This window comes from Ctenopharyngodon idella, chromosome 14 (genome assembly GCF_019924925.1).
Source record: "Ctenopharyngodon idella isolate HZGC_01 chromosome 14, HZGC01, whole genome shotgun sequence".
Lineage (NCBI taxonomy): Eukaryota > Metazoa > Chordata > Actinopteri > Cypriniformes > Xenocyprididae > Ctenopharyngodon > Ctenopharyngodon idella.
Window position 1 is genome coordinate 2,037,274 of NC_067233.1, and position 59,347 is coordinate 2,096,620.

Genomic DNA, 59,347 nt, shown 5'->3' on the forward strand with positions numbered 1-59,347 from the left:
CCTCTATATAGTGCACATTCACCATATAGAAACTAGTAAATGTGTGAACAAATGACCGATTTCAGCCGAGGCTTCAGCGTCTGTTAATAGTGCAGGAGGGGGCGGGACTTCAGATTCTAGAGAGCATTTGATTGGACAGAAGATTTGATGAGAAGCTGAAGTCTGTTGTGATGTCATGAAAATCAGTGATTCATTTTAGCGTAAGTTTTGAATGCTTATATCTCCTAAATGTGAATTTTGTCATTGTTTTGGAACACACTAGCTTATTCATAACCTTAAGGCTAACATATTTATACTAAAAGCTAAAAAAATGAAATTTTGATATCAGAGGGACTTTAAAAGGTACTAAAATGTACGCTTTAGGTACTATTATATACATAATAGTACCTAAAGGCATTAGTAACCTTTAAGGCATTCATTTGCACCCTTCAGGGGTTAAAAAAGGTGTATCATTTGAAAAGATACCACCCCAGCTTTTGTACCTTTTTTTCTGAGAGTGTACTAAATCCAATTTCAAGCATTTAAGCATAAATCTTCAGAACAGAACGTTTTATTTATTATTTTTTAACTTAATTAACAAAATGTCCCGGCTTTTGACCGGTAATGTGAGCACTGTGTCTGCAGTGAACATACACCATTATTTATGCGGATGACTGCTTTGAGCTTGAGTATATCCTGCTCAGAGCTTTGATTAATGTAATTGGGTCACTGGGGTGCCGTTGTGTCTTTGAATCTTCATTTCCAGCTTTGATTCTGCCGCTGTATTTGTGGCATGCAGTGCTCTGACAGCATACCTTCACCTCAGACAGGTGTTTGTTCCAATAGAGAGCGGTCAGGGGAGTTTAACAGGTGTAGTCTCAGCCCACATTTTCTTTCACTCTCTCCCTTTCTTTTTCTCTGCACTTCTCTTTTAGTCTCACTCGTACAGGTGAGGTGAGTCACTGCAGGATTCATATTAAAGCTCCAGATCTAAGTGACATGCAGGGCTGAGACATCATGACCTGGACAAACCCTCTGACCCTTCTTCGGCAGGGCTGGGCGAGGCACAGGGACCGGGACAAACCTGTCAGGACGGTGGTCTCCAACCTGCCCTTTGAAGATCTGAAGAAACGTGACCAGCCGAACCGCCAGTATGAGGGCAACGCGATCAAAACCAACAAATACAGACTTTGGTCTTTCATCCCCATGAACTTATTTGAGCAGTTCCACCGTTTGGCCAACATTTATTTTGTGGGCCTGGCCATCTTGAATTTCGTCCCAGTGGTCAACGCGTTCCAACCGGAGGTGGCTCTCATTCCCATTTGTGTCATCCTGGCACTGACCGCTGTCAAGGATGGCTGGGAGGATTTCCGGAGGTACCAGAGTGACCAGCAGCTCAACAATATGCCTTGCTTCATATTCAGCAGGTAAACAGCTCGCACATCATTGGTAAAGTGAACATGATTGATTGATATTAATAAAATATTAATATTAAAATATATTATAGGGTTGAACATGTTAATTAAGCGTAGTGGTTCTCAACTTTATTGCCTCCTGTTGCATAATATTCAGAGCCCATTCAAAAAAGACATTTCCAGTAGACCTATTTCTGCTGTAATTATGATAAAGCTGCTTATTTTCAAACTTTTATTGACATAATGTAGTTAATAAAAATAATTAATTTATTAAATAAATTAGCCATGCTTCGTTTTAACTAAAATTAATTATTTGAAACAAACACAATGAACACAATATAAAATGTACAGAATTATCCATGCCCCCTGAAATCTTCACACTTTCCACCATCGGATCAATTCTGAAAAACAGCAATTTTATGTTTTGAAATAACCAAAAATGTGGCATTCATGCCACGTTAAAGGTGCTAAAAATGAATGTTAAATGCTAATGCAGTGTTTGAAGGGTTCATTTACACAACCCATTCAAAAATTGCATGAAAGGGGTCATGACATGGATTTTTTTTTTATTATTTTAATATGTTCTTTGAGGTTCACTTATAATGTTAATAATTGTTTTTGCGCACACACACACACACACACACACACACACAACATATATATGCGGAAAAATAATTATTTTCAACCCTCATTCTGACCCTCTGTCTGTAATGATCCATTTTTAAGGCTCTGCTCCTTTAAGACTTGTCAGTAAACGGCCACTGTTATGATTGGCTAACGTCATTGCTCTCAACGCCCACTCACTATTGCACGTGAGTAAGTGTTTTGAAAACATTATCCATATAAAACGAACATACAAAGCGAATGTTCTTTCACTCTTCCATTTGTCCTGTTGTCGGCAGATGCCAGAAGCTGAACGCACATCTGTATACTGTATCAGCGTAGACAGCATCAGTGATTATAATGGCTTCAGAAACTGAACGCACATCTGTATACTGTATCAGCGTAGACAGCGTCAGTGATTATAATGGCTTCAGAAACTGAACGCACATCTGTATACTGTATCAGCGTAGACAGCGTCAGTGATTATAATGGCTTCAGAAACTGAACGCACATCTGTATACTGTATCAGCGTAGACAGCGTCAGTGATTATAATGGCTTCAGAAACTGAACGCACATCTGTATACTGTATCAGCGTAGACAGCGTCAGTGATTATAATGGCTTCAGAAACTGAACGCACATCTGTATACCGTATCAGCGTAGACAGCGTCAGTGATTATAATGGCTTCAGAAACTGAACGCACATCTGTATACCGTATCAGCGTAGACAGCGTCAGTGATTATAATGGCTTCAGAAACTGAACGCACATCTGTATACCGTATCAGCGTAGACAGCGTCAGTGATTATAATGGCTTCAGAAACTGAACGCACATCTGTATACCGTATCAGCGTAGACAGCGTCAGTGATTATAATGGCTTCAGAAACTGAACGCACATCTGTATACCGTATCAGCGTAGACAGCGTCAGTGATTATAATGGCTTCAGAAACTGAACGCACATCTGTATACCGTATCAGCGTAGACAGCGTCAGTGATTATAATGACTTCAGAAACTGAACGCACATCTGTATACTGTATCAGCGTAGACAGCGTCAGTGATTATAATGACTTCAGAAACTGAACGCACATCTGTATACTGTATCAGCGTAGACAGCGTCAGTGATTATAATGACTTCAGAAACTGAACGCACATCTGTATACTGTATCCGCGTAGACAGCGTCAGTGATTATAATGGCTTCAGAAACTGAACGCACATCTGTATACTGTATCCGCGTAGACAGCGTCAGTGATTATAATGGCTTCAGAAACTGAACGCACATCTGTATACCGTATCAGCGTAGACAGCGTCAGTGATTATAATGGCTTCAGAAACTGAACGCACATCTGTATACCGTATCAGCGTAGACAGCGTCAGTCATTATAATGGCTTCAGAAACTGAACGCACATCTGTATACTGTATCAGCGTAGACAGCGTCAGTGATTATAATGGCTTCAGAAACTGAACGCACATCTGTATACTGTATCAGCGTAGACAGCGTCAGTGATTATAATGGCTTCAGAAACTGAACGCACATCTGTATACTGTATCAGCGTAGACAGCGTCAGTGATTATAATGGCTTCAGAAACTGAACGCACATCTGTATACTGTATCAGCGTAGACAGCGTCAGTGATTATAATGGCTTCAGAAACTGAACGCACATCTGTATACCGTATCAGCGTAGACAGCGTCAGTGATTATAATGGCTTCAGAAACTGAACGCACATCTGTATACCGTATCAGCGTAGACAGCGTCAGTGATTATAATGGCTTCAGAAACTGAACGCACATCTGTATACCGTATCAGCGTAGACAGCGTCAGTGATTATAATGGCTTCAGAAACTGAACGCACATCTGTATACTGTATCAGCGTAGACAGCGTCAGTCATTATAATGGCTTCAGAAACTGAACGCACATCTGTATACTGTATCAGCGTAGACAGCGTCAGTGATTATAATGGCTTCAGAAACTGAACGCACATCTGTATACCGTATCAGCGTAGACAGCGTCAGTGATTATAATGGCTTCAGAAACTGAACGCACATCTGTATACTGTATCAGCGTAGACAGCGTCAGTCATTATAATGGCTTCAGAAACTGAACGCACATCTGTATACTGTATCAGCGTAGACAGCGTCAGTGATTATAATGACTTCAGAAACTGAACGCACATCTGTATACTGTATCAGCGTAGACAGCGTCAGTCATTATAATGGCTTCAGAAACTGAACGCACATCTGTATACTGTATCAGCGTAGACAGCGTCAGTGATTATAATGGCTTCAGAAACTGAACGCACATCTGTATACCGTATCAGCGTAGACAGCGTCAGTGATTATAATGGCTTCAGAAACTGAACGCACATCTGTATACCGTATCAGCGTAGACAGCGTCAGTCATTATAATGGCTTCAGAAACTGAACGCACATCTGTATACCGTATCAGCGTAGACAGCGTCAGTGATTATAATGACTTCAGAAACTGAACGCACATCTGTATACTGTATCAGCGTAGACAGCGTCAGTGATTATAATGACTTCAGAAACTGAACGCACATCTGTATACTGTATCCGCGTAGACAGCGTCAGTGATTATAATGGCTTCAGAAACTGAACGCACATCTGTATACTGTATCCGCGTAGACAGCGTCAGTGATTATAATGGCTTCAGAAACTGAACGCACATCTGTATACCGTATCAGAGTAGACAGCGTCAGTTATTATAATGACTTCAGAAACTGAACGCACATCTGTATACTGTATGAGGATTTTTTTAAGCTCTGAAACTTGCAGGATGTTTTAATGGTACAAAGACCTCTTATATGTCAAAAGATCAAGGCAAATTTGATTTTTCATGTCATGACCCCTTTAAAAAATAACAGAATAGAACATCGGAATTCACCCTTCACCTGAAGTTTGATTGACAGGCGATCTGACCAATCATAACGCCAAATCCACCATTTTGTCTGACAAAGCAACCAGACTTGAACTTGAAAAATGGTGTGTATTGACATCTTTCCGTGGTTGAAACAACATTCCTTCTGGTGTTCATTCATGTTTATTTCATGCTATAACTAGGAAGAGATGATCGGTTTATGTGCCGTTTGAACTGAGGTGCTACAGCGATCTGTCACGACACATTAAAGAGCCACAAAAACGGTATTTATTGGAATTTCTTTTAAAAAAAATGACAAAATTTGAAAGCTGAGACTGTTTCATACCAAAAAGTAACTCTGCTTTGCAAAGGGTCAATTGCAAGACACATTTTAAAAAGTTAATCATCTTTTCACTATAGGCCTTAAAAATGTGGCCGTTTAGGATGTAGTATTTACATTGACTAAGATAATTAATAAATACTGTAATGCAGATGGATGAAACAACCCCTAAATCCTTTAGATGTCTGTACAGAACACTTTGCTCATCCATTGTTAGGTGTATTACACCAGAGAATTTGTATAATTGTTCATAAAATATATAAAAATAAATAAATTGAAGTTGGCAGGGACTATATACAGTGACTCCGTCAAATGTCTCTCTTGCTCTCTGCACTCTTTCTTGCCTCTCTACATCCCTCACTCTCTCTCTCTCCCCCCATCTTTCTGTGAGCTGTCGTGGTGCAGGCTCGCTTGAATTTGTGTTTCACTTCATCTGTGTTTCGAAACCCCATGGGAATTTTTGACCTAGAAATAAAATTTGTGTGGGAGATTTTTTTTCCTTCTTTTGAAGAGCTGCACAATGTCTTGCATCCAACGCATTGTGTGCATTTTGACGAGATCCTCAACATTGTGTTGCATCAGAGGGGTAGACAGAGAGGCATCGTTTAGATCTATTTTAAAATGACTGAATAGCTGGTGGGAAAAAAAATGAGTAATTTACCACACTTGAGAGGTGGAAGGACTGAGAGACTAGAGGTTAGAGAGAGAGAGAGAGAGAGCGGGAGATTTCACAGCAGTCACAGGTACACCCTGAGATATATTCTTACTTCCAAAAGAGATTCCAAATCCATCACTTATTGCCATGGTTACTTAGTCTCTTTCATTTTATTTTGAGCTAAGCCGCTGCTCCATTTTGTGATTCCCGAAGTGTTTCCATACGGGAGAGCCCAGGTGTCCCAGCCGCACCGGCTGGCTCGGGTCAGTCGAAAACTGTCCTGACGTGCCTGCCATGCCCAGAGGGGGTGTTAGAAAAACTACCTCTTTTGCCATTTTTATTATTCACAATATGTGCTTTTCTGTTGTTTTAACAATATCTCAGTTTTGGACAGCTGGGTTATATTATATTCAGAGATATAACAGGCAAAATATTGATTTATTAACTTGTTTCTGGTCTTATGTTACATCAGTTCATGTTATTCCAAAGAAGATCGTTTGTCTTCAAATCTTTTATCAAAATATAATGTCTTGTCAGTAAAAAGGAGCGGCATTACAGCAGATGTAGCCTACTTTGTGGCTTAAATGTAAGTAGTATTTATACATATGCAGGTACATAAAATACATACAGATTCATACACTGAAAAAAAAAAATAGTAATCTAAAATGGTAGAATCTGAATTAAATGGTTTTGTTCAAGTCAAAATATTATTTAACATCACTGAATCAACCTAAATGCATTATTTATACCAAACAAGCTAGTTTTTCTAAATTGTTGGGTTAAAAACAACCCACGTTGGGTTGAAAATGGACAAACCCAGCAACCGGGTTGTTGTAACCCAACCTGCTGGGTAGTTTTATTTAACTCAACTATTGTTTAAAAATGACTGTATTATTTGCTTAAAATGAACCCAAAGTATGTTGGAAATTAACATTTATTAATATGTTTAATGAATAATAATGAAACATTTATTAAATTGCTTATTAATAAATGTTCACCTTTTGATTATTATTGTTGCCTCTAGTAATTATGTGTCTGATTTTTAATTTCCAACATATTTTGGGTTCATTTTAAGCCAGACATATAGTCATTTTTAAACAATAGTTGAGTTAAATAAAACTACCCAGCAGGTTGGGCAAACATTTAACCCAACCACTGGGTTAAATCAACCCAATTGCTGAGTTTGTCCATTTTCAACCTGATTTGGGTTGTTTTTACCCAGCATTTTTAGAGTGTAGGATACTACTTTTTACAGTGTAAGTGGAGGAATTAGGATTTTGGACAGTCTTTTACAGCGATGTTGTGGAAGGTATTATTGTATGTAGATTCCTGAATTTTCAGGCCTTACTTTAAGATCGTAGTCAATACTTTTTGAGGCAGGGAGCACAATACTGTATTCCAACTTCCTCTGCTGATCTGTGGAGTTTCCATACCACAGTGTGATTGAAAAAGTTAATACACTTTCTATCGCTGCTCTATAGAACTGAAGCCTTTCGGTCTTTGATACCTCAAAACTTTTTGAGCTGTCGTGGGAAGAAGAGCCTTTGGTGAGTTTTTTTGATGATGTAAGTTCGTTTCAGCACAAGGTTGTTAGCACAGCACCATTCAGTTAGAGATGAGACCTCATTCCTGCAACTCTATCTGTGATCAGATCAACCAATGTAGCATTTAGTTGGCGTGATTGTATTAAATGCTACATGAGTTACAGAGAATGCCTGGATAGCAGTTTCTTCTGGTTTAGAATTTGGAATTTTTCACATTATTTTTCAACATGAAAGTAAGCTATTTTCTTTCGGATTCATTAGCCGCTATAGGTAGAGATGGGTGCTTTTGAAACACTGCTTTGTGAAGCTTCGTACTTCGGAGCGCACATTTTTAATGGTGTTTTTGTATAAGAAAAAAAGCAAGAGTAGTAATTAATTGTCTCTTATTGGCCTGATTAGCTAAGCCCTCTATAAAACACACAAAACAAGACCGACAAATTAATAAAAGAACAATTATTCTACAGACAATTCATATTTAAAGTTATTTGATGATTTTGTAGATTACATTTAATAGATTACACTTTCAAGAAAACATTTGCAATTGGTTTGTAAAAGATGTACGCATGTCTGGGTTGAGTTTTCATAGTATTTACACTGTTTTGACCAGCAGGTTGCCAGCATCTGGTGTTCTGAGCGCTTCGGATTTAATTTAGCAATTTAGTTTAATTATTATTCATTAAACTTATTAATAAAGGTTCATTTCCAGCATGCTTTGGGTTCATTTTAAGCAAACAATACAGTAATTTTTAAACAATAGCTGAGTTAAATAAAACTACCCAACATGTTGGGCAAACATTTAACCCAACCGCTAGGTTTGTCCATTTTCAACCCAACTTGGGTTGTTTTTAACCCAGCATTTTTTTTTAGTGTACTAGAGTAAATAACTATAAGAATAACAAGTAAACCGTAAAACTAAGCTGTGTTTATGATTATGATAATTAAACTAATATTATAACAAACACCAGTTTGCATTTTCATGATTTTCAGTAACTTTTAACATTATGCCAGTAGGTGGCGACAAGTCTTTATGAGTGAGTCATTGAATCATTTATTTAACCGATTCAAAAACTCAGATTCATATGAGTGAGTCATTGAATCATTCATTTAATCTTTTTAAAAACTCTGATTCATATAAATGAGTCATTGAATCATTTACTCAACTCTTTCATTTGCTGATTCATTCAGGAATGAAATACCAGTACTACAGTTGATTCTGCTGTGGCTTTGCTTTGAAGTGTTTTCGTTGTCTGGAGAAAAACAGACAAAGTAACTGGCAATATAGTGTCTTAAATGGGAGTAGCTCAATATTAAGTTCTTGTTTATTGAATTGTAATGCTATAAAAGCAATATTATATGCACAATAATGTGATATTGCTTAAATATGCCACATTTTGTAAGTAAAATGCATTGTTTAGTCTTACGTGTGATTTCAAGAGAATAAATTTACAGGCAACATCTATTGTGCTTAGGCACCATGATGCACGACAACCAGTAGTGATGATTTCATTCAGTTTCTTGGCAAGGGCTGCTTTTCCTTTATGACATTGTTTTATCATGCTGGAGTTTCATACCCATAAGTAAACAATTCAATTTCAAACGGTTCCCAGCAGTCAGACAATCCCTCGTTCCACTGGCTCCACAAGGGAACCGTCTGTCTGAAAGCAACAAAATCATTACGCTAATCTAATACTTCACACGGTTTTACACTGTACAGTGTTGCTAATGCTTGTAATGTGCACGTTTCCCTCCCATATTTGAACTGAATGAACCATGGTGCTTTCCTCCAGCGGTTATGATTGATTAGTTCCTATTCTGCCCCAAAGGGAGAGAGTTTTATAATATTGTTCACACACATAGTCGAACCCACTTTCATTAAAACAGCTCAGGGCAGACAAAGTGATGCTTATTCCGTCTTGACTGTTTAATTCTATCCTGCTGAGAATTTTTACTGCTGTGGAATATTTAGGAAAATAAGCAGCTTGTCCTCATGTTCATTTAGTAAACAGGACTTTTAAACTTTCTGAAGAAAATGCGAGTCGCGCTTATACATGCAAAACTGACCACCATGATGCTAGGATGTTGTGGATAGGTCGCTAGGGTGTTGCTAAGATGTTCTAGGTGGTTGCTTGGGCGTTGCTAGAGTGTGCTGGATGGTTGCTAGGTGGTCTAGATATGAGCTGGGTTACTCAATGAAGTGTAACGTGCCTACTTAGAGTGGTTTGTTCAAATCCCTAATACTAAGTAAGTATGAGCAATAATCTCATTTTAATCAATAATTTTTTTTGAGGGGTCAATAGGGATATTTCTGCCATGATAGTCTAGTGATGTAATTAGGGGCTGGAGTCAAATCCTGAAATAATATCAATTTCTATAATGCACCAAGCAAATTTGAACTTGGCTGAACTGATCTCGCCCTGTGTTTGCATTTATGGAACACATCAGAATTTACTTTTTGATAACACTACTTGTGTTTTATGGGAAAAACCCAACCCCAAATAAAAACAACTATTATTATTTATAATAAAACTTACCTTCAGCTTTCACTGTATACTTCTGAATTATGAACCGAAGTGAGAACATACATTATTAACGTATGTACATATTTCATTAAAGGTGACACTTTATTTGTTACACGTTACATGTAGTTACTATAGTAATAATTCTAACCTTAACCATATAGTAATTACATGCAGTTAATATTACTCAGTAGGGCTGTAAAATCAATTAATTGCGATTAATGCGTCTAACATAAAAGTTTGTTTATATATATATATATATATATATATATATACACACACACACACACACACACACATATATATATTATATAAACAAACTTTTGTGTTAGATGCGATTGATCGCGATTAATCGATTTTACAGCCCTATTACTCAGTGCTTAAATGTATAATTACACTGTAACAAGGACATCTTAAAATAAAGTGTAAACTTTTATTTTTTCAATATATAATTAATATTACTCAGTAGGGCTGTAAAATCGATTAATTGTGTTTAATCGCATCTGACATAAAAGATTGTTTATATAGCGTATATATTTGCATATGTGTGTGTGTGTGTGTGCGTGTGTGTGTATATATATATATACACAAACTTTTGTTAGATGCGATTAATCGATTTTACAGTACTTAAATGTACTTAATTTACAGTTACATTAAATGTACTTAATTTATATTTACAGTACTTAAATGTATAATTACACTGTGACAAGGACACCTTAAAATAAAGTTTAACCTTTTATTTTTGTAAAATATAATTAATATTACTCAGTAGGGCTGTAAAATTAATTGCATCTAACATAAAAGTTTGTTTATATAATATATGTGTGTGTGTGTGCATGTAAAATCGATTAATCGCATTTAACAAGTTTGTTTATATAATATGTTTGCATATATGTGTGTGTGTGTGTGTCTGTGTGTGTGTGTATGTATATATATATATATATATATATAAACAAACTTTTATGTTAGATGTGATTAATCACGATTAATCGATTTTACAGCTCTATTACTCAGTACTTAAATGTATAATTACACAAGGACACCTTAAAATAAAGTGTAACCTTTTATTTTTTTGTAAAATCACTGAAAAACTCTTTGGTTCTGCACTAATCACTAAATTACATATTTTGGCTTCAAAATGGTGAAATTAAACAAAAAAGGTGACTTTTTTTTATTTTTTGTCTTTTTGAAGTTCAATTCAAAATCCATTTGCCTCAAAAATTCAGAGGGAGCTCTTGCTCCCAACAATAATAGTGATGCATGATTTACCAAACACTCCTAATACTTAAAAAAGGCAGGTTTGGGCTTGCCGTCTATAATCAGGCTCCTGGACATATGTGTGGAGAGGAGAGGGGCAGTTGGTGTGGAGGAGGGATGCAGGAAGAATTGTCAGGAGTGTGGCAGGTAGTTATTTATAGATCCCTTTCCTTGTGATAGAACATACTGCCCCCAAACTTTCATTAACAAATACATCTGCTGCAAACAATGGCAAACTTTAACAAACAGTTGCCAGGCCGGCTGACTTAAATTAGCATGCATGAGCTTTGACATTTGACATGGCATGCATTGGTATCACAAAAATGTGAGTAGGATGCAGTGTAAGTAATGCCTCCCGTCCTGATGAGTCACGCCGATCTTGTACAAATGTACATGCATGCACCTTTCCCACAAACTGTATGGGTCGTCACGCTTCTGCTAGAGCAAACATGATCTAACGTGTTGTGTGCAACCTTGCTCATTTCTTTGGTCTGACGCCAGTCATGTGAAACTAGAAGAAACTTTGGGCTCTCCCCTGCCATTTAACTGAGAGGAATGCAGATATATTGGTGGATTAGATTGAAAAAGCATGCTTTGAAATGCTGGCTGCACCTACTCATTCATAGTTAACATCAGAGACACTTCAAAACACATCTCAGATGATAGGATGAGGACTTTCTGATAGAGAGTAACTGGTGATTATGATTGATTATGATGAAATGATAATGGTTATGATGGAATTGCCTGCCATGCATGATCATATTTTATCTTCAGCCACTGTAGTTTTTCACTTTAAAGGCGGCGTGTGAACGTCACAAAATTCAGCGTGCGGTGGAATGCTGTGAAATGGTATAAGGTGTTGTCTCTCGTTCAAAGATAGAGTATTCAAGAGCAGGTGTTTGTCTCACACATCATCATTTCTTCACACTCACACATTTTGACTGACAGTTAAATGCCAGAAATAGACGTCTCGCTAATCACAGACTGCAAACAGTGAGTTCTTCTGGAGCGCTCCTCGCAAGATTTATCTCACGCCACTATCTCAAACAGACATCAGCCACTTCATTCAGAGAAATGCTTGCTTGGCACAAAACAGCAGCAGGCCTGCCTAACTAATATTCTTTTGTCAGCCATTTCATTAGTAAAAACATAATTAATTCATTTTCTTCTCTTAGTGGTATAATTGAAATGGATTCAGGTTTGCATGAAGGAAAAGGGGTTGTTTTGAGGGCAATGTTTGCCTGGCAGTGGGAATGAACTGTAAATTTATCCATAATTTGACAGCAGCAAGTTGTCATACTGTACCTCAAATTCAAAACAAAAAACAAAGAATTTTTCTTAAAGAAAATTAATTGTGCCATTATTTTCCAAGACAAATAAGTATAATTTCCCCCACTCTTGCTCATTATTGCAATGCAAAAATTAAAATAATTATTTTATGTAATGCAGTTAAAAATACTATGTTGCATTAATGTGAATCTTGTATCCTTATTTGTGCTTAATTGTTATAAAAATAATCTCACAATGCAAAAAAAAATAAAAAAAATAAATAAAAATCATATTACTGTAATGTGAAAAAAATATTATTTTTTGTAATACAGTAAAAATACTTTGCATTAATGGTAATGTTGGTTTATTGTTCTTGATTACACACATATGTATGTATATATATATATATATATATATATATATATATAATATAAAAACAATGTCACAATGCAAAAAATTGCATTTTTTGAATCTAATATCCTTAATTGTACTTAATTGACAATGTTACAATGCAAAATAATCTCTAAATTTAATATTACATTAATATGAATCTAATGTCCTTAATTGTGCTTAATTGTTATAAAAAAAATAAAAATAATCTCAAAGAAACTCATATTACTGTAATGTGAGAGAAAATATTTAAATTATTTTTTGTAATACAGTAAAAACACTATATTACATTAATGGTAATAATGTCCTTAATTGTGCTTAATTTTTATAAAAACAATATCACAATATAAAATAATCTCATATTACTTTAATGTGAAATATATATAATTCCTTTTTGTAATACAGTAAAAATGTTATATTACATGAATATGAATCCAGTGTCCTTAATTGTATTTATTTGTTATAAAAAATAACTTCACAATGCAAAAAAACTCATATTACTATAATGTGAAAAAAATATTTTATATCATTATCTTTTGTAATACAGTAAAAATACCATATTACATTAATAGTAATAATGTCCTTATATGTGTTTAATTGTTATAAAAACTATATATATATATATATATATATAATTATTTTTTGTAATAAAGTAAAAATGTTATCTTACATTAATGTGAATCTAATGTCCTTAATTGTGATTAATTGTTCTAAAAATAATTTCACAATACAAAAAAAAAAAAAAAATTACTGTAATGTAAAAACATATTATTATTACCTGCAATACAGTAAAAATATTTTTTTTTAGTTTATTTATTTTTTTGGTGGTGGTGGTGAAATTCACCCTTCCTTTTATGCTTGCAAAGCATTAAATGTGTTATCAAACTGCTTCCATGTAACTTGACAGAAGAGAAGATGTGAGCTCCACCCTGGAGTCATGTTGAAGATGCTCCTCTGCTGAGTGTGAGGTGTGACCATGACGTTTCCGTCAGACAGTAAAGAACCACCCAACCCAGTTGTGCGTGTAGAACAGCATACCTGACATTCACAGCGTGACTCCTGTGCTCCTTGATGACAGCTGACATTGACACATACTAGAAGATGCAAAGTTTTATTGATTCAGGATGCCCATAGTTACAAAAATTACACATAGATATGCTCAAATTAGCAATAAATATGTCCTGTACTGCTTCCAAACTAATCATGAATTTTTCATACGTATATTATGCCGTCTACATCCGTGTATTCGTACCCATATTAATAGTGTCCGAGTGTGTCTGTGCATTTATATGAAACCCCACAAAGCATCAGAAGAGTCCGTGTGAGGTATTAACTCTCGTCTCCTCACAGGAAACAGATGTGCTTCGTGGAGAGGAGGTGGAAGGATGTACGGGTGGGGGATTTTGTGAGAGTGCTCTCTAACGAGATCATCCCAGCTGACATCCTGCTCCTGCACACGTCCGACCCTAATGGAGTGTGCCACATGGAAACAGCCAATCTGGATGGAGAGACCAACCTCAAACAGAGGAGGGTGGTGCCAGGCTTTTCTACTCTCGTAAGTGCCTATCATAAAATACCTGTGGGAGAATCTAAAGCGTACAGCTACAATGAGCCCGTTAGGACACTTAGGCCCTGATTACACCTGGTCGATCGGATCACAAGTGGACGACACTAAATACAGGTGTAAACGGGGTGTAAAACGTTTTGAGCTTGTCCACTTCCATAGTGTAAACGCTCATGTGGTCGAAAGACCGTCTACTCTCTGTCTGCTGACTTAACATTATGGGAAATGCTCTAGCCAGACGGGATTTAAACTTCGTCGGCTGAAAAACCATGTTTGGTCTGAAGATGAAAAATGTACCAAGCACAATGTTCTCTCACCATTCCTGATTTCTGTCATTTCTGTCTCCATGTGTTTTTCCGTCATCTCCGGATGCGTTCATATGTAAATTGCATGAGCTTATTTCATCCATTAGATTGAAAGATCTGAAAAAAAAACATACATTTAGACCGTCCCCTCAAAGAAATCAGGACAGAAGTGGCTGAAAGTGGACAAAAGAGACGGATTAAAACACCAGGTGTAAACGGTTCTCGTCTACTTGTGATCCGATCGACCAAAACGCATCTTAATACCAGGTGGAAACGCTCAAATATTCATAAATGTCATTGATAAAGTGTTAAATAAAGTGAAATATAACTATAATATATAAACTATAAACTATAACTATAATATATTATTAACAGAAACTGATGTAGCTAAATTAATTCTTCCAGAAGTTTCAAGAAAAAATAATAAAACAGTTGTGCTGCTTAATTTATTTTTTTTGTGTGTGTAAACCATAAAGCTTTTTTACAGGATTATTTGATAAACAGAAAGATCAAAAGAACAGCATTTATTTGAAATAAAAATTTTTTTAACATTATAAATGTGTTTATTGTCACATTTTTATGCAATTTAATGTATCCTTGCTAAATGAAAGTATTAATTTCTAAAGATTAAAATAAAATCTTACTAACCCCAAACATTTTAACAGTATATTGTATATCGTTTGTTTATTTATTTTATTTAATAATAATTGTTATAAAAAATAATCTCACAATGCAAAAAAAATTTTTTACTGTAATGTGAAAAAAAAATATTATTATTTTTTGTAATACAGTAAAAAATTATATTACATTAATATTTATTTATTTTATTTAATAGTAATTGTCATAAAAATAAACTCACAATGCAAAAACTCTACTGTACTGTGAAAAAATGTTATATTATTATTTTCTGTAATACAGTAAAAATACTATATCGCATTAATGTGAATCTAATATCCATAATTGTGCTTAATTGACAGTTACAATGCAAAATAATCTCATTACTGTTATGTGAAAAAACATATTATATATTATTCTTTTTTGTAATACAGTAAAAAATTATATTACATTAATATTATTTATTTAATTATTGTCATAAAAAATAATCTCACAATGCAAAAAAATCTACTGTAATGTGAAAAAATAAATTATATATTATTATTTTTTGTAATACAGTAAAAATGTTATATTACATTAAGTAATATTTATTTATTTATTTGTTTGTTTGTTTGTTTTTATTTTTATTTTTTTAAATCGCCACCCTTTTATATGTTTTCATACTTTAGTTTTTTTAGCCCTGACGAAGGCCTGTGTGCCGAAACGCGTTGGTAAAATAAAGTCTTGATCTTTTAGCTCCAGTTTTTTGTTCATTTCTGATCCCTCCACACCTCAAGTGTTGCTGGTTTTGTTCAAAAATAAGTCATACTTCAGTTTTTGACAGCTTCTGAAGTTTCGTTATACATCACTCTTCATTATGAGTCAGCCAGATGTCACTGAGAGCAGTAAAATAATAAGTGTGATTGTGTAAAAGATAACTAACAACTCCCAAACACACACATACCTGTCATACCAATCTGAGTGACACACTAAACACCGCTCTGTGTCTGAGAACATGTACAGGAATGACTTGTTGATGTTTATTTTGGTCATGTGTTTATCATGACTGCTCAGTTTGCCACGTGTGCTTTCTCTGTCAAACAGTAGGACTTGTTGGACAGCCCTCGTTAGTCAGTTCAAAGTACAATATAATGTAAAAAATGAGGATATAGAAGGAGGAAATCATGCATGACCTCTCTCTCTTGTGTTTCAGGGTGAACCATTTCAACCTCAAACATTTGACAGTACTGTAGTGTGTGAAAACCCCAACAACAACCTCAACCTGTTCAAAGGTTATGTGTGAGTATCTGAAATCAATTTCACTCAATTTCATGCACGATTAACTACATCACGACTCCATCGTGACTGCCTCTTTTGTCAGATCCACACCAATGAGCAGCGTTTGTTTGGCCTTCAAATTTGTCATTTCCTAATGAGGGAAACTGCTTAAACCCTCTGATGCGTCACGGAGGAAAACATGTTCATGTCTCTCTTTTTTAACTTAAAAACACATAACCATTACTAGTTTTCTTGTGAGAGGTGCACATCTGTCCACTAACCCCATTTCTGCTACATAAGAAAAAAAAATGCTTTTGTAAATCATAATTATGACATAACAATCTGTCATAATTTTTGGCTTTTTATCTTAAGTTCGACTTTATAATCATAGTTGTGGCTTAGTATGTCATACTTTCAACTTTATATCATAAATTCAACTTTTTGTGTCATAATTATGACATAAAATGCGAAAATTATGACAGTAATTATAATTTCAACTTTCTGTCATAATTTCAACTTTGTATCTCATAATATGACAAAAAGTAAAAAAAAAAAAAAAAAAAAAAGTATGACTAAGTGTCATAATTTTGGCCTTTTAATCTCATAATTATGACTATATCATAATTTTTAACTTTGTCATAATTTCAGCTTTATAATCTCATAATTATGATTTTGTCATAATTTCACCTTTTTTCTCATAATTATGACAAAATGTTAAAAGTATGTCTTAGTATGTCATAATTTCGACTTTTTAATCTCATAATTATTACTTGTGTCATAATTTCAATTATGACTTTTATGTCATAAATATGACATAAAAATTGAGAATTATGACTTAGTATGTCATAATTTCAACTTTTTGTGTCATAATTATGTTACAATCATAATTTAGTATGTAATAATTTTGACTTTTTATCATAATTATGACTAATCTCATAAATATGATTTTGTATGTCATAATTTTGATTTTGTAATCTCATAATTATGATTTGACAATCTTATAAATATGACTTAGTATGTAATAATTTTGACTTTTTACTTCAAAATTTTGCCTTTTTAATCTCATAATTATAATTTAGTATGTAATAATTTTTACTTTATCTCATAATTATGACTATAATCTCATAAATATGATTTTGTATGTCATAATTTCTATTTTGTAATCTCAGTTATGACATTGTATGTCATAATTTTGATTTTGTTATCTCATAATTTCAATTTTGTCATAATTTTGACTTTTTAATCTCATAATTATGACTTAGTATGTCATAATTTAAACTTTATCTCATAATTTCAACATTTTATGTCAATTATGACAAAATGTTAAAATTATGAGTTAGTATGTAATAATTTTGACTTTTTATCTCATAATTATGACTATAATCTCATAGATATGATTTTGTATGTCATAATTTTGACTTTGTAATCTCATAATTATGACTTAGTATGTCATAATATCAACTTTATCTCATAATTTCAACATTTTATGTCATAATTATGACAAAATGTTAAAACTATGAGTTAGTATGTAATAATTTTGACTTTTTATCTCATAATTATGACTATAATCTCATAGATATGATTTTGTATGTCATAATTTTTATTTTGTAATATCAGTTATGATTTAGTATGTCATAATTTTGACTTTGTAATCTCATAATTATGACTTACCAAATCATGAAATGTTCTTCCATAGTCCACTGCAGTATATTTCAGAGGTTGATGCATCAGCACTTGCCATGTCATCTGCCATGTTGAATTCATATTGTTATAAATAATAAATAGAACATATAAAGAGAACATTCATGTACAATAATGGGTTAGGGTCAAAGGTCGTGGATGTACACCAACATTAAAATTACCGTTGCAAAGTTTCCCCACACAGCCAGAGCATAAAGTAGGCTGACAAACAGACTTGGGCCTTTTCTGGTCCCGCTGCAGCCATATTAACTGGGTTATCACGCTGAGAGATGATTCTGATGTTCCCAAGCATTATAAAGCTCTTATCCTGCTCTTCCATTCAAAGACGGCCCCGTTACTCACGTGGCACACGCTGAGGTAATTAGTCTGGGTGAATAAGGAAGATGCTGTGTTTGATGTCACAGGGAGAGGCCTGATAAGAGGAGAACAGGCTTCGGCATCGATAGTCTTCTGCTGCGCGGGTGCACAGTGAGAAATACTGATGACGCGGCTGGAATAGTGGTGTACGCAGGTACATTTCATCATCACATTTCACACTACCCTCCATAGTACTGTGTGTTCACATGGGATACACTAAAATATATGCTTAGCTACATACACAATTATTTTGTTGAGAGGCATATTTATTGTTTTTAATAAAGTAATGAATCGTAATAATATCATACTACAGTAAAATCCCTTTAAAAAGGACTGTGGATGTACCATACCAGGATACCTTGATATTAGTCATGGTGCTAAATGATCACCATGGTACTTTCTGGACTTTTATTTTGTGATAAGAAATGTCCCAAAAACCTTAGTATTGCTATTGTACATTTATTTGCAAACCGGTGTCTTGACAAATCGGGTCCTCCCCAAACTGTCAGTTAATGATTATCCTAAGTATATACGAATGATATTAATTTAAAATACGCATAGCTTATTATATAATGCGTACGAAAACACATTAGTGCATAATAAAATCAATTAAAAGTAATTTCTGGCACTTGATTAACTGTTAATTAATAAATAGCCTAGCATATTAAGTAAATAACTGAACATCATTAATTTGTTTTATTTATAACTTAAGTATTTGGACATTCAACACTTAATTTAACACATTAAAGAGAATATACAACCTGAATTCTGGAAAAGTTGGGACGTTTTTTTAAATTTGAATAAAATGAAAACTAAAAGACTTTCAAATCACATGAGCCAATATTTTATTCACAATAGAACATTTGATTCAAATTTGATGCCTGCTACAGGTCTCAAAATAGTTTGGACGGGGGCAACAAATGGATGAAAAAGCAAGAAATTTTGAAAAGATTCAGCTGGGAGAACATTTAGCAATTAATTAAGTTAATTGATATCAGGTCTGTAAAATGATTAGCTATAAAAGGGATGTCTTAGAGAGGCAGAGACTCTCAGAAGTAAAGATGGGCAGAGCTGTGAAAGAGTGCGTAAAAAGATTGTGGAATACTTTAAATGTTCCTCAACGTCAAATTGCAAAGGCTTTGCAGATCTCATCATCTACAGTACATAACATCATCAACAGAGAAATTTCTAAGCGTAAGGGACAAGGCCGAAGACCTTTATTGGATGCCCGTGGTCTTCGGGCCCTCAGACGACACTGCATCACTAAATGGGCCCAGGAATATTTCCAGAAAACACAATCCGCCGTGCCATCTGCAGATGCCAACTAAAGCTCTATCATGCAAAAAGGAAGCCATATGTGAACATGGTCCAGAAGCGCCGTCGTGTCCTGTGGGCCAAGGCTCATTTAAAATGGACTGTTTCAAAGTGGAAAAGTGTTCTATGGTCAGACAAGTCCAAATTTGACATTCTTGTTGGAAATCACGGACGCCGTGTTCTCCGGGCTAAAGAGGAGGAAGACCTTCCAGCATGTTATCAGTGTTCAGTTCAAAAGCCAGCATCTCTGATGTGAGCCTTGGCCCACAGGACACGACGGCGCTTCTGGACCATGTTTACATATGGCTTCCTTTTTGCATGATAGAGCTTTAGTTGGCATCTGCAGATGGCACGGCGGATTGTGTTTTCTGGAAATATTCCTGGGCCCATTTAGTGATGCAGTGTCGTCTGAGGGCCCGAAGACCACGGGCATCCAATAAAGGTCTTCGGCCTTGTCCCTTACGCTTAGAAATTTCTCTGTTGATGATGTTATGCACTGTAGATGATGAGATTTGCAAAGCCTTTGTAATTTGACGTTGAGGAACATTGTTTTTAAAGTATTCCACAATCTTTTAACGCACTCTTTCACAGCTGTGCATAAGTGCATAAGTGCATACGATATGGGCAGATTGCATGTTTTGGAAGGCACTATGAATGCTGAAAGGTATATAAAGTTTTTAGAGCAACATTAAACGAAAAATACGTCAAAGACGACCAGGAACTCTTCAGCAGCTGGAAACTTATATCAGGCAAGAATGGGACCAAATTCTAACACCAAAACTCCAGAAACTCATAACCTTGATGCCCAGACGTCTTCACACTGTTTTGAAAAGAAGAGGAGATGCTACACCATGGTAAACATGCCCCCGTCCCAACTATTTTGAGACCTGTAGCAGGCATCAAATTTGAAATGAGCTCATTTTGTGCATAAAATTGTAAAATTTCTCAGTTTAAACATTTGTTATGTTATCTATGTTCTATTGTGAATAAAATATTGGCTCATGTGATTTGAAAGTCTTTTAGTTTTCATTTTATTCAAATTTAAAAAACGTCCCAACTTTTCCAGAATTCGTGTTGTATTTAGGGTAAGTGCAAATGCGTGTATAAACTAAGCAATCAGGCTAATCGCTTACCTGTATGCTATGCTGCTAACTAATAAAGACGTAAATGGTCATTATAACATAGTTGTAACACTATTTATCATAACATGATTTTGTAGGAATTGTAATCAGGCGCTAAAGAGAGTACCTATTAAAAGCTATTTGAACCAATGGGATAATAAAGGAGACCCAATTTCAGGGGGGACCCAATATGTCACTACGCCGGCACTGAATGTACTTCCTGGCAACCCGCCAAAATAAAAGCTTGCTGATTTTAGGTTTGAAAAAGTTGAAAATTCATATATAAAATGAAAAAAAAAGAAATAAAATGAAAATGTAAATATTAGCATTGTATTTTTAAGTGTACTATAAAATAATTGTATCTTTATTTAATACTCATTTTTTATTTTAAAATATAATAGTATTATCACACTTTATTATTTTGTTTTATTTTATTTAAAAAAACTATATATATAGAACTATACATATCACGGTTTCCACAAAAATATTAAGCAGCACAACTGTTTTCAACATTGATAATAATCATAAATGTTTCTTGAGCATCAAATCATCATGATTTCTGAAGGATCATGTGACACTGAAGACTGGAGTAATGATGCTGAAAATCCAGCTTTGATCACAGGAATAAATTACATTTTTACTATATATTCACATAGAAAACAGCTATTTTAAATAATAATAATAATATTTCACAATTTTACATTTTACTGTGTTTTTAATCAAATAAATGCAGCCTTGGTGAGCAAAAGAGACTTCCTTCAAAAACAACCCCAACCTTGAATTACTTCCACATCCTTTTCTTTAATTTCCCCATCTGTAAGCTGTTTTGTTTTTATAAATCACGTTGTACATTTCCATTCATCATCATTCATAACGATAAAGCCTAATATACTGTGACATCTAATAGTGCAATAAACCCATGTTATACAGCCAGACTCTTTTTAAGTCTTTAACATCCCATTTACACTGGCAGTGACGCAACAAACTAGAACACTCTCCCATTATAATCAATGAAGCTGTCTATAATGCAAACACGCGCAACAGCTTAGTTGATTATAATGGCGGCATTATAGTTCATTCTGTCACAGTATACTTGAAAATGGCATTTTCTATAGCCCACTATGTCTCTCTTGATAAATTATACACATGGCATGGCTTGTAAATGGGTGTTGCTATTTTACAAATGTTCTTGTTTTTACGTCATGATTTATTCATTGCAGGACAGGAGACCAAATCCATGTTAAACAACAGCGGGCCCAGGTACAAACGCAGCAAGATTGAGAGGAAGATGAATACGGATGTTCTCTTCTGCGTGGTTCTTCTATTTTTCATGTGTCTCATCGGAGCCCTGGGTACAGTACGGGGAACATCCCCCTCGATAATTCAAACGCACACTACACGCTGCGGAAAACACGTTACTTCAACATACAAGCCTAGAAATGACACTTTGATTCTAAACGCCGAAAAATGAAGCTGTGTTCAGTGTGAGCCGCTTCAGCATGCGGCTGATCTCACTGCGGTCTACAGAGATAAAGAGTAAAGTGCTTTTACGACCTCACTCAACCCTTTTCCTTCTGTAAGGCACGAGCCAAAGAAGGACACTACAGATGCCCAGAATAGCTCACTCACACACCGGTCTCTTATGAAAGCAATAATTACTCTCGCTCTCTTTCTCTGTGGTTTCGAGTTTCAATGAAGCTTTATTGGAATATCTGTATTGAAATACAGTACTGTCAGAAGCAATGTCATTAATGAATGTAAATGTCTCTGTCTCTCAGGCCATTCTATCTGGTTGGAAACTTTTACCACTATGCCCTCATACATCGTCCCTGACAGTAATGGAAATTACACCCCTTCAGTGTTAGCAGGATTTTACATGTTCTTCACAATGATCATCTTACTACAGGTACACAATCTGTCACTTACACTGCATATGTTAAGGACATTTAGTGAAAGTAATGGCCACTACACTAACATAAATTTACCATCTTAAAAGGTTCTTTACTTTTCCTTGAGCTTTTGATATATAAGAGATCATCGTACTATAAGAATATCATGTAAGTTTCAGAACTGAAAACTTCCTTGTTAGTCCAATCAAAGCTTTTATTAACACCAGATAGGTGAAACTCCGCCTCCGCAGAAGAAATCAACGCCTACTTCATCATTGCAACGTTAGCTCCGCCCACTGGTGTGTTAGTGAGATGAGGAGGAGAGAAGAGCGATACAGGACTAAAATAACATTACCTTTCAAAGGATCCTAAAGCTAGGAATATGGTTATTTATTTTCAACAATGTGAATGTCTCAGTTGAGCTTTATTTATTTGTATTCGGTACATTTCACTGTGGATTCTTTGGTAAATCAATCGCATTGCGGTGCAAACAGACTTTTACGATATGGACTCGACAGTAATGCAACAACTGTGTCAGTAACTGTCAGTAATTCTGATGTCTGATCTGATATTATTGATTCATGTACAGTCAGATGATCTTTGTCTGTGTGTCAGTAAATCAAACCAGTGACTAAACGCTCAACTTCACATTGTTTAAACAGTGATTAAATTATATATAGAAAGCGATTAAAGAACGCTCCCTTTACAATCGCTGGAGCTGTCAATCAAACAGCGCGAGTTTATCAGTGACTGAGTTCTGGACTCGAACCAAAACTCCCGTTTTATTCAACGAATCTCTTAGTTACATCACAGTTTACTCTGTTAGTTATGATGAAAGCATTCGTTAGTGTGCAGAAATTGAGTTACAATGACAAGATCACTGCTTTCATGAGCTCAACAACATGTCTGTGATCGACTACAATGTTCATCACTGCAACCTTTCATTCTGCGATCTAAATATAATGCTTTCCACTTTTAATTACCCTTGAAAGCTGTAACAGTAAAAACATGCTAAAAGTTTTCAAGAGAGTAATACTTAGCTATTTCATATGCAAAGATGTCAGCCAATCACAGCAGTGGGCGTTTACACTGAAGTCTCACAGCAGACACGCCCCTTAAAACAGAGCGTTCAAATAAGAGGGCTAAAATCAGGGTAGGAATAATGACTTTTATTTGTATATTATGACCGTTTTTGATGTAAAAAGCATACTGACATTAAAGTGTACCCCAGGAGACATTATAAAACAATAAAACAACGCAGTTCACGACCCCTTTAAAGTTTTATATTGTACCCTGTTCATGAAAAGTGCCAAAAGATTGAGATTTCAGGTGTTTATCTCGCTCCTGACACTAATTTGTCCAGGACTTTCTCTCTAGGTGATGATTCCTGTGTCACTGTATGTGTCCATTGAGCTGGTGAAGATGGGGCAGATCTACTTCATCACTCAGGACATGGAGCTTTACGATGAGGAGCTGGACAGTCGGGTCCAGTGTCGTGCTCTGAACATCACAGAGGACTTGGGACAAATCCAGTACGTCTTCTCAGATAAGACAGGGACGCTTACAGAAAACAAGATGGTATTCAAGCGCTGCACCATCATGGGGACTGAATACTGTCATGATGAGAACGGTGTGTTTATCTCTGTTTTTATATACTGTATTTTAAATTGTTCCACAATATTTATGTTTTTTATTACCATTTTGCTGTTTTTAATTACTATTTTTATGTTTGTCCTGTTTTGTGCTGTTAATTATTATAATTAATCTTAAAGTATAATAAGGACAGGTTTTATTTTTGGCATTCCTCAGCTGCTCGCTTGGCGGTTGTCAATGGAGCAAATGAGGAGGAGGTCACTATCTTCCAACAGACAAAGCTTCCTCCTCTCTTCCCTCTGGAAGAAATACAGGACTGCCACACGGGAGACAGAAATCACGCCAACACTCAAGTCACAGCTGCCAATCGACGCAGATCAAAAGTGGCGGCGGGAGCCCAAAGTGACATGGCCTTCAGCAGTCCTCTGGTGAGATCATAGATCAGAAGACGCTGATATCTGTGTTTCAGAGGGGAGATTGGGAATTCAGGATGATTTGTTTTGAAAGAAACTTCTCTTTCACGCTCTCCTAAAATTGGCTGGATGTTTTGAGGTAATGGGAATTTAGTAGATAAACGAGAAGCCGGTTTTGCTCGGCAGTCATTTTGGCCATGTGCACACAGTTTTAGGAATGACAACAACGTTTAAATATGGGATCAAATCCCTTCTTGTTCCATGTGTGTATGAAACAGATTTACTTGCAAAATTGTGATGATTATTGACAATATGGTAACCAAAGCAAAGATCTGGCATCTCACGCATTTGGTATCTGCTATTTTTGACTAAAGTAATATAACAGCAAGCAAAAACTTATGCCCTACAATTCACGTAAATACAGTCAGTTTTGGAACGTAAATAGTTGAGAGAAATTGCATGTTGTGTAACAGTATATTGGATCTGTGCATACGCTCTTAAAGTGACAGCAGCCTAATAAACCTGCTGCTGTCTGTCATGTTAATCATGTCACTCGCTGCTCTTGACTGAATAACTTTTGTAACTTTAATTGTAAGCATTAATCTGTATTACATTTTTACAACAAAGACTATAAAGTGTTATTTTAGATTAATTAATTTACATTAATTACAACAAAATTACCCAAATTATCAAAAAAATTATGAGATAATAACAAATTAACTGTATGGCAGTATATATATGGCAGTTTGTCCCATTTTTAATCGTATCATATCGAAGTTGGAAAAACACTAGTGCACACACCAGGGTCAGAAATTAACGTGGGCTTGGGGCAAGAATGCCACTAAAATTAATAAAAATGCTTCCAAAAACCAATGTATGGTCTCATTTTAATATTGATAAGCAATATCACACGAGCAGAAATGCTGTTTTCCCGAATATCAGCACGTTTGCAAATATGATATTGATTTTATACAAAAACTCAATAAACAGTAGATTAATAGGCTATTAGGTGACTTACATTTTAGACACAATATTGTCTGTTTTTCCTCTATTTTGTCAACAAAAATAATTCCGAACAGTAGAGCCATTGCCGTCTCCTTGCAACACAGTTTCAGTTTCATTACTGAATGAATCTGTGTTTTTGAACGAATCGTTCTAATGAATGACTCAATGACTCACTCAGTCAATTCTACTTTGTCCCTGAATGAATCAGTCGTTTTAAACGAGTTGTTTGACTGAATGATTCAATGACTATCTTGTTAAGACAATGATTTGCCGCCACCTACTGGTGGTTCTAGTGCTGTCAAATTGATTAATCGCGATTAATCGCACCTAACATAAAAGTTTGTGTTTACGTAATATATGTGTGTATATATATATATATATATATATAGAGAGAGAGAGAGAGAGGGTCTGAGGGATGAAGATTGAATGCTGTTTTTGTTTTCGATCGTGATTATAACAATAGTTCTGGTTAAAGAGAGAGAATGCGTTTACAAATATACTATTAAGAGCGAACATCATTGTAAATATAGCAGAGGTAAAGTAATTGTAGTCGTAGTAGTGCATACAGTGTTTTTGTCTTTTTTTCCTCTGGGGGCGGGGGGAGGAGCCTCTTCCCTAAACATAACTAGGTCAAGCTCCACCCATTACGTCCAGAGAGGGGGAGCTGGACGCCATTTGGCATTACAGTGAACAGGTGCATATTTTTTATATTTTTCATTTTTGGATTTATTTAGGGTATACTATGTTTGCTGTTTTTTCTAGCACCTCTGTTTTTCTTGTGCATACAAAAAAGAGACTTCTTAATCTAAAAAGTTCAATCCATTTAGTACACACAGATGCCCAGTGGATAAAATGATCAGTTAATGGAAATGGCGCCATATTTTCCCCATGGTAATCGTGGTTTAATTTATTTGAATAGAGCTGAAGTGTATAATTTCTGACGTCTCGTCCCTGACCCATCTTCCTTCCATGCTCCTGCATGCTCACGGTCTGCCCTGCAGATGGCCGAGCAGTTTGGTGTCAGTTATGAGCACAGCAATGCTGGCTCTGATCCGCTATGTTTCGATCCGTTGACATATGGGGCTGCTGGGGTGCATTAAACATGGGCTACTGATACTGTACAGATTGTCTCGCGTCCCGCTGCCTCATCGTATGACGTTGCGTCTTTTGTTGTTGTACGATCGTGTAATTTTCCACCAATGGAAACATACCACATGGTCTTGCTGTGCATGATGTAATCGGGTACGCGCCTAACCGTTCGTATTTCCTCAAACAGGAAACAGTGGTGGTTCCAGACAGGAAGCTGATGCTGGAGGTGGACCGTGAGATGGCGAGCATCCAGAAGGGGCCCTACCTGGACTTCTTCCTGGCTTTGGCCATCTGCAACACAGTGGTGGTTTCTACAGTGACGGCCCAGAGACAGAGGGTGAGAGCGTGGACGGCACTGACCTTGCTGGAGCCGAGAGGGTTGGGGACTCTGACTCACAACACAAAAACTGCCCTTGTGTCAAAACAATAACAATAATAGCCCACCATGTAAATTATGTAAATGAGTACCTGTGGCCGCAGACTCGTTGCCCAGAGGTATTTTATTACTGCCCCTGCATGACTAATTCTTCTTTGGCTAGTGTTTCGCAACCCGGTGGTATGCTTTATAATTACTACATTTTAATTCTCAAGCAAGCTCCAATGGCTCACTTGGTGGAGGCAATTAGATTTTTCATCAGTCGGACGGACAGCGTCCCCCAAGTCCACCCCACAAGTCTGTAATGAGTTGAGTCTGAGAGAGAAGTTTAGTGTAGCTGAGTATCCTTCACTGCTGGTCAGTGCTAATTTCCCAAATTGCACTTGAGGACCCCGAGCAAAGCACTTTGTCCAGGGTAGAAATTATATTTGGCCTCAGACCTGTAGCACTGAGACGTTCAAAGACATTGGGTCAACATTAATTAAGTTGATTACCAATGGAGCATGATTGTATCACCCTGGGTCCATCACAACCTAAGAGGCAGTCACAATGTGTGCAGATCCACAGTACCTGAAGAACGAGATTATTAAAGCATGGGCTCACTTTCAATATTTGCAATATTTCAGTTTTATCAGAACACACAGTTAATACAGAAAATCAGATTTAACCCTCAGGTGTTGTTCGGTCATTTTAGACCAAAAAAGTTTATTGGAATGGTTACAAAACTTAATGACTTTTGTGGCAGTTACTATGCGACCACAAAAAAAATTGAAAAAGCTAAATGCTTGTACAAAAAAATTGTGTTAGCTTGTGTTGTGACCGCCATGGGAAATGAATGGGGAAATACGAAAAATATGAAAAAAGAGAGTAATTTTGGTGGGTATAATCTACAAATCAGCCATGATGCAGGAAAAAAAAACACAGCAACGAAGGGGCGACGCTCCAAAAATATCAAAAGTGCAAAATAGTCAAGAAAAAGCATTACACAAGAGTACAAAACAGACACAAACACTCACACACACTTACACAAACACACAACACACTATTATATACACACAAATGAACTGGTGTGGGTGTAACAATATGGCAAAATTGAGCCTCAAATGAGAGGTTGAAATCAGATCAGACCCAGATCGATTGAGCTCTGATAAAGAATAAAGAAAATTTATGCAAAAACTGACACTTGAAATAAACATTTCAAACAAAAAATATCTAAACCTTGACGAAAAGTAGTCTTTGAGAACACCTAAATATATACACAAATCCACAACCTAATAAAAGTAAGTTTTTTATGTCTAAAATCTGCTATATATGAATCTAGTGGTTACATCATGGCATTACACAAGTTTTTCTTTGTTTACTCCCACTAGATGGCACTGATCTACCTTCAAAAATGAGATTTTAAAGGCATTGGGCTGTATTTTAATGATCTAAGCATATGGTCTAAAGCGCATGGTACATGTGCACTTAGGGCGTGTCCGAATCCACTTTTGCTAGTTTAACGATGGAAAAAATGGTCGGCACACAAGGCGCATGGTCCAAAAGGGTTGTACCTAGTCACTTAATGAGTCATGGGTGTGTTTTGGACATAACGTGCAATAAACCAATCAGAGTCTCATCTCCCATTCCCTTTAAAAGCCAGTTGCGCTTGCACCATGGCGGATTCGCTATTTACATGGTGGGATTTGCAAGCGAAAAAGATTGAACACTTCTCCAGAGAGGAATCCTTTTATTTTTAATATTTGGCATGTTTGTGTGCTGCTGCGCGTCCCTGTGTGTGTATACGTGTGTTGTGCACCCCCCTATAAGCGCATATTACTGACGCGCCCTTTAAATAACAAAAAAAATATTGCGGCATTGACTTTAGAGTAGGTTTTTGTTGGTCAATGGCGCAGTCGTTTTCAGTTCCTCAAAATAGCAACACGCCAACAATGCACCTGAACACACCTCGTTTTCAGACCAGCACACCCATGGGTGAACAGATGGGCGCGAGTGCATTTGCTATTTAAACAACGTGGCGCAGGACGTGAAAATGATAACTGTGTTGGGCTGAAACTAGTAAAAACACTTGTGTCATGCCTGGTGCCGCATTGCGCCGGGTGTATGATAGGGCCCTTAGTCTCTATTTTAACATGAAATACAGCTGTAATTGAAAAATAATAAAAACTATTTAAAAAAAAAATACATTTTCATATTATTTTCAATTGATCATAATTATTACATAAATAATAATTAGTGACATAAAATTGTCTCAAAATACAAAATAAGAATGAAAAAAAATTTAATTAACAAAAATATATTATATTTATTTTACTGAAAAAAAAAAAAAAAGTTACATTTTCAGGTGTTCGTCACTTTTGACCGCAAACAACACGTGTGACTTCCAAATTAACAATACCAGAGGGTTAACTGATTCATTTCAGAATTTTTTTTTTTTTTTACCATTGATTTAAAGTAAACAAGACTTATATTTACAGAATTTTGATTTGTAATTTTACAAATAGCCAATATATACACTACCATTCAAAGGTTTGGGGTTGGTACGATTTTTGTCTGCATTTATTTGATCAAAAGTACAGTGAAAACAGTAATATTGCAAAATATTATTACAATTTAAAATAACTTTTCTATGTTAATATATTTTAAAATGCAATTTATTCCTGTGATCATTACTCCAGTCTTCAGTGTCACATGATCCTTCAGAAATCATTCTAATATGCTGATAATCAATGTTGAAAATGCTTAATATTTTTGTGAAAACATTGATACATTTTTTTTTTTTCAAAAGAACAGCATTTATTTAAAATATAATTTTTTTGTAACATTATAAATGTCAATTTTGATCAATTTAATGCATCTTCGCTCAATAAAAGTAGTAAAAAAATTTTTTTTTTTTTAAATCTTACTGATCTCAAACTTTCAGACTGCCAGCAAGGACTTTATAAAAAGACTTCATTAATCACACTCAAAATAAAAATAGCCCTATTTATTTCAGAAGTGATAACTCTACTCACTAAATTAGCATGCAATTTGGCACGGTCTCACATGCTTTTTTTTTAAAAAAAAAAAAAAAAAAAAAATGTAATAATGCTCTATTCCATACAGCATCTGTCAAGCAAATAAACATATGTACTTTTCCAGGTCAAAGGACACCGTACCTCTGCATACTCAGGTGGTTCATTTCATAACATGGGACAGTGGTTCAGAAAGGGTTCCCTGCGGAAAGTCTTCAGCTCCATGAGATTCTTCAGGAGAGGCGAGGACACACTCGCAGATCCTTTTGCCAAAGATGAAGACGAGTCTGACATGTTTCACAGCTCAGACATCTCCGACTCAACTACAGGGCAGAAGGTCATTTCAAGTGAAAGCGAGTTTAAACGCAGGTCGGAGGAGGTGTGTTTTGAAGCCCACAGCCCAGATGAGGCCGCTCTGATACATGCAGCAAAGGCTTATGGGTTCACCATGGTGGAACGCACTCCTCATTACGTCACTGTCAAGCTGCCTGATGATTCGCTGCTGAAGTTTGAGGTGCTGGACGTCCTGACCTTCGACTCGACACGGAGGAGGATGTCCATAATAGTACGACACCCACACACCAATCAAATCATCATGTATACTAAAGGAGCTGATTCAGCCATCATGGAGAGACTGGGGAATGTGTTTTCAGGTGAGAATGAAAGACGGAGTCAGGAAGTGTTATCAGACAACACCTGATCAAAAACATGAACCAACATACAGCATTCAAACTGATGTAACTAATCAAAAATATATTCCAGATCTTCTGCCCATTATATGATATTCTGATATTGAAGTACAGGCTAAAATTGTATCCATGAAATTCCACCATCTGCATATTAGTGATATTTACCCTGAGGGCTTTTTTTTTGTTTTTTGTTTAACTTTTATAAAGGGCATTGTCCCCCCTAATCGTATGCTTCATCTTTCATTTTAAATTCTTAAATTTGATCAATAAATTCAGTTAGAATAATAAAACACTATAGGGTTGATTACCAATCAAATTAAATCATTTACACTGAAAAATTACAATTGCGTTAAATATTGTTATGAGATTGTTTTAAATATTTTTTGAATATACAAATAAGAAATGTTTAAAAAAAATGATACTTTTAAACATGAAACTAAAGCACCAGTAGGTGGCAGCAGGTGACCGTCTTAATGAGTGAGTTATTCATTCAAACGATTCGTTCAAACGGCAGATTCAGTCAAGAATGAGGCAGTTCTTTATGAATGTGACATTAAGGTTTGTTCGAGATGCATCTGCGCTGCGCAGACCGATCGGCGTATGACATTAAAGTACCATGAGAGCGATTCAGAAGCATAAGGAGTTGTCTGCTCTCCAATCGCTCTCGCGGTACTTTGATGTCATACGCCGATCGGTCTGTGCAGTGCCGATGCATCTCATAATCTTTGACTCAACCAATTAGTTCAAAATGTGTGTTGCTGTGAGATGTGCTATGGCTACAGCATTGAAATATGTTGTAATTGAAATGTAATCAATGTGGCATGATGTTAACATGATTAGCATGTTGGTAGCATGATGCTAACTGTATTACCATGTTGTAAGCATGATGCTATCACGATTAACATGTTGCTAGCATGTTTTAAACAAGATGTTAACACAATTAGCATGTAGCTAGCATGATGCTAACACGATTAGCATGTTGCTGTCATGTTTTTAGCAAGATGTTAACACAATTAGCATGTAGCTAGCATGATGCTAACACGATTAACGTGTTGTTAGCATTATGTTAACACAATTAGCATGTTGCTAGCATGATACTAACATGAATAACATTTTGTTAACATGTTAACATCATGCTGATCATATTAGCATGTAGCTAGCATAATGCTAACACAATTAGTATATTGTTAACATGATGTTAGCATTATGCTTACACAATTAACGTCTTTGTAGCATTATGTTAACACAATTAGCATGTTGTTAGCATGATGTTAATGTGATCAACATGATGTTAACATGTTTGCAGCAAGACATTAACACAATTAGCATGTAGCTAGCATGATGGTAACACAATTAACATATTGTCAACATGATGTTATCATGATGCTAACACAAGTAATGTGTTGTTAGCATTATGTTGTTAACACAATTAGCATGTTGCTAGCATGATGCTAACATGATTAGCATGTTGTTAACATGTTTGTAGCAAGACGGTAACACAATTAGCGTTGATACCGATACAGTGTTGATACTCCAGATCTGAATGTGAGTAAGTGTGTTATTTGTTTTCCACAGATATGTCACAGGTGGGTAGTGTGGAGAAGCAAATTGCTGTAAGAACTCAAAAAGACCTCGACATGTACGCCAGGGATGGATTACGAACTCTGTGCTTTGCCAAAAAGGTAGAAGTTTTTTAGAATCGACGTAGTAAGATCTGAAAACAGTTTAACAGTCTTGCTCATTAAAGCTCTGTGTTTTTCTCTGAAGGTTATCAGTGAAAAGGATTTCAAGGCCTGGTTTGCTATCAGACAGGAGGCGCTGGCAGCCATCGATGAGAAAGAAGAGCGTCTTATGGACACTGCAACCTACATCGAGAACAACTTCACTCTGCTGGGTACAGTTGTGCACCACTAATGATTGCCATCCTCATCTACCAAAGACTATGTCCTAACTCGTATGTCCACAGGGGCCACTGGCATTGAGGACCGTCTCCAAGAAAATGTCCCAGAAACCATCCAGGCTCTGAGACGGGCTGGCATGCAGGTGTGGGTGCTGACAGGGGACAAACCCGAGACGGCCATCAACATCGCATACTCCTGCAAGCTGCTAGACCATGAAGACCTGGTGTTCATCTTCAGCACAAACAAGAAGGTAGTTGTGCCAGTCTCTAACTAATGCTTTTATAACTGGACAGGCCAGACACTCCTTCCAGTGATTTGACAGGGCTCGACATTAAGCCTTGTCATGTGCTTGTCCTTCGGACAAGTAAATCGGTCATTCACTTGTCCAAGTAAAAAAGTTAGATTTTTTTTGTGTGTGTGTGTTCTAACGCAGGGCATTTCCCCCCTATTCTTAAATTTGATCAATCAATTCAACTAGAATGTACATTTCCTGAAGAAAATGTGAGTGGTGCTTGCTGTGCGCAACTACACTGCCCCATACTCTGCTAGCATGTTTTTAGCAAGATGTTAACATGATTAGCATGTTGTTAGCATGATGCTAACATGATTAGCATGTTGCTAGCATGATGCTAACACAATTAGCATGTTAATAGCATGATGCTATCACGATTAGCTTGTTGCTAGCATGTTTTTAACAAGATGCTAACATGATTAACATGTTTTTGACATTATGCTAACACGATTAGCATGTTGTTAATATGATGTTAATACAATTATCATGTTGCTAGCATGATTCTAACAATTAACATTTTGCTAGCATGTTTTCAGCAAGATTTTAACACTATTAGCATGTAGCTAGCATGATGCTAACACAATTAGCATATTGTTAGCATAAGGCTAACACAATTAGCATGTTGTTAACATGATGCTAACATGATTAGCATGTTGTTAACAAATGGTGCTGGACGAGTTATATGCCAAAGTTTTGTGTGGAAGAAGAACAATCAAATCAAATTAGAAATGTTGGAAAGAATGATACTTTTAAACATGAAACTAAAGCACCAGTAAGTGGCGGCAGGTGACCATCTTAATGAGTGAGTCATTAAGTCATTCATTCAAATGATTCGTTCAAATGGCTGATTCATTCAAGAATGAGGCAGTTGTTTATGAATGAGTCATTGAATCTTTGACTCAACCAATTTGTTCAAAACGCTGAATCATTCAGTACTGAGTGATTCTGTGAGATGCGCTATGGTTCTGCTGTGATCTTTGTTTGAAACTATTTTTGCTGCTGAAACAGAACAAAAACAGCCAATATTGTGTCTAAAATGTAAGTGACTTAATTTTAACTACTCGTTTATTGAAGTGTCGTATGAAATCAGTCACATTTTCAATCGAGGGTATTCAGGAAGACAGCACTCTTGGTTGTGTGATTTTGTTCAACTATATCAACTGTTATAAACATAAAAACGTATAAATGGATTTTAACCGCAGCATGTTAAACTGAGTTTCGAGTGTGCGCTCATTTGTTTCGATTTTTCCTCGAGATGAGGTTGCGCGAGCCTACACAGTGCAACCTTGTTACCGTCAGTAGTACTTTATACATTAAATATTATTATCCACTATCAGTCGCCACTTACACTAAATGAAATCAGAATCATTTTCTCGTTTTGGTGATTCCTTAGTTATTTTGTTGTTATTGATGTTTTAATCAGGCTGCTTGTCTGGTCGGGCAGGTAAAATTCTCTTTCACTTGCCCCTTCAAAGAATCCACTTGTCCCAGACAAGCGATGATGTCGAGCCCTGATTTGACCTCAATTAGTCAACCAGCTTCATCAGAAAAATTAAATAGGCGCTTTAAACAGAATCAACCATATCAGATATCTCAATATGAGCATGTTTTTCATGAGTTGCACATGTTGTTTGGGATTTAAAACACTGAACCCGCACAAAACAAAAAGGGTTAATGGTTTATCTGGGGCAACAGAGGCTTCAGTGTTACACGGTTTCATCCTCTCAAGAGTGAAGTTCTACGTAGCGTGTTCAAACATACAAATGTGCTTGTATCTATTTGTCAGATATGCTGTTTTTCATTTCATGTCTGCCTGAGTCTGTGTTTAAGAGAGCTGAGAAAAAGTGCATTCACCATTCTGAATGGCTCATATTGCTGCTCTGTAATCCCATTTTCACACTTCTGAGGAGGGCAGGAAACCGTTCTACTTTCATTTCAACATTAAATCCCTTACTGAAGACTTCCACATATTGTTTTACACACATTTTATGAAATGCCTCATCTTATGCGTCTCTCTTTCTGTTGTCCTAGTAGTATTTTTTTTTTTTTTTTTTAAGGTACAAGATTATTTGTCACCATCTTATATCTTAGTTTATTCCCTAAATAGAAATCTGTGTGGAAAATGCGAGACTCATAAGCCATTTATGTAGCATGGTGAAATGGGCAACAACTGAAATTTAATTTGGATGTAACCTTAACCTAGATATATTCTCAAACCAGTCACGTTAAAACATACAGCACTGAAGTATGACATTGTGATGTCACAACTCATGAATATTAATTAGGTCATGCTGTCATTGCAAGATAACCATCTCGATTCACGTAATCTCGTTCAAGATAAGATTTGAAACGCTGCTCAACTTGATGTGACGTCATGCTAATGTGTTCCACAGTACTCCTGCGATAACGAAACAGCTGCAGTTTTCAGAGCCAGATGCTGCAGTTGATCTTCACCACATACTGAAGGCATGATGGGAAATGACTTACTAACATCACAGCTTCATTGGCTTAGAACATCTGTCATATTTTTGGCTTGTCTAAAATATAGTTTGTTGTGTGTGGTTGATTATGATTTCACTTTTTTAACTTTAGTTAGTGTGTAATGTTGCTGTTTGAACATAAACAACATCTGCAAAGTTACAACACTCAAAGTTCAATGCAAAGGGAGATATTTTCTCTGTTTAAGGACTACAACAAACGGCTGGTAGGGACTACAATGAGCTTCTTCTCGGGTTAGTGACATCACAAACCCTAAAATTTACATAAACCCCGCCCCCGAGAACACACAACAAAGGGGGTGAGGCCATGTTGGGCTGCTTTAGAGAAGAGGAAGAGTTGTTGTAGTAGAGTGTTGTTGACATGCCGTCATTTTACGCCGGACTGCTTCACAAACGAGGGTCAATTCAACACAAAAGATTAACATGACGGCACATGCTAGTTGATGAGTTGAATCAACTCCACAGCAACTACATAAATTTATCCACTAACCATTCAGAAACGTCTACAAGTTGTAACTTCTAATTCTAACTTCTTAGAATAAAAATGGATGTAAAAATAAAACAATAAAATAGTAGATATAGTATCCTACTATTCAAAAGTTTTAGGTCAGTATGATTTTTTTTCAAAGAAATTAATATTTTTATTCAATAAACATGCATTAAATTGATCAAAAGCGGCATTAAACACATTTATAATGTTACAAAATATTTCTATTTTAAATAAATGCTGTTCTATTCATCAAAGAATCCTGCAAAAAAGTATCACGATTTTCACTAAAATATTTAGCAGACTCAAAAAAACTAATTTAAGCCTTTTTTCAAGATTTACGCATTTCAATTAATAGTAAAATTTCATTAAATTGAATTTAATAATCCTCACATATTATTCATATTATGAATTAAGAATATTAAATGAGTACAAAAACTAGAGCTTAATAAAACATTTTGTATACATTTTAATGGAACAAAGGAATGGACCATTTAGTTTTTGTGATTCGTATTCATAAATTTTAACATATTTTAATTTTTTTTTTTTAAATGTATGATTACGAATCACATAAACAACTATACAGGATGAATATTTTATTTTGAGTGCAGCACAACTGTTTTCAACATTGATAATAATCATAAATGTTTCTTGAGCAGCAAATCATCATATTAGAATGATTTCTGAAGGATCATGTGACACTGAAGATGCTGAAAATTCAGCTTTGATCACAGAAATAAATTACAGTTTACTATATATTCACATAGAAAACAGCCATTTTAAATTCTAATAATATTTCACAATTTTACTGTTTTTACTGTATTTTTGAGCCTTTAGACTGACATTAAAAACCAACATTAATTCCAAACAAAATTCCAAAACATTAATCCCAAACTTTTGAACGGGAGTGTACACTGAATTACCTGTTCATCATATACATCATCAGGTTAAAGTATATGTATTGCAAACACATCTGCAATAATTAATGAAAATGTAGTTCATGTTTTTGTAGTTAAAATACTAACACAATCCTTGTTATTTTGCAGTCTGTGTGTAAAATGAGGATAGAAGACACACTGGGAGAGGTGCGACGGAGTTCCCACTCACTTCAGCTGGTGATCGATGGGCCGACTCTGAGCATGGCCATGTCAGACGACCTGGTGGAGCAGTTTGTGGAGCTTTGCAAACACTGTTGTGCAGTGCTTTGCTGTAGAGTGACGCCGCTGCAGAAGAGCAGTGTGGTTAAACTCATACGGCAGAAACTGAGGGTCATGACCCTCGCTGTAGGTAATGAAACCTCTGATTTGAGGTGGAAGGGTTTCTGAAATCATTTATGAGATTACTTAGAAGCACATTGGTTTTCTGTTGTGATACATTATGATTTGTGTCGATTTAGGTGACGGCGCCAATGATGTGAACATGATTCAAGCTGCAGACGTTGGCATTGGCGTTTCTGGACAAGAGGGAATGCAGGTTTGTATTTTTGTGTTTTGTAACCCACTCCCATGTGAAGTTAAGACACTGACATGTATCAATCAATAAGACCTTTATTTTTAAAAAGGGCTTTTCTGATTGAATGGATCAGGTCTGTTTTGAGTCGCCATTGTGATCGTTGTTTCATCTCTATTGAGTGAAACGGCTTCCTGAGCAAGAAAAAAATGTAGGGCTAGACTTGATTTTTGTCCATCGGGAATTGAGGGAGGGGCACGTTAATGTTTTTAATTAAAGATTACCTATATATTTTTTTTAACTCTTTCCCTGCCATTGACCGAATTTTCCGGCTTTCTGTGTTTTCACCGTTATACGGTAGGGGGCGCTATTATATATCTTCTGAAAGAGTACAGAATCTCCGAATCAAAACACAGGCGAAAAATAAGCAGAAACAAGTGATAGAAGTGTTGTTTATGCACGTTGTAGTCTTTGAAAAAAGAATTTTTTTTTTATTTTCTCAGCTTTTTGATGAAAATGTTGCTTTTTGTAATGAAACTTACCCACATTCAAGTGTTAATATTGCATGTTTAAATATTCATACAACAAAATATTCTCAGGGCAAGTTTTGTGAAAATGATTTTAAAAAAATGCTGGTGGGGAAAGAGTTAAATATAAACGCCAGTTTAGATTTCATGGCGACTTTAAGTGCTGTGTTTGTGTCTTACAGGCCGTCATGGCCAGTGATTTTGCCATCACACGCTTTAAACACCTGCAAAGACTGTTGCTGGTTCACGGACACTGGTGCTACTCAAGACTGGCCAACATGGTCATCTATTTCTTCTACAAGAATGTGGTAATTATCACCATATCTACATTTAATATAAATTCTTTAAAGGTTACCTATTATGCCCCTTTCTTCAAGATGTAATATAAGTCTCTGGTGTCTCCAGAATGTGTCTGTGAAGTTTCAGCTCAAAATACCCCACAGATCATTTATTATAGCATGTTGTAAATGCCCATTTTTGAGTGGAAGGTTTTCATGCATGTATCTTTAAATGCAAATGAGCTGCTGCTCCCCACCCCCTTTTCAGAAGAGGGCGGAGCCTGTACAGCTTGTGCCTCTCTGCAGCTGCTCCGGCGGACTGTGTTCAACTTACTCAGGGGAGGAGCTAAACTAATAGGGCAGAGTCCGTCAGCAGTTGTGGGCGGGGCCTGAGCAGTATGAATTCACTTTGTACAGAAAATTAAAATGGCTTGTTCTATGAGACTGTTAAGGTTTTATGGGGATTCAAAAAGGAGTGTGTGGATTTTTATCATTATAGAGTGGTTGTGTACACACACTGCCGATGCATTTGTTCAAACACCATGTAAAAGTGAATTTTACATAATAGGTCCCCTTTAAGAAATAAACGGCGCTTGACTTGAGCGACTAAGCAACCATAAGTGACTGAACAGCAGTGGGCGGAGCCTATGATGTGATGATGTATAACTATGGAGGCGGGCATATGCAAATATATTTGCCTGTGTGACATCACAGGTCACCAAATATCAAAACGAGCTGTTTTTGGAGCTTGATTAAATAAATGCTTTGGACGTTTTAAGGTCTGAAACTTGCAAGATGTTTTAATTATACAAAGACCTCAAATATGTCAAATAAATCAAGCCAAATATGATTTCTCATGTCATGACCCCTTTAAAATACATTCAAATAAAAAACAGTTATTTTACATTGTAATTATATTCCACAATATTACAGTTTTTACTGTATATTTGATCAAATAAATGTAGCCTTGGTGAGACGTTAAAAAAGTCTAACAGACCCCAAACTTTTGAATGGTGGTGTACATGTCAATCATCGCAATTTCTAATCATATTCATCTGTTACATAACGTCCTTAAAAACACTTATGGAATATGAATAATCAGCACTAACCCTCACTAACTAACCTGTGTCATCTCACTCAGGCGTATGTGAATCTGCTGTTCTGGTATCAGTTCTTCTGTGGCTTCTCTGCCACCGCCATGATCGACTACTGGCTCATGATATTTTTCAACCTGTTCTTCACCTCGGCTCCTCCCATCATGTTTGGGATAATGGACAAAGAGGTGTCAGACTCCACTTTACTGAGCCTGCCTGAGCTCTATAAGAGAGGACAGCACTCGGAGGTGAGGAATCACACTGTCACACATCACAATTTATCATTCCTCTACTGCTGTATTAATGGTAACACTTTACAATAAGGTTTCACTAGTTAACTACTTTAGTTCACATGAACTAAGAATGAACAATACTTCTACAGCATAACTAATGTTGACCATTCACAGCATTTGATAGCAATCATAAACATTAGCCTGGTGTGTATGGCTCTGCTATGTATAGTGGGCGTCCATACGGGTGTTGCACAAAAGATTAACATGACGGCACATGCTAGTTGATGAGTTGAATCAACTCCACAGCAACTACATAAATTTATCCACTAACCATTCAGAAACGTCTAAAAGTTGTAACTTCCTGAGTCTCTCCATCAGTGTCCGACAATGTAAGGCTGAACACTTTCGTCATTTTGGCTGCGTGAGATTCTCCAGCTTTGTTGTTGTTGAGCAACCGAAGCGCGAGCTGTTAAAGCTTCGCCCTCTTCTGGAAAGGGGGCCGGGAGCAGCAGCTCATTTGCATTTAAAGGGACACGGCGTGTGTTTGCTCACACCCAAAAGGGGTTGGCGGGTGTAAATGTCAAGCCCTGTCTTGTAACACATTTAAACGTTTGATTACAGGGCTACAGACGTTCAACGTTTTGGATTGCAGTTCTAGATGCTTTCTATCAGAGTCTAGTGTGCTTCTTTATTCCATACTGGGTAAGAACATCTGTTCAGTCTCTTGTCTGTTTCTGTATCATGTGTTTCAGAGTAATGTGTTATCTAATCACTGCTTGTACTTTCTCAAGACATACAACGGTTCAGACATCGGCATATTCTCGTTCGGCACTCCCATGAACACGGTCTCTCTGTTCACCATCATCCTGCATCTGGCCATTGAGATCAAGAGCTGGGTGAGTTTACGCTCCACTTCATCACTGCAGAACACAATCACACGGCATCTATCATCTCACATTCACTTTGTATAGACTGTGGTCAGGGCAGCGCCATATTTAATCTTTGACAGGAAGGAAAACGAGGCTGTGAGGGATAGAATACAGTGGATTGTACTGTTGTTTAACAACAATCCGACATTCAGCCGATGAAACATCTTTCCGGGGGAAAAAAAAAACTTTCAGTATACAAAAACTCCATAAAACAGATTGTTATGAGTAGAGAACAGTATGTGATCTTCAAATTCTATAAATGAAAATAAAATGTGTTAAATCTAACCTGACTAAAGCTCTATTAGTGCTACATTTTATTTACTGATTACCATTGAAAATATATTCTTAAAAAAAAAAAAAAAAAAAAAAAAAGATTGTGAATGATAACACTTTGATAAATCATGTTTTTAAAACACTTTTGTTTTGTTCCCTAGTGTCCACTTATAATGTTATTCAAGGTTTTTTGCATAAAATGGAGTCTCTCGGATTGATTTTTCTACTGTACCTTTTCACACCTAAATAAGAGCGAGCATTTACAAAACCATTCAAAAGATTGGGGTTAATAAGATATTTTTTTTAAAAAAGAAATTGACACTTTTTATTCTGAAAGGACACATTAAATTGATCAAAAGTGACTTATATAAATAATAAATGCGGTTCTTTTGAACTTTCTATTGATCAAACAATCCTGAAGAAATTTATCACAGTTTCCATGAAAATTTGAAGCAGCACAACTGTTTTCAACACTGATAATAATCAGAAATGTTTCTTGAGCAGCAAATCATCATATGATTTCTGAAGGATCATGTGACACTGAAGACTGGAGTAATGATGCTGAAAATTTCAAAATATATTACAATAGAAAACTGTTATTTTAAATTATAATAAAATTTCATAATATTATTGTTTTTAAAATTTTGCAGGTTTGGTGAGCAAAAGTATGGAAGAGGATTAGGACCAAGTAATAAAGAAAAATAAAACCATCTCGAGATTAAAGTCATTATAATGCGAGATTAAACTCGTTAAAAAAAGTCGAAATAAAATCATTAAATTTTGAGAATAAAGTCGTGTTTCGAGAATAAACTTGTTAAATTTTGAGAAAAAAAGTCGAAATAAAATGTCAAGAATAAACTCATTAAATTTTGAGAATAAAATCGTTGAGTTTTGAGAAAAAACTCGTTACATTTTGAGGAAAAAGTCCAAATTAAATGTCGAGAATAAACTCATAAAATTTTGAGAATAAAGTCGTGTTTTGAGAAAAAAATCTTTAAATTTCGAGAAAAAAGTTGAAATAAAATGTTGAGAATAAACTCATTAAATTTTGAGAATAAAGTCATTAAGTTTTGAGAAAAAACTCGTTACATTTTGAGGAAAAAGTCAAAATTAAATGTCGAAATTAAACTCATAAAATTTTGAGAATAAAGTTGTGTTTCGAGAAAAAAATCGTTAAATTTCGAGAAAAAAGTCGAAATAAAATGTTGAGAATAAACTCATTAAATTTTGAGACTAAAGTAACAAGTTTTTCTCGAAACATGACTTTATTCTCAAAATTTAGTGAGTTTATTGTCGACATTTTATTTCGACTTTTTTCCTCGAAATGTAACAAGTTTTTTCTCTAAACACAATGACTTTATTCTCAAAATCTAATGGTTTTATTCTTAACATTGTATTTCGACTTTTTTTCTCGAAATTTAACGAGTTTAATCTCACATTATGATGACTTTAATCTCGAGATGGTTTTATTTATAATTGCTTGGTCCTAATCCTGAACCGTACAAAAGAGACTTCTTTCAAAAATATAAAAAAATCTTACTGACCACAAACATATGAATAATAGTGTAAACAAACAGAATAAAATGATGTTCTTCTAGTGTTTAACAGTAATCCCATCTAACCTACTTCTTTCTTTCTATGTTACTTTGACTGGGTGGGCCAGAAGAGGCATTTTGTGACATGTAAAGTATTTTTCATTAAATGAGTCCTCTTTGTTGGTCTTGCAGACGCCGGTGCATTGGGTGATCATGGTCGGCAGTGTGCTGGTGTACTTCATCGTGACTCTGGCCTACAGTGCCATCTGTATCAGCTGCAACCATCCCTCCGACCCCTACTGGATCATGCACAAACAAATGGCCGATCCCATGTTTTACCTCGTCTGCATTTTAACAACTGTTGTTGCTTTATTGCCAAGGTAACCAAAGTTCAGCATTACCATCAGTGACGTTGTTTAGATGTCATACATGAACACTAGGGGTGTAAATCGGATGTTACGATATGATCGGACATCGATTATCTTAGCCAGCAATACAATATTTGCAATACCTCAAAACTTGCCTTGATAAGATTCAGGGGCCCACGACTGATCTATCTGTATTAAAGTCACCATGAAATCAAAATCGACAATTCTTGTTTTTTTTATGAAATTTATTATAAATGAATTATCGATGCACATCATCATTATTGTTTTAAATTCATGTAATCTCATAATCATTCTCGTAATCTTGAATCAGAATATCTTCCCCTACATCTTGCAGTGACATCTCTTCTCTTCTCTGATGACGAGGGCGGGGCAACCTGTCACTCACATGAGATCCACCAATAGCAAACCACAACCATCCAATCAATTCCCCACAGACAAAATCAAGCCCCGACCTACATTTGTTCTTGTTTGAAAAGCCATTTCACTCAGATATACGCCACAATAGGGAAGAAATACTGTTGAAACTTATGTTTCATGCCAACTTTAAGAAATTATCCTACACAACCAGTAACATTTTTATATATTCACAAATGCAATGAACATTTAATTGAACTCTCTGTAAACTACTAATCCTGTATCCAAACTGGGACATCCACAACAATCAATACACACAGTCACAGATTTTTCTAGTTGACTAGTAATTGTTCGTTTAAGCCATTAGTCTACTAATTGCGTGTTTATATTAATAAGCCATAAATCATAATAATGAGCCTTGAATTGCCTATATATAATACATAGCCTAATCAGCGCTCAAGCGCACACAAAGTTTGCCACAGCGCACAGGCAAACGTAAAGATTATGAGCGTGTCGTGAAAAAACAGCAAGGAGACTGTCTAAACATTTTAATAATTTATTGACAATGTTTTCTGTGTTTTCGCCTGCAGAGATTAAGTCAACGTTGCTGATTTGTCATTTCTGCAGTAGTGGATGCGCCTATATGCATGTTTCATACGGATTACATAATCTGAGAATATTTATTTTCCATTTGAATTGGTTAGTTTAAAAGTAAACATTTCAAGCTTTCTTTAGATATATTTCTCATGTCTGTGAGGCAAGTATACGCTGAGTTTCGATTCATGTTTGTTACGTGCACAAGTTCACTGAGACCGAGACGGCAGAAAGCGCATCCTGTTTTCGTTATTTTACAAAAACACAACGTTTTGCTGTTATTGTGAGTTTACAGAAATAATTAGTTTCGAATGATTTATTACTCTTATCTGTATGACCAAAAATGACGGTGTATTTTAAGTTAAATGCAAGTGATCGTGCCGGCGCCTAGGCTAACATTAGAGCGAGCGGACTTGCAAAGTTTCTACTACTTACATGTTTCAAGTGGTAAGCCATATTTGAGGTCGATGAATGATAGGCGAATGTTTGTATTTCCTGACATTAACGGTCTCTCCCTCACGGACTTTCGCCACTTCCTGTTAAGTTTTTTTTTTCTGCGACTAACCGACTAATAAAATCTTGGTCAACCAATCCTCTTCTCGTCGACTAACAGTTAGTCGATTGTTAGGAAGCAGACTAGTAACCTCGTAATTTTCTGAGAGCTACGACAAGTAAACATATGAGTCTCCATAAACTCCTGGCATCTGAGCCACTAAGGACGCAGTGGTATAATTTATGAAGGGAATGTGTCCAGATAAATTCATATAGCAGTATGTTCAAGTCATTTTACACCAGACTGCTTTGCACATGAGGGTCAGTAAAACACGGAATTTGCACACAAGTTGATTATCAAAAATGGATCGATACCAACTGTTCATGATCCAATTTCATGTATATTTTGTGATGTTTGCAAATTGTCTTTCTGAATGTGTTTCGTTAGCATGTTGCTGATGTACTGTTAAATGTGGCTAAAGTTGCCATTGATTCATCTGTATTCACAGAGACCAGAGCCATGTCGTTATTTTAATTTTTAACGCGAAAACGCTTGCAGTCTGTATAATTCATAAACACTTCTTCGTTCTTATCGAGTCTCTCCAACAGTGTGTAGCTTTAGCCACATTAGCCGTGCACCACGCTATCAAACTCGTTCAGAATTAAATGTTAGCAAACATCCACAAAATACATGATCGGATATGCTGCATCATAAACAGTTTGTAATGATCCATTTTGAGAGTTATATTTGCTGTGTGAGCTTCTCCTGTTTTGTTTATGCCTCAGTGTATAGAGTACCTCAGCGATGACGTGTTTTTGTAGGCCAACCCGGAAGTTAGCGGCGCACGGGTTCCCTCGATCGAAAGCCAATGCATTTTTCCCATAGACTTTTGGAAAATCACAAAAAATAAGCTGTGTTTAACAAAGGGTTATGACACTTAAACGTTTTGTCTATCAAGATAATCTTTACAAGTTAACACAACATTCATACATTAAGCCTAAATAAAGTCATCAAATATATAAAGCTAACAGTAGGCTATAAACGGACTACAGCACGGATCAACGTCACCACCACCAAGCTTCCTCAAACTTTATTTAGAAAACAACTTTATTTAAAAACATGCTCGCTGATTATGATCTGCGCTGATTATGAATACTTATCCACTTTTTCATGAGAAATGCTGTCCAAATGTCCTGTTTGTCATGATGACGTCTAAAGTCCCCGCCAAAGGAAGTAGTCCCTTTTAGCAATTTGTTAGCAACCGCCGTTTTTAAGACACAATAAAGGTTTAAAAAATCACAAGCAGGTTATAACTGGTGTGTTTTATGTCATAGATCAAAACGTGAAAATATTTAGAGGCTTTGTTAACCACAGACCTTATTTCAGGCGATTTATCAAAAACCCTTTCAAAAAACCCATTGACTTCGGGGCGATGGAACCGGAAGTCCTAAAATACTAACTCGCTTTTTGCCTACAAAAACACGTCATCCCTGAGGTACTCTATCCGCTTAAGTCGTGATGTAAGGAACGCCGTTTCCGGGTCCAAGCCTCGACTCGTTTCACTTGAGAATGCCACGGCCGTTTATGAGCGCTATTTATTCAAAATAAACATTTTAAAGTTAAACATTTAAAATACTTACAGTCTACACAACAGATCCATGCTCACAGCGTTACAGATATTAATATTTTAATATTGCCGCGAGCTTGTGGGCGGGGAGCACGAGCTCATTTGCATTTAAAGGTACACATTTTTTCTCCCACACAAAAACAGGCAGTTAAAACATGGTATAATAAAAAATCAACGGGTTATGTTGAGCTGAAACTTCACAGACACATTCTGGGGACACCTGTAAAAAGGGGCATAATAGCTCACCTTTAATTTACGACATGGCGTGAACGCGAAGCATATTACATTTTATCGATGCATCGATCGATATATCAGATTACACCCCTAAAGTGTATACACAGTATTTCAAATGCAATATCCTCCCATTTTTGTCTTTTCTCTCAACATGCCCCTTCTTTACCACTGTTTTTTTTTTTTTCAGGTACACCTTGCATGTCCTAAGGGGAACGCTGGCACCCTCCCCTCACCTCCGCGCGCGGCAGCTAGAGCGGCTCCCCCCCTCCCATCGGGAGCAGCGGATCAGAGAGTGGCGTGGTCTCCGAGACACGTGTATTCCTCCTTCTCTCAGATCCCAGGAACACAGCTCCTCTGCCTGCCCGAGTGCATAAAGTACACACCACAGTCCGGCACATGTACAGAGAACGACAATGCCGCAAAGCTTGAATTTTTCAAACCCGTTATTTATATTTTGCACACACGGATGCGCATGCACTCCAAGGAATGAAGCTGTGCTTTTCTATTTTGAATGTGCTCTTTTGCTCCCACAAACCATTTGCATGAACTTCACATGTTTCTGCGCGGCTCAGTTCACACTTGATCAATACATGCGTGGCGTGAATGAATGTAATCTGTTGGGTGGATGATGCAGCTGAGCCTTTTCTCTTCCTGTTGTCATGTGGACCACATTTGTATGCATTTGCGCTTTGAGCTGCTCATGCAATAATTGAGGTTTGCAGATGTTACATAATATCTCGGTTCATATATTCAGAGCTTGTTGTGCATGCTGAGAGAAATACAAGCACCACAGTGCGATTGAGGAGGCTGGATCTTCTTCTTAATTCCTAATAAATTTATTGGCTCCTAAAGGCGCGTTGATGATGTCTGTGTACGTATGCGTGTAATACAGATCACACAGTCCTGCGCCGACATTTGAATATTTAATTGCACTGCTGACGTCTGGCTGACGTTCTTCACTCATGATGGGGTCAGTGATGACCTCACGCGCAGACAGATCATAGCCGAGCGAGCGTGTCTCTTTTCCCCATCCTTCCAGCATGTGTGTAACATACACCACAGTCAAGGCTCAGTACGAGGGAAAAAAGTGTCCATCGCTGCTTCTATTTGCAGAACCCACGGCAGTTTTATGTAATGATGCAAGACGTGTTTCTGACGGGCCGCTTCTGCCCTCTGGTGGCAGACCGATGAACTGCAAACACATCATTCATTTATTAAAGCCACGTGACAGTGTTTCATTCCACTTATTGAAAGAGTTCTACGGGTGAATAGGTATAATCCAAATTAAACTGCTAAATTAAATTATACATAAAATTATCTTATATTATCTTATTATTTAATATGCACACATTTGTATTTTATACTGAGAGATATAAGTCCCCAAACAAACTTTTTTTGTTTGTGAAAAAAGACATTTAAAATATTATTTAATAAAACACCTGTATGTAATATGTAAATGTAACAAGTGTGCCGCACAAGTCCTGAAAAGTGAAACTAAAGCGTCTCGATCGCCCCCGGGTGGTTGGTCCCAGTATAGTCATAAACCCCGCCCTCTCCATGTAATTTAATGGGAATAAACAATTAATTTACACTTCAAATAATTTTTTTACAAAGAAGGTTTCTGTCATTTTATGTAGTTTTTATCATGCTGATCCTTGTTCGTTTTTAAAATAGGTTTGGTTATTTGATGCTATAAAAACGGGGTGTGACGTAATGATTGACAGCTGTGATTAACAGTGTCTCTGAGCGAAGTAGTCAACGGACTTTTTTCGGGAGGAGGTTGGAGCTTTAACTTTAATTTACATTTCCATAACAGTTTATTTCACACCGACATAATGAGTTGTTCTGCAGTAAACTGTACTAACCGATTCTGCGGGAGTGTGGGCGGGGCCTTGATAGCGCGCGGCTCTACTTCATGCTCACCACTGCGCAGAATCGGCCCCGAATCAGCACAAGATGGCGGCGCCATATTGGGACATTGGCGGCTTCACTTTTCCACAATGGAAGAGAGTGGAGGTGCGTCGTCCATAATTTTTTTTTACAGCCCTATGGTTTGTAATGAGATTGTGTGATGACATTTGTAATGAAATATATATATGTAAATTAAACATTTTAATATAATTCAAGAAGCAATATTTAAAAGTATGGGTTTCTATTATGAAATATGAGATTTACATTATGATTCATGTTTATAATATGAACAAAATATGAAAATGGCATTTAAATGATGCTATTTGATGCTGTAATAGGTGAATGGAATATAAAACTATAAAAATGACATTTTTATTCATTTCAATTGTGGATGTTTTAATAGTTTGAACAACCCTATCTGTAGGACCTCCCCTTAAAGTGAGACCAACACAAAACAGTAAATAAAAACAACAACAACAACAAATAATAACATTTTGTTTGTTGACTCCTAATATTGACCTTCCTTTGAAAAGTATTCTATATGCTACCAAACATTAAAAAAAAAAAACACTTCCCAGTAAAGCTAAAGCTTTTTTTGTGAATTACAGTGAATAACACATCAGTTGCACTGGTTTGCTATTAATAAGAATCGATACAACTACACCAAATCTAGATATTCAAATTCCCATGATAAGAAACTTTACACAGTATCATTTCAATGTAACATACGAGGACAGTGTAAATGCATATTATACTTTGAATGTTTATAAATCTCAAAATAAATAACGGCACAGTGTTTTACAGGAGCCAGAATGTTCTGTACACAATAGTTATTAAAACATTTGCATTATCAAGTACAAAAATAATTGGTAGGAAAGGCCTGTTGGAATTAAGAATTTCAGTAATGAATTTATAATACATATAGTGTTATTTGCAAAGTTATTCTATTGCCAGAGAATGATTGTTTTTAACATAGTGAAATATACTTAATAAATTAACCAGTTTATACTATTTCTGTAAAAATGAATGGTATCACTTTACAATAAGATCTCATTTGTTAACATTTAATTTCTCATTCTCATTTAATAAAGGCCTTCTGAAGTGAAGCGATGCATTTTTGTAAGAAACATATCCATATTTATAACTATAAAACTATAATACATATTTATAAACTATAAAACTAGCTTCCGACAAACTGAAGTAACTTAATGCATATGGCCGTATGCCGGAAGCCAGTTATTATACATGCAGTTTATAAAGTTTTAAATATGGATATTTTTCTTACAAAAATGCATCGCTTTGCTTCAGAAGTTCTTTATTAACCCCCTGGAGTCGTATGGATTACTTTTATGATGGATGGATGTGCTTTTTTGGGCTTCAAAATCACTCCCATTATAAAGCTTGGAAGAGCCAGGATATTATTAATATAACTCCAGTTGTGTTCGTCTGAGAGAAGATATACACCTAGGATGGGGCTTGAGGGTGAGTAAATCATGGGATAATTTTCATTTTTGGGTGAACTAACCCTTTAACAAATGAAACCTTATAGTAAGTAGTGTTACCAAATGACTTGTTAGGATCTGTCACTGAGAAAAGTCTTCCTTTTCTTCTACAACTAGTAGCTGTATTCTGGCTAGGCTATAGAAGAAAGGTTAGGCCATAAAATACAAGTCCCTGAGGCCCAATGAATTTTACATAAAGAACTGGTTTCACGTGTGCGCACTTGTGTGGAACTGTAAACACTTTACATTCAAATCCCATCTCTGAGATCCAATCACAAGTCATGTTTCTACTACAGCAGCTCTTCCACACTAATGATCCAGATGTTCCGTTTCCCAATGCTAAATTTTAATTACCCAGTTCTGTCTAATGGCTGCCAAATGCAGACTGCTTATTTACATAGGAAGACTAGAGTGGATATCTAAGTGCTTTGATGCATCTACCATGTGGGCATCATATCAGGAAACCAAATCCGGCCCAAATGTTTGGAGACCTCGCTGTGGATCTGCTCGATGTTGTACGTGTTGTCAGGGATGAGCACCTCCTCCATGATGGACAGCTGACTCAAGCGGCCGCCGCATATCTTCACGAACTCCATTAAGCCACTGCAGGTGACCTCACACTCGCCCAGGCCGATGGCCGTCAGGCTCCTGCAGCGCTCGGCGATACGGATCAGCTCTTCGTCCAGCGGCTCGAGCCCATTGGCGCACACCACCAGCTCCACGAGACGCGGGCAGTTCAGGCCGATGCGGCCCAGCATGTCTTTACTGACCACCCGACCGAAGTACAGATGCGTGACAGGCGTCTCCTCGCAAAAGAAGGGCTCGAACTCCTCCTCGTTCAGGAAAAAGTACATGACGATGTTGACCTGGGGCGAGTGGCGGATGAGGGCGTCCCAGCTGCTCTTCTTGATGCTGTGGAACTGGGTTTGGCCCGGGTTCTCGCTCACCACATCGATGCGCAGGTGCTCCAGGTGGACGTGCTTCTCGGAGGAAAGGGCCAGCAGAAGCTCGTCGCTCAGCAGGTGGTAGTTCAGAGCCAGTTCGCGCAAGCCGTGACACTGATCGGCTACACACAGGATGCCTGGATGTGCAAGAGGCAATGAGGTGAACAAGGGTATAGTTATACAGTAACTTTCATTATGGCCCTGTCAGTAAAATCCACCAGTATGCAGGGTTTCCTGTTTGCCATTTTTAAAGGTGACCTATTAAGCCCCTTTTTACAAGATGTAATATAAGTCTCAGGTGTCCCCAGAATGTCTGTGAAATTTCAGCTCAAAATACCCCATGGATTTTTTATTATACCATGTTTTAACTGCCTTACTGATTTGGTGTGTGTACCTTTAAATGCAAATGAGCTCGTGATTCCAGTCCACTGAGGCATACACAATACAGGAGAAGCTCACACAGCAAATACAACTCTCAAAATGGATCATTACAAACTGTTCGTGATGCAGCATATCACTGTATTTTGTGGATGTTTGCTAACATTCGATTCTGAATTAGTTTGATAGCATGCTGCACGGCTAACGTGGCTAAAGCTCGATAAGAATGAAGATGCGTTTATGAATTTTTCGTGTTAAAAATTAAAATAACGACATGGCTCTGGTCTCCGTGAATACATTTGAAACAATGGCAACTTTAGCCACATTTAACAGTACATTAGCAACATGCTAACAAAACACATTCAGAAAGACAATTTGCAAACATCACGAGATATATATGAAATTGGATCATGAACAGTTGGTATCGATCCATCTTTGAGAATCAACTTCTGTGTCAAAGTTACTGGGTTGTCCTTTTTCACGTTTTCTGGGTTGGTAGATGCAACGGGGATCCGATTATAGCACTTAAACATGGAAAAAGTCAGATTTTCATGATATATCCGGTTTAAGCAATAATAACGGTTTGGCACGACGGTGGAGAAGCGGCTTAAAATAACAATGGTGTGTAGTCCACATCAGGACAGGTTTGGCACATGGGTGCACAGCGACCGCAAAGTCGGCATTCATGAATGGCCTTCATAATATTCGGTCTCAAATAGTGGCAACGACCATTGTAAAGGCATTGTTGCAATATGTAATAACATGTTTTTACTTCAAACTCACTTCATAACATCAGTTGAGTGTTCTTAAACAGACATATTATTTCATAGTTTTCTATACAGTGATAAAGGCTATGTCGATTAACATTGCATTATAAATATACTTTATTATCATTAAAATACCCGAGAAGGCTTGAAGAACTCAAATAAACCATATATTGTTGTAGTCGTGTGTTTATTAGTCATGTTTAACCAATTTTCTGTTTATTCAGCTACAGCGATAGCATGATGCCCATAGGGATTTCCTGGAACGATCTTACTTCTGCAGGGGAGTGTTTGGAGTTTTTGTACGAGAGCGCCCTCTGGCTTTCAGATGGAGCAGCATTTACTACTGATCACAGAGCCGTGCTTCACTGAGAAGCTGCGCATAAAAAACGCAGCCTTTAAGAAATTGCGTTCGGTTTAATTTCGACTAATTGTGCAGCGCTAAAAGCAAGCAAACAGCGTAGTCAAGAGGGCAAACATCGACGGCTCTTCTCATTTACAACTTATCAGATATATTCGAAAAGGTTATGTTAAGAATCCGTCGGGCAAAATGTCAAGCAGTTTGTATCAAGTGTGCCGCACAAGTCCTGAAAATTTCGATCGCCCCCAGGTGGCTGGATGCAGTATAGGTCATAAACCCGCCCTCTCCTTGTAATCTAATGGGACGTGAGACAAACTTTTTTTCCAAAGATGGTTTCTGTCATTTTATGTAGTTTTTAATCAAGCTAATGTAAGTTCAAGTGTTCGTTTTTTTAAATAAGTTTGGGTTTAGTTAGTTATTTCATGCTATAAAAATGGGACGTGACATCATGATTGACAGCTGAGATTGACAGCTTCTCTGAGTGAAGAAGTCACTGAGGCACCAACAGACTTTTTTCGGGATTTTCTGGAGGAGATTGGAGCTTTAACTTTAATTTCTACATTTACAGAATTGTTCATTTCACACAGACATAAAAAAAGTACTGTTGCTAAAATTAATAGGCTTAGTTAATAGGATTTTGCAAGCTTTGGTGGAATAATTTATACAATCATTTGGATGATGATAATAATGTATTAAAAAAAAATATTCAAGTGTGAGTTTAAAGTATGTCAATGACATGACTTTAGCTTATATTAGTTTGTGAATTATGAATAAACTCACACACACAGACCAGCAACGTGTATTAAAAAAGTAAATGGGTCAATTTGGAGTTCTTGTCGACCTGAAACCAAGTTCATATTCAGTCTAAATCCTAACCTATTAGATCTGCCATGACTCAGATGGTGACGCACTGACCTGCCGGAGATACATGAGGACAGCTACTCATCTTCAGCAGCTTGAGCGTGTCACTGTTGTTGGCGACCAGTACCTTCAGGGAAGGGTCATCAACCGGTGTGTCATCAATTTTTATAGAGGATAGGGACTTGGAATTCACAAACACCACCGTCAGGGCTGAGACGAAGTGTGACTGAGAACAGACCAGACAAGACAGGCAAAGTCAGCGCCGCCGGCTACTCATGCCCTTTACATGAAACGCTATTTCATTATTTCATGAGGTCACCCCGCTTTGTGCTATTTGTTTTGTAGGGATGCTAGTTCATTTTTTGTAACTACACACTTATATTCTTTAAAAAACAATACATAAACATGCTATTTATTAAAATATTTACATTGCTTCAAAAATAATAACTACAATAATACATTACAGTGAAAAATTTGTTGATTTTGTTATTTTTCTGGGGATTTATTATCAAATCCTCAGTAAGGTTAGAGCCTTTAAAGGGATAGTTCACCCAAAAATCATTTACTCAAGTTGTTCCAAACCTGTATGAATTTCTTTTTTCTGCTGAACACAAAAAATATATATTTGAAGAATATGAGAAACCAAACAGTTGATGGACCCCATTCAAAAAACTACTATGGAAGTCAATGGGGTCCATCAACTGTTTGGTTACCGACACCCTTCAAAATATGTGTTCAGCCGAAGAAAGAAGTAATATATATTAAGTGTATTGTGAAATATTCATATATAGATACAAATATTTAAGCATAGCGAGATTTCATCATTTGCAGTGCTTTATGAAGTGGGCGTTTCTTTTAGAGCTCTTTTGGCACAATTTGCGCACAATGTTGGGTACACTGTAAAAAATGCTGGGTTAAAAACAACCCAAGTTGGGTTGAAAATGGACAAACCCAGCAATTGGGTTGTTTTAACACAGCGGTTGGGTTAAATGTTTGATCAACCTGCTGGGTAGGGTTATTTATAAATGTTCACCTTTTGATTATTATTATTGCCCCTAGTAATTGTATTTTGGGTTCATTTTAAGTCAGCCATATAGTAATTTTTAAACAATAGTTGAGTTAAATAAAACTACCCAGCAGGTTAGGCAAACATTTAACCCAACCGCTGGGTTAAAACAACTCAGTCACTGGGTTTGTCCATTTTCGACCCAACTTGGGTTGTTTTTAACCCAGCATTTTTAGAGTGTAGATTACTTACAACTTGTAGACAGTTACTGATTCCAAATTACATGACAAAAATTGTAATTAGTAAAGTAATCCATTCCATTACACATTTAAGGTAATGTAATCTGATTACTTTTTGATTACTTCTAGATTAATTTTGACCTCGTTTATCACATTAATTTGAATAGGATAAATAAATAATGTAAAAAATAAAACAGTCAAAATAAAACACTTACTAAAAAGATGAAATATTTTATGTTTACCTGCATGTCATGTGAGCATTAACTTACATCAGAGAACTGTGAACTTAATTTTTTAATTATTTTTCACTTAATTTTATTATTAACTAACTTATTAATCACAGGAGGTACCTCAAAAAAATATTAAACAGGTTCAGCTGACAAAAAGTTTGGGGAATCCCTGCATTGCATGTAAATATGAAAAAATGCTGGGTTAAAAATGGATAAACCCAGTGACTGGGTTGTTTTGACCCAGCGGTTGGGTTAAATGTTTGCCCAACATGCTGGGTAGTTTTATTTAACTCAACTATTGTTTAAAATTACTGTATTGCTTGCTTAAAATGAACCCAAAATATGTTGGAAATTAACATTATGTTTAATAAATGAACATTTATTAATAAGTTTAATGAATAATAATTAAACAATAAACATTTATTAAGTTGCTTATTAATAAAAGTTCTCTTTTTGATTAATATTGTTGCCTCTAGTAATTATGTGTCTGATTTTTAATTTCCAACATATTTTGGGTTCATTTTAAGCAAGAAATATAGTCATTTTTAAACAATAGTTGAGTTAAATAAAACCTAACCCAAACATTTAACCCAACCGCTGGGTTAAAACAACCCAATCGCTGGGTTTGTCCATTTTCAACCCAACTTGGGATGCTGTTTTCAGTGGTCACATGACTAGTGGCTGTTCTGTGTGTGCAATTCCACAAACTTGAAAGACTGTGTATAAGAAGTAGAGTTATAGAAAGGAAAATTTACAAGATAAAAAAATAGTAGTAGGAAGAAAAAATGAATTAGGAATAATTTACTGCCATTCTGTGAATAATATGTACTGTAATCAATAGAAAAGTAACTGTAGTCTGATTACGAGTATTCTAAAACGCAATATAATCTAACAATTACTTATTTTTTGGAATCTGGTTACGTACATGTAATCACTTACTACCCAACACTGGCTGCTCGCCACAACTTTCTGATTGGTGGAGTGTTCTGTACAGCATCATGGGTAATGTAGTTTTTTCACCACAAATTCAGCTGTTAAACGCAACTAATTAAAAAACAAGTAGAAATAATGCAAACAGACGGCTTCAACACCATTGATTAACAACCTCGGAGCTCACATGAGGTCTGTCTTGAATGATTTATAAGTAATGGTTTCCCCATGGAGAAAATGAATTGGGTTTTTACTTCTGGAACCTGACTGTTGCGCTGTTTTTGTGCTGTTGAATATTTCCTCATCAGAAGCACCTCCTTAGAGAAAATGGCCCTGACCTTAACAGAGGACACCAGACAGAGTGAAATGACGACTGAAGGATAATCCAGCCTCCAGGTGAGGGCACTGACTCATCCAGATCTTTCTGGAGGTTGTATAGTGTGACGACAGCAAGTATAAATACGGACACAAACAACAGAGCCATCTGGAAGCCGTCACATTGATGTGTGATTAATCCTGTCAATCTGGTACTGTTAAATAAAGAAGTACAGCCTTCTTTGTTTTTAAATCTTTTGTGACTAAGTAAAGCCACAATGAGATTCAACTTGTCACTTTCAATACTGGTTACACTGCAGTGTTTCAAACTGTCAGGATTTTGTGGAGGGTGAAATTACATGTTTGACAGCTGTGACATTCTAGTAGTTTTAAACTAGCAGCATGTTTTAGAGCAGATGTTTGATGTCATGTTCAGCTAGTAGATGTCGTATGGCATGGGTGGACGGGATTCTGTTATACCTGAGACACGTTCATGAAGCTGGGTCGAGCTGTGGAAATCAGACCCAGTGTCTTAATGGTGCAGTTCACCAGCTGTGAGAGGATGTCGCAGGCCGCTTCCGCAGACTCTGTGCAGCTGTCAACCTGCAAAAACATGTTTTTTATATTTTATGTTTATTTTTTTGTCATTTTTAAAATGATTTGTTATACACTATAACAAAAATCTTGGGTTATTTTTAAGTCCTGGGTTGATTTTTTTTAGTTCTTTTTCCAGTGTTTGGGTAGTTTTTGTGTTACCCATCTCCTGGGTCGGACGTAACAACCCAGCGTTTGGGTAGTTTTTGTGTTACCCAGATCCTGGGTCGGACGTAACAACCCAGCGTTTGGGTAGTTTTTGTGTTACCCAGATCCTGGGTCGGACGTAACAACTCAGTGTTTGGGTAGTTTTTGTGTTACCCAGATCCTGGGTCAGACGTAACAACCCAGCGTTTGGGTAGTTTTTGTGTTACCCAGATCCTGGGTCGGACGTAACAACTCAGCGTTTGGGTAGTTTTTGTGTTACCAGATCCTGGGTCGGACGTAACAACCCAGCGTTTGGGTAGTTTTTGTGTTACCCAGATCCTGGGTCGGACGTAACAACTCAGTGTTTGGGTAGTTTTTGTGTTACCCAGCTCCTGGGTCGGACGTAACAACCCAGCGTTTGGGTAGTTTTTGTGTTACCCAGCTCCTGGGTCAGACGTAACAACCCAGCGTTTGGGTAGTTTTTGTGTTACCCAGCTCCTGGGTCGGACGTAACAACCCAGCGTTTGGGTAGATTTTGTGTTACCCAGCTCCTGGGTCAGACGTAACAACCCAGCGTTTGGGTAGTTTTTGTGTTACCCAGCTCCTGGGTCAGACGTAACAACCCAGCGTTTGGGTAGTTTTTGTGTTACCCAGATCCTGGGTCGGACGTAACAACCCAGCGTTTGGGTAGTTTTTGTGTTACCCAGCTCCTGGGTCGGACGTAACAACCCAGCGTTTGGGTAGATTTTGTGTTACCCAGCTCCTGGGTCAGACGTAACAACCCAGCGTTTGGGTAGTTTTTGTGTTACCAGATCCTGGGTCAGACGTAACAACCCAGCGTTTGGATAGTTTTTGCGGTCTGCAGTTCCCCCGCCAAAAGCGAGTCATCTCCGGCACGAGATCCAGCACCGTTACGGTGGAAACAGACAACAGAGTCTGGTCGATTACACTTGAATTACTTCTAAATGTTTCATTTTTACTTCTAATATTTGTTCAATGAGCTTAAATCTAGGCAATATGTATTTAAAACTATAAAATAAATAGGAAAATAAAGGAATCATCATACAATCCAGTTGTTGTGTGAAGTTTAGAGGATTTAAGTTAATCCGTAAACATTAATTCATGTATGAAGTAAAAAATAAGCTAGTATTATAGTAAAAATGAATCAACCCATTATGCTGGGTTAAATAAACAACCCAATTTGCTGGGTAAAATTAACCCAACATGTGTTCTGTCCTACATTTACCCAGACCTTGGATTGTTTTTAACCCAGTGCTTTTTAGAGTGTATGTTTATCTTACGACTCCAAACTTTTGAACGCTAGTTCAACACATTTCCATGAACGATGACCTACCTTGAAGCTGACGTACTGCAGGTGCTGAGCATGTCTTTTGATGATCTGCTGGATGAGATCTGGGTGTGTGGACCTCAGGTAAGACGTAGCTGGCTGGTTCAGCTCAAATTCAAATCTCCTCCAAAGATCTGGGATGTGAAAGACGTCGTTCCACCGGCGACACACAGAAGAAGCTCGAGCCCGGTCCACCAGAGACAGGTACTGGAATATGTGCAGGACCACGTGATGCGGAAGATTGCCCCACATCTCCTCAGTGGGTTTCTGTGAGGTTTGGAGGAACGTCGGCGTGACACTCCTGTGTCTCTTGTTTCTGTCCTCTGAGGGGGTGAAGCTCTCACACTTTGATCGTCCCCTTTTCATCCTGTTTAGTGGAAAAATCCCAGGATTCAGAGACAAAACTGGTTCATTTTAAGCCAACCATACAGTAATTTTTAAACAATAGTTGGGTTAAATAAAACTGTCCAGCAGGTTGGTCAAACATTTAACCCAACCGCTGGGTTTGTCCATTTTCAACCCAACTTGGGTTGTTTTTAACCCAGCATTTTTAGAGTGTGTACATTTAGCCTACTAGAGGCATACTGTAACTAAACAATACATTAAAAAAACAGTGAGTATGGCATATTAGTCACAAATGCATGTTTTCTAAGTATTTAGCCTACCTTGTATATAGTTACAGCCCCAAGCCTTATATAGACATGCAACAAACTCATATGTTCAGTCCAACGTTTCTTCGTCAACATAAGGCATACCATCCCAAAACACATTGCTTTGCTCTGCTGTGAAGTTTTACCAATTGCAAATGCACAATCTGTGACTGTGTGTGTTTCTCTGTCCCCATAATAAAGCGCGCGTCGGTGCGACAGATCCACTGCTCTGAGACCGCGGCACGTGCACGTGAGCGCGCGCAAACACGGATCAGACTCGCGCGAGATATCTGCTCACTGCATCAGAGCGGGTGCCATTTCAGTGTCGTTCAACTCAAACCTTATGGTATTTTTGATCAATTAATTCATAAATATACCTGAATCTGTCTGTTTAATGCGCATGCACATTTATTTTTTATGCTGTTGATGCAATATATATGCAGGAAACTTATATCCTCTTAAACTTATGTTTTGGTCTCATAAAAAAGAAAAGGTCAAACAGATTTATCCATTATGTCATCGTGACTGTTCAAATGTCAAAGACATGGATAGAGTATCATATATTGCATTATCTCATGTCTGCGAAGACAGACATATTTTGATACAAAGGTACGTCACGTGACCAATTCTGATGGAAAATACACTGTAAAAATAGAATTGTAGAGCTTAATAGAACTTAAAAAAGTAAGTAACCTTAAAATTTTGAGTTCATTAAAATTACAAATTTGAGTTAATACAATTAAGGCGATTGGTTTAATCAACAGGAACTCAAAATATTATGTTATCTGAACAACATTATCTAAGTTGATTTGACAAAAGAAAAAATATCAAT

The 59,347-nt window shown here is 36.6% G+C and overlaps 2 protein-coding genes across 3 annotated transcripts; one reads left to right on the plus strand and one right to left on the minus strand.

Annotated features, from left to right (window-relative positions):
• The first annotated feature begins 673 nt into the window (after window positions 1-673).
• Window positions 674-47,186, plus strand: atp10b (ATPase phospholipid transporting 10B). Of its 2 annotated transcripts, XM_051859760.1 has the most exons (21): window positions 678-1,406; window positions 14,197-14,401; window positions 16,523-16,608; window positions 18,693-18,799; window positions 22,301-22,432; window positions 22,859-22,986; window positions 24,347-24,599; window positions 24,779-24,990; window positions 27,257-27,406; window positions 30,587-31,112; window positions 32,724-32,830; window positions 32,916-33,042; window positions 33,115-33,299; window positions 37,373-37,613; window positions 37,723-37,799; window positions 38,485-38,610; window positions 39,722-39,922; window positions 40,529-40,609; window positions 40,699-40,803; window positions 42,837-43,024; window positions 46,523-47,186. In XM_051859760.1, exons 1-21 carry the CDS (start codon window positions 997-999, stop codon window positions 46,707-46,709), a joined length of 3,834 nt encoding a protein of 1,277 aa, XP_051715720.1. In that variant the 5' UTR covers window positions 678-996; the 3' UTR covers window positions 46,710-47,186. The 2 variants fall into 2 exon arrangements, with proteins under 2 accessions (XP_051715721.1, XP_051715720.1); XM_051859761.1 differs by lacking the exon at window positions 39,722-39,922 and having other exon boundaries at window positions 674-1,406.
• Window positions 47,187-48,602: 1,416 nt separating this feature from the next.
• fbxl3l (F-box and leucine-rich repeat protein 3, like) lies at window positions 48,603-59,006 on the minus strand. The gene is made up of 5 exons (XM_051859771.1): window positions 58,531-59,006; window positions 57,872-58,232; window positions 56,257-56,379; window positions 53,111-53,282; window positions 48,603-50,829 (listed from the first exon to the last, which is right to left on the minus strand). Exons 2-5 carry the CDS (start codon window positions 58,229-58,231, stop codon window positions 50,186-50,188), a joined length of 1,299 nt encoding a protein of 432 aa, XP_051715731.1. The 5' UTR covers window position 58,232; window positions 58,531-59,006; the 3' UTR covers window positions 48,603-50,185.
• Window positions 59,007-59,347: the final 341 nt, after the last annotated feature.

Excerpts from the sequence above, each read along its gene's own strand:
- atp10b (XM_051859760.1), top strand. The coding sequence starts at position 997 with ATGACCTGGACAAACCCTCTGACCCTTCTTCGGCAGGGCTGGGCGAGG. Across the intron at positions 1,407-14,196 it reads CCTTGCTTCATATTCAGCAG|GAAACAGATGTGCTTCGTGG; the intron begins GTAAACAGCTCG and ends GTCTCCTCACAG. Across the intron at positions 33,043-33,114 it reads GAACAACTTCACTCTGCTGG|GGGCCACTGGCATTGAGGAC; the intron begins GTACAGTTGTGC and ends GTATGTCCACAG.
- fbxl3l (XM_051859771.1), bottom strand. The coding sequence starts at position 58,231 with ATGAAAAGGGGACGATCAAAGTGTGAGAGCTTCACCCCCTCAGAGGAC. Across the intron at positions 53,283-56,256 it reads GCTTCATGAACGTGTCTCAG|TCACACTTCGTCTCAGCCCT; the intron begins GTATAACAGAAT and ends GTCTGTTCTCAG. Across the intron at positions 50,830-53,110 it reads TCCTCATGTATCTCCGGCAG|GCATCCTGTGTGTAGCCGAT; the intron begins GTCAGTGCGTCA and ends TTGCACATCCAG.